Source organism: Corapipo altera, unplaced genomic scaffold (assembly GCF_003945725.1).
Source record: "Corapipo altera isolate COAL_440 unplaced genomic scaffold, ASM394572v1 164, whole genome shotgun sequence".
Taxonomy (NCBI): domain Eukaryota; kingdom Metazoa; phylum Chordata; class Aves; order Passeriformes; family Pipridae; genus Corapipo; species Corapipo altera.
In genome coordinates this window covers 269,654-340,877 of record NW_020884969.1, presented here as the reverse complement: position 1 = coordinate 340,877, position 71,224 = coordinate 269,654, and the positions used below count along the sequence as shown (strand labels likewise).

The window sequence follows — 71,224 nt, the reverse complement described above, 5'->3', positions numbered from 1 at the left end:
GATGCAACAGGTCCTTCATCTCTCCAGCCTTTCCATAATTCCAGGTTAAAGATCCATCATCAGTTGCGAAAGGAGTGAGCCAGAGGAGAGAAAGTAAAGTCCAGGGTTCACCCACTGACCATCCTCTGCCCCTTCAACCAGCACTGCCCCAAATCCATCATATTTGGGGCATTTTTGAGGCTCTTCCTCCTGGAGTCTTGTGATTTCATGCACGAAAAAAATCTGTGGTTTCAAGAATAAGAAATACAAATTCAGAAATATCACAATTATTTACAAATAATGAATAAGGGGGCCTGGTTTATCAGCTTCTCCTTAACTATGGCAATGTAGCCAAAAATGTTTGATTTGTACACAGGATTGGTTGTGTAAAACATGTCCTAAATAGAATGGGGTGTGAGGGGAACTTCCAGCTCTTTCCTGAGTAAAATACATTTTATCAAAACAGAGAACACTACTATTTGTGCAGTTAAAGCAGTTAAAGTTTGCAGCTTGTGGAATGAAGTTCCCATTTGATTTATCAAGTTATCTTTTATCAAATCTTTTCATATAATCACATGTAAATCAGTTTGTTTTGAACAACTTCCTAATTTTATCACAGCTTTCATTCACTTGGAATTTTTTGTGATTCTCAGAGACTCCCAAATGAGGTTCAGGAACAATCTCTGCCTTTCCAATCCATATAATGTTAAGGAAAAATTAATCTTCTGGAAATGAATATGAACTGTATGAGCTCAAAAAATCTGCAATTAATTATAATAAGTGTTGCTTTTTAATATTTTGTTACTATTTTATTTATAATAATTTTTATTATATTTTTATTATCTGGCTCAATGTAGTGGGCTCACAGTTTTTCACTACATGGCCACAGAAAATTCCTGCTTTCCTCTGGTAAATACAGGAATTATATTGATAGTGCTCAGATATGGTTTGCCAAGATCTCCTAAATTGTGATGAAGTGCTAAAATGACATTTTTTTGGGATAGTTTTTTACAGGGAGTTCACTACAGAGTGTCTGAGTGTGTTTGGTTACACACAAACACCACCCCAAACATGCTGTTTCATGGGATAAGTGGTTTATTGAGCTCCAGTACCAGGAAAACTTGGTTTGCTATGGATTTGTGTCTTGCAGCTGATTGATGGGGGTGTCTAATAATGAAACAAAATATGTTCTTTTTACAAGTAGGTGCCCCTTCCCTCTACCTGAGTCCAGCCCCATCATGGGGGACACAAGTGTCCCTTCAAGTTGCCTTTGGGGAATGTCAAGGGAAGAAAGGTCAATAAATGAGCAATCTCCCTTTCTTCATATTCCTCCTTTTCATATCATCTCTCCTCCTTCCACAACCATGTGGTTTTTTTCTGTGGTTCTGTGCGGGTTAAGCAGGTCTGAAGTTGTGCCAGGGTCCAAAAGGTGTCCCAGCTGGACCCACTGAAGGAAAATTCTGCTTTAGGAAATGGGAATAACCCAAATTCCTCCTGCAATCTTTTCCCCGCTGGAAGGTGGTGTGAAACCCGACGTATTTAACCAACAAATACAATCTCCAATGGGATAACAGCCGTTTTTAGGGTGCTGATGGCAGGAGGACGAGGAGCCAGTGAGCTACAGATCCTGCTCTCCCAAGCCCAGGAGAGCTGATCATAGAATCATAGAATCATTAAGGTTGGAAAAGACCTCCCAGACCATCAGGTCCAACCTTTGGCTGAATGCCATCATCCCCACCAAGCCATATCATGAAGGATCTTCTGGTTTCCTGCAGATCTTGCAGAAGCTTCTTGGGAGGAGCCACTGCTGCTCGTGTGCTGATGGTAACCAGAGGGGTTCAGCATGTGGAAGTGGACTCTGGTGAAATCTGGAAGGATTTCTTTATGTAAAGGCTTATTAAGCATTGGAAGGAGCTGCCCAGGGAGGTGGTGGAGTCCCCATCCCTGGAGGTGTCCAAGGAATGACTGGATGTGGAACTCAGTGCTCTGGACTGCGTGGCAAGATGGGGATCAGGCACAGGTTGGACTCGATGATCCTGGAGATCTTTTCCAACCTAAATAATTCTCTGATTCTGTGAAATCTGAGCTCTTTCCAGGAGCAACAGGACCCCAGGGCTCACTAGGGATGCAGCATGGCCTCATCACCCCACTGCACTGTGTGTCCAGACTGCCCTGTGGACACCAGCTCCATGTGCTCCATGGCTGAGGTTCACCCCTCGATCCACACCTTGATCCCACCACCTCTTCCATCACTTCTCCATGAATATTGCTGGCTCCTCCATCAAAGGCAGAGGCCTTGCAAAGCCCTAAGCACGGGACAGGCTCTGCCCAGTTGTTTGCTCAGCTGTTTTCTCTGCTGTCTGGTTGATGATCTGCCAAGAAAACGGCAACACCTTCATTTCTCCATCCATCGGAACTTCAGCTTTACCAGGTGGAAAAACTGCCCCATCCATTGCACAAGAGCAGCAGAGTCTCACTGGAGACACTCTGGAAGGGACAGAGCAGATGTTTCTGTGCCAATGACCCTTGACTGCCCGGGGGTGTTTGCTCTGTTGGCAGCGTGTCCCCATATCAGTGCCAGGAGCAGATTTTCTACCTCCCCTCCTTGCAACAGTAGCTGGGCCGTTTGCCTGAGATAATGCTGAGCCTCTGGGGAACAGAGAGGGGACATTTCCCACTTGTCTCCAGGCACGTCTACCTGCCAGGATCTCCAGGTCCTGAGCTGGCAGGAGAATGGGAACATCAGGAACCACATTGCATGGGAATGGTGGCACCTCAGTCCCTGGGGACAAACCATGGCCCTGTCCAGACAGTGTGTCTGTGCCAGATTCCTGAGGAGTTTGGAGGGGTTTTGGTTCTCCAGAGTCCAACAGAGCTCCAACCACTCTGGTGAAGGGCAGTTTTGCTGTGCACAGGAGGAAGAAGGTGTGGTTGGGCTGGGAATTCAAAGAGGGACTCAAGTCCACAGCCCCTGAGCTGTTTTCTGGAGGCAAGTAAACAAATTGTAATTTAACTAACAAAACTCCATAAAAATAATAGAATCATGAAATGGTTTGGGTTGGAAGGGACCTTAAAGACCATCTAGTTTCAACCCCCTGCTGTGGGCAGGGACACCTTCCACTAGACCAGGTTGCTCCAAGCCCCATCCAACCTGGCCTTGGATGCTTCCAGGGGTGGGGCAGCCACAATTTATCTGGGAAACCTGTGCCAGGGCCTCATCACCCTCACAGGGAAGAATTCCTTCCTAAAATCTAATCTAACACTGCCCTCTGTCAGTTTAAAAGGTCCTATTTCAGCTTTCAGGCCCTATTTAATCACTGAATGCTGGGATAATGATACAGTGAGAGCAGAGCTGCTCATGCTGGGAGCACAGAGCCTGGATACTCTTCCAAGACCTTGCTGTTGTTGCCAAGAAGATTCCACTCATTCCTCTGGCTGATGCTTCTTCACAATGGCTTTTGTTCCATGGCTGGTGATCACATATTTGCTGAGCTCCAGGCATCTGCTGCTTGCCTGCCAGTTTCCAAATCCCTTCTCATCACAACCACCTGCCAACGCCACCAGGAGCAGTGTCTCCATCTCGTCCAAGACACGTGGAGCCAGTCACAGCTCTACTTGTCCCCTGGCCAGAACAGGGTTCTGATTCCTGCTGAGATGCCTGTTGAAGTGGAAAGTTTAATTTAAGGCTTAGCTTGTCCTCTCCCCAGAAGCCATAAATTAATTAGTGCTGTCTTGGGCTGGGATGTCGCAGAGAAGGGGTTGAATGTTGCAGTTGCTCTGGGCATGGAAGATAGTTGGATGTGCAGGAATTACCCCAATTTGGGGTGTTCTTGGGGCAAGCAACACTGCTGGAGCAGGAGAAGGTTTTGGAAAGAAGATGCTCCAAGGGCTGGAGCCCCTCTGCTCTGGAGCCAGGCTGGGAGAACTTGAGGTGTTCACCTGGAGAAGAGAAGGCTCCAGGGAGACCTGAGAGCACCTTCCAGTGACTAAAGGGGTTCCAAGAGAGCTTGGAGAGGTACCTGGGACAAGGGCCTGGAGGGACAGGACAAGGGGGAATGTCATCCCACTGTGAGAGGGCAGGGAGAGATGGGATATTGGGAAGGAATTGTTCACTGTGAGGGTGGGGAGGCCCTGGCACAGGTTGCCCAGAGAAGCTGTGGCTGCTCCATCCCTGGAAGTGTCCAAGGCCAGATTGAATGGGACTTGGAGCAATGTGGGATAGTGGAAGGTATCCCTGTCCATGGCAGGGGGTTGGAATTGTGTGATCTTAGAGGTTCCTTCCAACCCAAACCATTCTGGGATTCTATGAAAGGCTTTTTCCATAGCCAAGGTTGGTGTCAGAGGAACATCTGGCCCAGGTTTCTTCTGTGACCCCAAGAAGTGGCTCTAACAATGACTGTGGAAGAGTGGAAAGGTGGAGGATTCTCCATCCTCGTGCACTAAGCCCCAAGTCAAAAAAGCTACTTTGCACTGGCACATCCTCCCTCCTCTTGTGCATCAGACCTTGTGCATGATGACACCAGTGGGGGCTGATGACTCAAAAGTTCCAAAATACTGGATTTTGTGGAGTTTTTGGATTGTTTTGTATTTTTAAGAGAAAATGATGGTTATGCACAATCAATATACAAATGCTTATGTGAAACCAACTCTTCCCTCCCCAGCTGCATCACTATTTTGATAGAATCATAGAATGAGCAGCAGGCCAGGATGGGAGACTTACGGAGAGAGAGGATAATGCTCCATGAAATAAATCGCCATGGGAAATGGGGAGATGGGAACAAAGTCTCTCCCAAGAAGGTCAAATTCAGGCAGGGAATACAACCAGATGATCTACCAGGATGTTTATGGGACCAACACTGTTTGTTCAGTTGTTTTCTAAAGGTCTTGAAATCCAACCATTCCAGCCTTGCTCTTCCCCAAGCTTCTGTGCCATAGGCATTTTTTATCCTTCTTCCCAAGGAAGTGAAGCATTATTATGCCTGAGTGTTATTCCCTTTGCCCACCAGCCCTTTCCCAGCAATCACTGCATCCCATGACTGATTTCAGCCATGTGGCACTGAGAGCTGGAGAGACAAAAAATGCCAAGTCTGTAGAAAATCTTAGGCAGGAGAGGCTGGAAGGAGTGAGAGAGAGATGCCATGGGGTGAGTTGAACTCCACATTAGACACAAGAGAAGCCCTACCCTGGCACAGGTGGCTCACAGGTCTCTCCCTGGGACTTGTGGATACTTTCCCCCTAAAATATGGGTTCATCTTGCCATCTACTGGTGGATCCTCTCAGAGGAACAGGACTGAGAGACAGAGGACATTCAGGAGAAGGAGAAGGGGAAGACTGAGCCCTGTGCTGCTGCTGGAATCCAGCAGGTGGGACCAGTCTGGTCAGGAGGGGACCAAGCCGAGCCTTGCAAGGTAATTCCTTGCTTTCCAGAAGGCTTTCCTTGCTCCTGGGTCTACTAGTTCCTACTTAAATATGTTCATCCTTGTGATGGATCACCCCTCTCCTAAACTCCTTCAGGGTACCTTCCCTTTGGACCTCCAGGGATGTTCCCTTCTCTGGTTTGTTGTTTCTGCTGCTCTCCTGGTTTCACCTTCCTCAACCCAGAGGTCCCAGGGATGAGCTGCAGGTGGCCTGGCATGGATTTTGATGGAGTTAAGGGGCTGTGAAACCCATCCCAGGAGAGATCTATGGATATCAGGGCTTAGAGAAACAAGGGGACCTCTCCTATGTATAAACACAGATGCATTGGGAAGAGACGGACATGAAGGATCCTCACTGTAGGTCTGGGGGGATGTATCCCAAATATGCCAGGCCATGCTTGGCATGGTGCTGATGGTGCTTTAATTTGGTCCAACGTGGTTCACAGGGTTTCCTGGAAGAAGTTTGGAAGCACACTGCACCCCATTATTCCTTCAGAGGCTCCTGTGGGTGAAGCAGCACCACACCTGGATTTTAGGGATGCCTGAGCCACTCAGAGGTTTTGTTCGTGCCCGTGGCCCAGACCCGAGGGGCAAAAAGAAACGCCAGTGCCTTTCCCATGAGCTTTTGGGAGGATGGTTGGACCAGTAAAAGGTGTCAGGAGAGGGAGCCAGAGTCTCAGCTGAGAGTAGTGAGAGCTACTGGGAAGGGCTGCTCAAAACCGATACAGGGACACCTCAAATGACACAATCACCCCTTTGGAGTCAGTCCCACACACCTTCGAGGATGCCCAGAGCAAGTCAGGTCTGTCAGGGTGCTAATTTTTGGAAGCTGTCCTAGTTTCATAGAATCATGGAATCGTTTAGACTGGAAAAGCCCTCTAAGATCATCGAGTCCAACTGTTTTGGCCGGGATAGAGTTAATTCTCTTCCTGGAAACAGGGAAAGTGGTGCGTGGGTGATTAAATCGGGATGGAGACACATCCCGGGGCATCAGCGCCTCTGGGAGAGCAATTTGAAGCCCGGTGTGAGTTTTGCCTTGGATTTTAATTGCACTGAGAGCTGCGAGTGCCTTGGGTGGGATGTCTCCCGTTCCCCTCTCCAGTTGCATCCAGCCACACATTTCCATCTGCCTCAGCAAACACAGTCCCTCTGTTTTGCTGTGTCCTTCCTGAAGCTCAGCTGATAAGAAATGCATCCAAGGATGGGTTGAATTCCCAATTTAGCAAAATACATCCTCTATGCTGTGGTGTTAACTTCAGCTTCAGACTTTTACCTTCCAGTTTTCCTTCTCAATGAGTTTAAGGGATGCTCAGAAAGATGTGAGAGCCCCATCCCAACATGTCAAAAGTGTCAAGAGAGAAGCATTTCTAGCTGTATGGATACCTGAACCTCAACTTCATTAATAAAATGGTGTTCCAGCATGCTCAAAACCTCACTCAGGGCAGAGAAAAGCACAGAGCTCAGTGTGGGAAGAGGTGATAAATCAGACTTGTGTCTTCCTTGGGAGGAAAAGCTGGAGCCTGATGGCTTGAAGCCTGGAGAGGAGCAGGATCCCACCACCTTTATTTGTGGTAGGAGGATGGATGGCGAGGCTGAATTTGGTGTCTGGCCCCAGAAATTCAGAGGTGAAAGTGCTGCATCCCACACATTCACCAGGATTTGGCCACCCTGACCCCAAGTGCTTCAGGCAAGCACTGCCCTGCCTCTGTCTCCAGCTCCATTTCCGAGCTTCCTGAATTATTGATGGCGCTGATGCAGGAACCTATAATTAGCTCCCCAAACCTTTTCCCTGTGGGCTGGAGCTGGGAACACTCTTTGTCTTTCAGTGGTTTTGCTCTGACTCGAGCAGATTGAGGAGGGAGGAGGGGATGGCCAGGGAGCTTGGGGAACATCAGGGGAGGACCAGGATGGTTTTGAACGCATGGGGTAGTTTAACAGTGGCCACCCTCATTACAGTCCATCACAGAAAAGGATATGGGGAGAGCCTGGGCTGTCTGAGGGGTCTTAAACTCTGCTTGTGCAGGGTGGAGGTCATGCCAGGAGCCAGGAGAAGGCAAAGGGTCTTCATGTCACATTTTGGGGACTCTCAGCCTCAGTGCTGGGGGATTTACAGATCAGGGGGAGAAAAACACTGAGCCCTGGCTGCTAAGAGAAAGCCAGACTTCATCTCAAGGGGTGAAGGGCTATGTTTGTGTGTGTTTGGGTATAGAAAATGATGGGTTAGAGACACAGATGGGCAGCAAAGGGGCAGTTCAGTATCTTAAAGTTCTGCTTTAAGAGCCATTCATAGCCTAAAAATGGCTTTGGTGATTTCTACAAACTCTGGGTGCATTAACACTCATTCCTTGAAACTGTAAGTCCCAACCAAAACAGGAGCACAAATTCCCTGGGGTCCTGAGCTCAGAGGCAAAACCAGCCCTCAGGTTTAACGCTAGGAACTGCTTTCTGAAGAACAGGCAGTTTGAGCTGCAGCAAACAGTGGTACCTGCAGGCTGCCCTGGCTCCCACAACCCTAATTCAGGGGCTCTGTAGTTAGGCTGGAGAAGTTTTGCTTCTATACTTACAACACTTCTCTTGAAGCGTTCAATGCCAGGTTGGACAGGGTTGGAGCAACCTGGACTAGTGGAAGGTGTCCCTGCCCATGGCAGGGGGTGGAATGAGATGATCTTTAAGGTCCCTTCCGACACAAACCATTCTGTGATTGTATGAGAGGCTTGGCCAGGGACTGTTTGAGGCCAAAAGTCCTCTCCACGTTGAGGTGTCCCCTTCAGCTGGTGGAAATTCCACTCCGCAGTGCCAGGGGGAAAGACTCGCAGGTAAATAAGGGGAAGATATTTTTGGTTGCAAGATGAATCATGAGATTGAAACTGAGGACAATATTCTCCCCTTCAAGCCCCAAAGACTGGCCACCACATCTGAGCACGGCACAGACCTTCCTGCAAGCCCTTCCTGCAGAATCCTCCTGCATGGAGCAGAGATGAAGGCCGGGGCCAGCAGCAGCAACAACTCACAGTAAGATTTGTGCCACTGCTGCCACTACTCGTTTGAGTGTGGGGATGATCAAAGGGCTGGCAGGAGAGCTCCCATTCCCACATCTTTGCTCCAAGATAGAATCATGGACTCATTGAATAGTTTGGGTTGGAAAAGACCTTAAAGACTGTCTGGTTCCAACCCCTGCTATGGCAGCGACACCTCCCACTCTAGCAGGTTGCTCCAAGCCAACTAAACCTGGCAAATATTTCTCTGGGCTACTTTAAAAAATGTCTGGAGAATAAGGAATTTCCCTTCCTGAATGAGACTCCTGCTGAGAAACCCTTTCCTAAACTCTAATCCTGCTGCAAGGCACTTGGCCTTTCAATAGGATTCTTCTTCCAGGGAGATGCAGCAGGTGGAAGGGAGGAATGGCAAGGAAGGGGCTCATCAACAAGAAGGAGTTGTTTTCAATCCCAGAAAGTCTTGGGCATGGTGATTGGGGTTCTTCCTTGGAGAAGAGCTGGTCCTGGGTTCAGCCTGGACAACATCATTCCAAGGACCACTCTTGTTTGCTACAGCACATCCTCCACTCCCCTGGGCTTCATGGGGACTCTGCATCAAGGTTTGCCTAAGATACTTCAAACACCACCACCACCCAGCCTCCAGCAGGAAACTGCATCTATTTATAGAGCATTTGTATAGTTTAGGGCAGAGCTGACCCATGGCTGACTCTTGTATCCCATTCAGGGGCAGGCTGAGCAAGGGGCAGATTTCCCAGTGAGAGTTCATCCTGCCCTGGTCTCATCCCCTCAGGGACCCCTCACTCAGTGCTGGGAGACCTCACTGTCCCCTGCCTTGTTGTAAGTTCTTGCTTCAAGATGTACGTTAAATATATATACTTCAGCACATTCTCTAGAAATTGTCCCCCCTTTTTTTTGTTTTTTTGAGAAACATGGCATAATTAGAGAGTTGACTTAATTCCAGCTACGTGGGAAGGGCTGCAGGCAGGGTTGGAGCTGTGCTCCTGCTCTGCACCAACTCAGCAGTGAGCTGTGGGCCGAGGTTTAGCCAGGATGAGTCCCACTGGCACAAACATGTGCATGTGGGGGTGGTGGACTAAAAAAATGGGGAAAAGGAGGATTTCCCAGAAGGCACCACCGGGGTTTGGATGGAGATGAAGGACCCTGCTATAATTTGTGGTTGCTCCACCCCTGGAAGTGTCCCTAGAAGGCCAGGCTGGGCAGGGCTTGGAGCACCATGGTCTAGTGAAAGATGTCCCTGCCCATGGCAGGGAATGGGACTGGATGATCTTTAAGTTCCTTTCTGACTCAAACCATTCTTTGATCCTCTCTACACCTTGAGAATCACCCTGGGGTGAAAACACAAAATGAAGGGATGGAGGAGGTCACTGGGATAAGTGCAGCCATGGGACCAAGCAGGGATGAAGGGCATCACTCACTGTGTGGCAGAGGAAAACCAGGGCAGATGGGGCAGAGGGTGAAGTACATGATGTAGGTGTGGGACTTGAGAGACCATCAGATAAATGCTGCCAGCGTTGGTTTATATGTAGTTTCTGCTCCCTCAGGGCAGGGAAATGATCTGAACAACCTCTCAAGGCACTTTCCAGACCTATCAATCTGCATTTCCAAAGTGCCAAGCGAGCCGGTTAACCCACAGACTGACCTTCCCTCTCACCCAGTGATGCAAAGACCCGGAGCTGAGCGGATAAGGGAACAGAGGGAGGTTTAAGGTCAGGACACGGGTCATGGGAGCCCATAATAAATAAACAAGACTTGTTTAGAAGATGATATATGCTGCACTAATATTGTTCCCAGTCTCCCACTCATCACTGTGAGCTAATTACCCTTCTTGGAGCCATTAGACTTCCCTTCTCATCTCGTGTGCACTGTGCAAGGACCTGGATATGACTGAGTAGCTTGGGCCTGGGCCTAGCCTTTCTGTTTTGGTTTCTTTTAGCTTTCCTGCTGTAATTGGTCCTGCAATTCCACACTAACGAGCTGTGTCCCGGCCTCTGAGGAGCTCTGGGTCCCTGCCTTGCTTCCTTGAAAGAACATGGGGTGGATATGAGGTGAAGTCCCACATAAATCTTATGTAAGGCTTGGTGCAAATGGATGCAGGTTGAGATGGGTTTCACTGGCTGTATTTGTGCCAGCAAAGTGGGTCTCTGAAGGCTGGGAGATGGACCCACTCATTGGACCATTGATATCTCCATTGGGCTGTCACATTTTCTCACATGGTTTTGGCCCATTCTGTATGAAATGAAGGTTTTTTACCTCAGATCTGGAAGGGAAAGGGTTAGTGGTAAGATAGTGGAGAGACTGGGAATCAGGAATCCTTCCCCACTCTTGGTCTGTGTGATCTCTGAGAGGTGGAGACCCTTCTACCAAGGAGGACCTCATGGAATCACAGGGTGGTTTGGCTTGGAAGGGACCTTGAAGATCGTCTTGTCCAACTCCCCTCCCGTGAGCAGAGACACCTTCAACTACATCAGGACCTGACTGAGGACACATCTTGTGATGGAGTACATCAGCTCTTGCTCTTTGCTTTATGTACCATTTAACTGGGACAAAGTCCAACTTGGGATCACCTTTGCTGTGTGGTGTCAGGGTGGGGAAGGTGTGTCCCCGAGCAGAAAAGGATCTACTTCATGCCAGACTTACATCAGAGTGGTATCAGTGGGCCAAACTCCCTCACAAAATCAGTCCCATTGGAAGTCACTGACCTTTTTTGACCTTAACACCACCCTATGGCTCCTGAGAGGGAGCTTTCAAGCACATCCTTGAGGACTCCAGGTCCTGGAGGTCAGTTCAGAGGTCCCCTGGATTTGGGTGGTGGGTGCCGTGAAGAGCCTCTGGACCTTCACCCAGGGTTCAGGACAGCTGCTGGGACTGGGAGTAGATTTTAGGATCAGCTGCAGGGACATTCTACAAAGGGCTTAGAGGACACCCAGGAAAGCTGGGGATGGATAAATTAGGGGTAAACCATTCTCTGAGAGGAGGGGAAGGTGCTGCCAACTAATTTACCAGAGAATGAGCCCCAAGCCAGAGTTGGCCTCAAGGGTTTTGCAGGTCTATGTGATGATGGGGCTCAGCCTTCCCTGCTGCTCCTCATCTCTTTCTGAAATGCCTGAGTGGCTCATGCTGCAAAGCCCAGAAGTCTTTTTTCCTCCTCCTTCTCCCTTGCATGATTGATCACCCAGGCTAATTCTATCACCCCAAAACTGTCTCCAGGCAAAGTGAGATGAGTGTTAGGTATTAAATCTGCCTTTGCTCCCATCCACAGCATCAATGATGAACTGAAAACCAACTTGCTGTGTAGTAATTAGGATGCAGGAGCTGGGCACAAATGGCTTAATTTCCACCTAACCTCCCATGCTTCCAGTGCCAAAGACCCCTGAAAGCCTGTAGAAAACACTTGATCCAAGGATTTTTAGTTGTCTGCATCTGAAAAGGGGACCTGGGGTTGATTTTGGGTGCTGGTGGCTGAGAGACAGTCCTGACCCACATCACTGACTTGGCTGCAGGGTCTGACTGGAGGAGAGGAGTCTGCACCTGCCTGAGTGCAGGGAACATCCTTATTACCCACAGGGATTTATTTAACCATCAATAGAGGACATTTTGGGACTGTAAATATAACCCAAGCTCAGTTTAGCTGCAGTGCAAACACCTGCTTAGAGCAGAACACAGACATATGGAAATCAGATGTATGGAGGCAGGATGGGGCTGGTTTCCTTTGTGGTGGGAAACCAGGAGCTGTCATGGGAGTCTCTGGAGTTGCTTGCACTGACCTCACCACTCTTAGGAGAAAGTTGGAACCAAGCACAGCTGAGACCATTCAGATGCCGTGTTTGGAAGAAATAATCCCTACAAAGACAAACCATAATAATAAGAACAAAGCAGGCCAGGCACAAAGAACTGGAGTCTGGATTGCAGAGAATCATAGAATAGTTTGGATTTGAAGGGATGACCCTTTTAAAGGTGATCTTGTCCCCCTGCAATGAGCAGGGACATCGTCAACTATCCCAGTTTGCTCCAAGCCCTGTCCAACCTGACCTTGAACATTTCCAGAGATGGGGCAGTCACAGCTCCTCTGAGCAACCTATGCCAGGACCTCACCACTCTCACAGTCAAGAATTTCTTCCTAATATCTAATCTAAATCTACCCTCTTTCAGTTCAAAGCCATCACCCCTTGTTCTGTCACAACAGGGTAAGGCAAATCTAAAATATCCTTTCCCAAGATGCTCTTTCAGATCCAGCTCAAAGTATTTCTGAACTGTGCCTCAAGGTATTCCTGAATTGTCTGTTGTTTCCATCTGCTCCTTTACCAGCACTGAATTCCACTGTCATAAAATAATCTGGTGTCCCATTGATTTCATACCAACTTTTGGCAGGAACAGCTCCTTGCACGAAGGAGATCCACAGCTCTGTGAAATGAATCCATTTTTAAGCACTTAACCAATTGAATTGGGTGGAAAAGAGGGTAAGAGTCACTCTCTGGGAAATACCAACACCTCCTCCAGGCCCTGGGCACAGGCTTTGGCTTCTGTCCCTTGAAACTGCTGCTGCCTCTGAAGCAACGACTGGGACAACAGATCCTTTCATACCTCAGAGGAGAAGGGAGCAGGACCACAATGCAAAACACCCAGATTTTCCATGGTTTTGGGCCAGATAGGTGGAAAACAGGACTGCCAGCAGAGTAAAGAGGGAAACCCAAACACCTTGGGTGCAGTGTTTCATGGTGCTCCAGCCAAATTTGAAATTCTTCCCCCCGAAAGGTTTTGAAATTGCTCTTTCTGAGGCTGAAGATGGATGGCTTAATTCCTTCCTTTCCCAAGTGTAATTTCTCTTATTCTGACCTTATTCTAACAGCTCCAAGTGTTTAATGTCTGGGATATTTTCCAGACAGTTTAAACACCAACTTCAAGGGCTGACTTGACGGTTTCCTGCTGTGGGATACCCTGCAGTTGGATGCAGGAATGGATGCAGGTGATTTCTGGATGTTTTTCTCCACAGAACAACAGGTTTCCATTGAACAACAGGAATTTGCCCCTCCTCGGAGTCTGGTTTACCCTCTCCACAAGTAACACCTGCTTTGCTTTTTGAAAATTGCTCCAATATGCTGAATCTGGACCTTTGAAGAGCCTCTTGCAATGCTCTGCCCTGACCTTTCTGGATGAGTGGTTCCCATCTATTCCAGGGATTTGTGTCACTGATGCTCAAAAACTATCCGGAAAAGTTTATTTAAAGAAAAACCAACCCCACCAGATGAAATTTGTTCTTGATCTGATGAGTGGTAGCAGTAACTTTATTAACACAAACCACAGCAGCCATTTAAAATCATGGAATAATTCACGTTGGAAAGGACTCATGGAGCTCATCTTATGTCCTAATCAGTGCAGGTCTAATTAAATCAGGTCACTTAGGGCCACATCCAGTTTTGTCTTAAACAGCTCCAAGGATGAAGGAGGCAAAGAAAGGCCTGGCCATGCTGTGTAACGTTTTGGGGAAGGATGAGAGCCTGTTTCCAAGGTCTGGCACAGTCTCCATGGTCTAACACGTCTCTTCAGAGACAGGCAGGGGGAGTGATGGATGGTGCAGCTCTGCAGCCATGGTATTCCTAAATTTGGTAGGGAAATGGTCTTTGCCATGGTCTGCACAGGCCTGGAGGCTTGTGCTGAGAGAGCTGAGGGTGTTCACCTGCAGGAGAGAAGGATCTGGGGAGATCTTATAGCCCCTTCCAGTGCCTAAAGGGGCTTCAAGAGAGCTGGAGAGGGACTTGGGACAGGGGTCTGAGGGACAGAAAAAGGAGGAATGGCTTCCCACTGCCAAAGAGCAGGGTTAGATGGGATATTGGGAAGGAATTGTTGGCTGTGAGAGTGGTGAGACCCTGTCACAGGTTGCCCAGAGAAGCTGTGGCTGCCCCATCTCTGGAAGTGTCCAAGGCCAGGTTGGACAGGGCTTGGAGTAACCTGGGCTAGTGGAAGGTGTCCCTGCCCATGGCAGTAGGGTGGAACAAGGTGAGCTTTAAGGTCTCTTCCAACCCAAACCATTCCATGATTCTGTCCTTCTGTGACCTACTGTGATTCCGTGATTCTGTGATTCTATGACCTACATGATGGTTCCTCCAGGAACCATCATGGCCATGGCTGGAACTGTAGCTGTTAACAAAGCCTTGAAGCTTTGCTGAATTTGGAATTGAGTTAAAGGAATCCTGAGTCTGAACAGGGCTACTGGAAGGATAAAACCCAGCCTTGTGCTCACGCCCATCTTAGTTTTGCAGTAGTCCTGCACTGGTTGGAAACTTGACAGCAGAGCAGATCAGAGCCCTTCCAGTCTTTAGGACATCTCATGTTGGAGTCAGACCCCAAGAGGTTCAGGTCCTTCATGGACAACATCCTCTAGTGTTTAGCCATCCAGGAACCCTGGGGATGGACAATCTGTCCCAGAACTCTCTCCCAGCACGAGAGATTTCCAAGTGCTATGGCAGAGGAAGGGGTGTGAGTTGCATGTGTTGGATGGGAGCCACCAACCTCCAGCCAAAGGACACGTTCTGCTCCATCAATCTGTTCCCTGTTTTCCCTCGTTAATGGCACTTCCACGCTCGACAGTTGTGATTTGAATAATTTGGACTGATTAGTGTTTACATAGAAACATTGGGAGGAAATGAAACCACACCAGAGCCAACAGCCAGCTCAGGGCTCTGAAATGTTGGGTTTTGGGGGGTTTTCTAAAGAAAGGGGCTTACACGACCCGCAGACTTTTTTCGCTTCTTGTCTGCAAGTTTAATCATCTTGAAATAGGTGACAAATCTGATCTAGGGGTGCAGGTCTCAAAGCTAGTTGGTTTTTGAAGGTTTTGAGCAAAACTGGTTGCTGGCTGGAGGACAGGAGATGCCTCACTGTTGGCACTGAAGGAAGGGCAAGGGTGGCAGTGCCTCAGATTGTTCATATCCCCCAGAGCTCAGCCAGACCAGCTGGGCGGTGCCTCTGCCCTCTTGCTCAGGCCCTGTATCACTCCAAACATGGCCAAGACATGGTGTATCCACAGCCAGGAGAGCAAGGATGGGCAGGAAACAGGGGGATGGAGGAGAGAAGGCAGTGAAAAATTACACCTGAGAGATAAAAAGGACTTAAGAAGAAAAAAAGTAAGAATTATGGGATTATGTGGGAGTCTTGTGTAAAGGGGTAAAAGCAGCCTTGGAACTGTGGGACACAAATGTGAGAGCTGCAAAGATTCACCCATTGCATGGAGCTTCTTTGCCTTTTTTCCTGATCAAAGACCATTTTTCAAAGGTTGCTTAGGAGGCAGAAACCCTTCTAGTGAATCCCCTGCCTCCCTTCATCTCCGCAGACAGAAAGGTCTTATCAGATCTTTTCCTGGGAATGGATGTCCTGCCCCCTTCTTCAAAGGTGCTGGTGGAAATTGTGATCCTTGAAAATTTTATGTGCAAAGCCAGGAAGGTTCCTCCTCCTCAGTCTACTTTTGGCACTGGCCACCTCTGCTTTTTTCTTGTCTCCCTGGGGCTCAGCAGTTGCTTGAGCTGGTTCAGACAGTCCCTGGAGTGTCCCGGTACCTCAAATCAGGGGTTGTTCAGCCTGGAGAAGAGAAGGCTCCAGGGAGACCCTGTACTCAGAGGTACAAGGGACCTGGAGACAGAGTTTGCACAAGGGATGGAGGGACAGGACAAGGGGGAATGGCTTTCCACAGACAGAGGGAAGGGTTAGATGGGATCTTGGGAAGGAATTGTTGTCTGTGAGGGTGGGGAGGCCCTGGCACAGGTTGCCCAGAGAAGCTGTGGCTGCCCCTGGACCCCTGGAAGTGTCCAATGGTAGGTTGGATGAGGCTTGGAGCAACCTGCGATAGTGGAAGGTGTCCCTGCCCATGGCAGGGGGGTGGAATGGGATAAGGTATAAGGTCCCTGCCCACACAAACCATTCTATGGTTCTATGAAATTTTTTGGAGGAACAGTTGAAGGGGGAATATCTCAATGCAGGGGAGGATCTGGATAACCTCAGTGGAATTTTTCTGCTCCCCCACTTCCCAGTGGAGCTCTGAGTGCAGCAATACTGGTGAGACACAGGATTCTCCAGCAGAGAGGAATAGGGATGGGACCACCATGAAGCTTCAGGGATCCTTTTGTGCTTTGATTTCTGTAGTATTTTCCCCTCTCTTCCTAATCCACCCTGCAGCTTCCCCCACTGGCATTCACCTGAGGGCATTTCCCACCACCTTCCCTCTCCTGTAAGCCCCAATCAACTGGGAAAACCAGGAGATTTAACAGAAACTGAAAAAATTAAATCCCAAAGTCCTTCTCCAAAGCTGATCTTTCATCTGAGGAAGGGAGCAGCTCCCAAGGCCCCTCAATGCCCGTCAGGACTGTGAGTCAAGTACTGATCCTATTCAGGGGATATCTCTGATCTCCAGAAACAAGTTGAGGGTAAAACTCTCAGAGGACTAAAGAAACCTTCCTGTATTTACTTATTTATTTGGCACTGTGTGCGTGGGCATGTTTGTTTGTGTGTACAGGGATTTCTGAAAGAGCACAGGTTTGGATTTCCTGGCTGGCTTTTTGTTTTTTTTCCCTGAAAATATCAGACTTCAACACTCTAATTTAGGTGGATCTGAGTGTTGGCAGTGCCCACATCCCCCCCAGGTGCTTCCTCAGTGTCTCTGTGGCTGGTTGAGCAGATCCTGGCTCTGCCTACGTGCCCATGTCCTCTCTAAAGGAGGGAAGAGCCAACATTTCTGCCTTTTCCCTTCCTGCCAGCAGATGATACTGCCAAGGAAATGCAAAATCATCTCTTCCTGGCTTCAAGAATTAATAACCAGCTTATTGAGACAAACGACACCAGGCTCTGCCTGTTCATGGCTCAGCAAACTCCAATTCTCCTCTCCCAGGGCTCCCGGCTCTGCACGTGATGCAGACAGAGATGGAATGTTGCTCCCAGGGGGGAATTATCTCCCCTGAGACTGCAGCTTCCTCTGTTTTCCAAGGTCTCTGTCCCTGCAGGATTTCTGGGCACTGAGACACACTGTCTCTGCCTTTCCCCACCTCCTGCTCTGCTTCCCAGCAGGACTGTGGGCTCCCTCAGGATGTGTTTCCACAGCTCTTTGAGAGGAGGGGCATCAGTCTCACGAGGAACTGTGAGGATCCAGGTGGCATAAGGAGGAGTGGACATAGGGAATCTCTCCAGGGGTCACAGCAAGGTCCCTTGCACCTGCCCTGCCCCCAGAGAGGCGTTTTAGGGAGAAGTTGTGAATGCAGCACCTCTTGAGTGCTCCCTCAGCATCCTCACCCCTGCAGTCAGGGGCACCAGGGAGGACACCCCTGCCTAGTCTTTAACATGCATTTATGGCCTTGTTGCTATTCCTCACTCTCTTCCCAGCATCCTTGTACTTTCTGATGTCCACTGTGCCAAGAGCTAATTCGTGTTATCAGTTTTACACTGATTCCCTGATGGTTTCATCCTTTGCTCCCCAGGATTTGTGGAAAGACAGGTCTGCAGCTGTCATATCCGCCTCCTTCAGGGCCACTTGATGAAGCCAGGGGTGCCTTGGGACAGAAGACAAATCCAGGCACTGGTTAGTTCATGGGGATGGATGTAGTTAGTCTCCAGCATGTGTTAGAATCCTAAAGATGCAGAATAATTTGGGATGGAAGGGACTTAATACCTCATCCCATTCCACACCCCTGCCATGGACACCTTCCACTATCCCAGGTTGCTCCAAGCCTCATCCAACCTGGCCTTGGACACTTCCAGGGATCCAGGGGCATCCACAGCTTCTCTGGGCAACCTGTGCCAGGGCCTCCCCACCCTCACAGACAACAATTCCTTCCCAGTATCCCATCTAACCCTGCCCTCTGGCAGTGGGAAGCCATTCCCCCTTGGCCTGTCTCTCCAGGCCCTTGTCCAGAGTCCCTCTCCAGCTTTCTTTAGGCACTGGAAGGGGCTCCAAGGTCTCCTTGGAGCCTTCTCTTCTCCAGACTGAACAACCTGAACCCTCTCAGTCTCCTCTGGATAAATAAACCAATGGAAAAGCACTTGAGAAACATTTGTGGGAATGTGACATATCTGAGGTTCACTGCTCTGTCCAATCTGGATGAGGAGGTTCCAAAGTTGTTTGGAGGGAAGTGGAGTGCATGACAGTGGGATACACAATCGGTATCATTCATAAGTATCACAGGAATAAAACAAACATTCCAGAAGCAGCTTGTGCATCAACAATCACAACTGATACCAGGAGAAGGGAAATCAGGACGAGTGGGGAAATTTTCCAAGGTGTAATTAATCAGATGCACCAAATAAATCACAGCTCTGCCTCCGAGGAAGCAGCAGAAGCAGAGAAGGAGAAAACCAGGCTGAGACACTCTCCCTCCCCACACCCAACATGCAAATCCATCCTGAGCAATTTCTGGAGCAGCAGCAGGTCAGTACTTGATTTGGAGACCCGGGTTTCTGAGTACATCACGATGCAGATGTGCTTCCCAGCCCGGCACAGCTCACACTGCAGCAAATGAGCTCAGAATACGAATGGAGAGGGGAAGAAGAACATTCTTCCCTTTACAGGGGAACAATGGGGAGACAAAAAACCCTTTGCACGCTGAATTAACCCACTTTTGTCCTGAGTTGCAACCCCCTTCCCTCCCCCCTTTCACTCCCCACAGCAAAATTGCCTTGATGGGGTAAAAGGAGGCAGGAGAAGGAGGGGAGGGGATTCACCAGGGGTTATTTTTCCCTTGATTTGGAAGCTGCTTGCTTTAGAAATGTTTCTGCAGTTTCAAAAATCAGAGTAGTTCTGTTACTCCTCATCTCATCCCCCCAACTCAGACATCTTTTGGGAAGGATGGAGAGTGAGATGAACCTCATCCCAGGGGTGAAACCACGATGGTGGAGTGGGGGATGGCTGTTCCTGGCCGTGGTGGCTGAGCACTGGCCCAAGCACATGTATCAGAGACAGCTTCCAGCCCAGATCTGAGCCTAAACCTTTGGGAACCCTTATCAACCTCCTGACTCCTGGTGGACTACTGCATCTTCCTCAGGAGTTCTGGAAATTAAAGGAGAGGATAAGAGAAATTCAGGCAGGTTGGTCTATCCATAGCAGTTGAATGAAACCTCACTCAGGAAAATCTTACACTGATGTTAGAAGCTGAAAAAGCAGGGTCCAGGGTGAAGATGAACAGTCAAAATGAGAACCTGAAGAGATCAGATTGGTTTCATCCCTTCCCACTGAAATCCTGTGCTCATTTGGCCCTTCCTATGATAAGGATTGACCCAACTTATGGGCCAGCAAAGGCTCTTGGGATGATGACACCCATCCTTCAGGACCTGAATTGAGAGCCATGGTTTTGTGCAGGGTGATCTTGCTGATCCAAACCAGCTACATCTCTGGTTTATGGGCTTTGGTACCTGAAGACCACAACCTTTGAGTATAAAACAGCTGCCCACAGAAGTGACAGTGCTGGGAGCTTTTGCTGTAGTTTAAAAAAAGCTTGGGGTTCTCTAAGCCAGGTTTGCAGGTTTTAAGCCCAGCCTGCTTCCTTAGCAGCTCTGGATTTTTTGGTAGTGGAGTTGGATGAGTATCTCAGGAGTCATTTTGAAAAATTCAGGAAAAAAAAAAAGGAATGTGGTGCCCAGAAGTGCTTTGGGCAGCTGGGTCTCCACCCCTCAGCACCCCTGCAGTGCAAAGATCACCTCCTGCCTGCTGCAGGCTTGAAGTTTCCATGTGTACAGTGCTCCAAGAGGAGGGATCCCCTGGGATCCAGCCAGTGCAGGATAAGCACTAACCAGAGCAGAGAAATATCTGGGAACGTGACTAAACAGTAGAGCAGGCCCAGCACAGTTATTCTTTATTTCTTCTTTAATTATGTCCTCTCTTGTAATGAGATCTGCACTGATACAGAGGACAGGTGGGCTGGGTGAGCTTAGACCATTTTCTTCTCCCCCTCCTCATTATTTGTACAAAGAGGTGCTGCAGGGAAAGGCAAATATTTGACTGTTTGGGATGCAGGAAAAAGAGAAATTGAAACGTGAGCCAGCAAACAGCTCCTGACTCAGGCAGGGCTTTCTGTGGCACTGACACAATCCTCCATCAGAGGGGCTGGAGTGGGAGGTTCTGGCAGCCAGCTGGAAGGCAAGACTGAATGAAGGACATCTGCATCCTTTTCAAGTGTGTGCCCTTATCTCAGTCCCACAACTGAGGGTGTTTCAGAGGAAAAAAGCTTTTGGAAGGGAGGGGAGCTGGGAAACAACAATGATAGGAGTGGGCTTGAAAAAGTGGTGTAAAGGAGGAAAGAGGGATTTGAAAATGAAATATCTGAGGGTCTGCCTTCTGACAGTGATGTTACTTTGGTACCAAAGAGAGGCATGTCACCTGCTGTCCCCAAGGACAGCCAGTACAGCTCTTCTCCACCCTCCAACCTGCCTGTGATGGGAAGGACCACCAGGACCCTGTCCCTGTGCACCTGCTGAGGTCACAGAAGTACCACATAGGTGTAGGGACAAGGTGGCTGGAGGTCACAGCCATGCTTGGCCCATCTGACAGCCCACACAGGACTTGTCCCCAGGGCTGGTTTACAACCCCACTCTGCAGCATGGACATAAAATTATAGTATCTTAGAATAATTTAGGTTGGAAAAGACCTTTAAAACCATCTGCTTAAACCATTCCTCCAGCACTGCCAAGCCCATGAGTAAACAATGGCCCCATATGCCACATCTACAAATCTTCTAAATCCCTCTGGGGATGGTGATTCCACCATTGCCCTGGGCAGCTGTGCCAGGGCTGGACAACCCTTTCCATGAAGAAATTGTTCTTAATATCCAGCCTAAACCTCCCCTGGTGCATGTTCAGCTCCAGAGTATGGCTGTGCCCCTCTATGTTCTCCAATTATACAATTTATTTACTTATGAGGAAAGACTGAGAGAGTTGGGGGTGTTCAGCCTGGAGAAGGATCTGGAGAGATCTTAGAGTCCCTTCCAGTGCCTAAAGGGGCTCCAAGAGAGCTGGAGAGGGATTTTGGACGAGGGCCTGGAGGGACAGGACAAGGGAGAATGGCTTCCCAGTGTCAGAGGGCAGGGTTAGGTGGGATACTGGGAAGAAATTCTTGGCTGTCAGGGTGGTGAGGCCCTGGCACAAGTTACCCAGGAAAGCTGTGGCTGCCCCTGGATCCCTGGAAGTGTCCAAGGGCAGGTTGGATGGGGCTTGAAACAACCTGGGATATTGGAAGGTGTCCCTGCCCATGGCAGGGGTTTGGAATGTGATGAGCTTTATTTTTACTTCCAACCCAATCCATTCTGTGATTCTATGTTTACAACATGTTACGTGTACACCCACACACACATACACACACACCTCCCCACACATACACACGCTCATGCCCAGCACGCTCCTGGGAGCTGATCCCCAACCAGAGATCTCTTCACATGTCTGAGGCCAATTAATGGGTTTTTGGCAGTCAGATTAATAAATTATATTCCCTCTATAACAGTGCATGGGGCCCTGGAACCCCCAGGCTCTTTGACATGCCCTCCTGAATTCCTGATGTCAGCTCTGATTCCTTGTACTTCCCTGCGAGCATCCTCATGTGTGCTGATAAAGGCAGTCATGCTCTCAGCTAAGCTGGATCACATTTGGCTTTCCAGGATGGCTTTCCTGATGCTCTCAAAACCAGGGTTTTACAAAAACCAATCACTCGGAGGAAGGGAGGTTTATCACAGATGTTATCCCATCCTCCCTGGTCCAGATAAACAATGGTATCCTGGACATGTCAAGGTAAGAAATGTGCTTCTGGACATATGTCCTGGGACTTCGAGATGGGTGAAATCCTAGCAGGGATATTTTCATGCAGGGAGGAGTGTTAATGTCTGCATTTCAGGGGAGCAGGAAGGCTTTTGGGGTCTGGAGGTGTCCCACAGCTCATACAGGCACCCAAAAATCCTGTCCCTGCCATCTACTCCTGTAAATTTCCCCTTCCCATCACCCACATCCCAAATGTGGCACAATCCAGAGCACGTGAGCATGGACAGGTCCAAGCTGCAGCAGCTTGTCATGGAACAGGTGTCCCTGGCACAGGGACACCACTTCATTTCCCAAAATATCCTACACCAGCGAATTTTGGCCCTTGGAACTGGCACAGCCACTGGACAGATGGTGGCAGGACACAGTCCAGGTAGGAAGGCAGCTCCTCAGTGCTCAAAGCCCTCCCTTTTCCCCCTGCTTCCGGCCAAGGAAGGGGCTGATTAGCACAAAATCCATGGCAACCCGGCCAGCAGCCTCAGAGCAAGCTCCTCCATCCCTCCCCTGCTCAGAATGCTTTGTTTGCCGTGGCACATTCCTCACTTTTTGCCCTCCTCCTGGATTTCAGAGGGAGCAGCAGGCAATTCTCGACCTCCAGGCAATTCTGGCTGGGGACAGAAGATGCAGCTTTCCTCCTTACCTGTAAGAGACACCTTTACTCCTTTTCTTACTACCAGAGAACCTTTGTGTAAGAAGCCAGGCAAGGGATATGTCATCAGGATTCAGGCTTGCTCAGGAGGTGGCAAATGCCCTGGACTGCCACTCCCAAGGAGATGATTTCCACCTGCAAACAGCACAGTGGGAATAAAAAAAAACCAAACAGGCTGTGACTGCAAAAGTCTTCTCAACAATCCCCTGGCAATTACCAATCAGGGTGTTCCCCTTAGAAAAGACTCTACAATAAGGAAAACATCCTACAAGAAGAAAAAAGACCCTACAATAACATTTAGCATGATCTCCTTTGAGGTTAAGGGCACTCCTAAAGCCGTGAAACTGTATTTTCCCTCTGGGACTCACAGTGGGGAGCAGAGTGAGCCCACACTTGGCTCCTTTCATGTGAGCATCCCTGCTAAATTCAGCCTGGAGTCAATGTCTTGTAGAGGTCTGCAAATGCATCCTGCTGAGGACAAACCAACAGGAAGAAGGGAATTTTCCTTTCCAGGCAGAAACAGGCCAGAGGGAATCCCCAAAACCCTACTCTGATCCCTCTTACTGAGCCCACTCCAGACATGAAAACCATTTTAAGAGCAGCCCTTAAGTCCATCCATCTCCCAGGGAAAGCTTCTTCCAGGGAAAAAGCCTCTGCAGTGTATGAAACCTTCCAGGTACCTGGACATGATGAATGGAATCTTTGCATCCCAGGGGGTGAGTGTTGGCAGAACCTCCTGCCATTCCCCCTCTCCCCTTGGCAATCACCCTGGGAGACTGGGGTGAGCCTCCGAGGAATCCTGCGCTGGCAAGAGCTTCCTAAAGCCTGGCCAAGCATCCCAACATCCCTCTGGATGGTGCCAGTAAGTGATGGCAAACAACCACGGCAGCAGGAGCATCAACTCCTCTGCATTGCCTCGCCTGGAGGCTTCGTGTTCAAGTGAAAACACGGGAAAAGGGGCGATTCTTGGCAGTGCGGGAATTTTTTGAGTGCTGCAGGAGGATCTCAGCTGCCTGGCACCATCCACTCGTCGTCTCAGCGTGCCAGTGGTCTTGCTAAAGCCTGCAACACCGCCTCTGCCTAAAGATAAGCTGCGCCTGCAGCCCGGGCTGGCTGGAGCCCAACCCCGGCACAAAGAGGGCTTTGTGCGAGCGGGATGAACAAGGGGATGGGGTAGAGGATGTTGGAGGCCCGGAGACAAAACGGGTCCTCGGGGGGAAGCTCAAAGGGGACGTTTCTTGGCGGGGCCAGAGGGAGCTGAACATCGCAATTAACGAGCCGCAGGTGATCAAACCCCCGCGGCCGCCGAGCAGCGAAAGGGGAACAAAGAGGCGCAGGGGGGGAGCCGGGAAGCGGAGTAAACACTCCACAGGGATCCGATGGGAAAGAAAGGCGAGCTAAGCTCGGAGGGCTGAGAGACTGAGCCACGCTGGCACCTCTCGGGTCTGCCAGGCTTGAACTCATCAAAAGTTGCTGCCAGGCTTGAGCTCATCAAAAGCTGTATTTTCTCTGGGATGTGAGGCCGAGGGCCAGGCTTGAGATGATCCTGACCCACCAGTGAGAGCAAGGGGAGCGAGAGGCAGCGTGGTATCAGGGGAAAAGCATGGCCCTGTGCTCCTTACAGGGTTTAAATCCTTGGGCAGGCTGGGCTGGATGTTTGGCCAAGCTGAGGGAACACAGGCTGGTCTGGTGTGAGGGCAGGGAATTGCAGCTGAACTTCGGGCAAGTGCAAGACCTCGAATTCAGGTCCCCAGAATCATGGAATCACAGCATGGATAAGTTTGGAAGGGACTGTAGAAGGTCATCTGGTCCAACTTCCCTGCTCAAGCAGAGTCCTGTGGAGCATGTTATTAAGGGTTGTGTCCAGATAGCTTTTGAGTATCTCCAGGGAAGGATATATCCAGAACCATAGAATATTAGAATGGTTTGGGTTGGAAGAGATTTTAAAAATCTTGTTACAATGGTCACTTCCAGGGATGGGGTAGCCACAGCTTCTCTGGGCAACCTGTGCTGGGGCCTCCCCACTCTCACAGCCAAGAATTCCTTCCTCGAATCTGGTCTAAACCTCTCCTCTTTTAGTTTAAAACTGTTCCCCTTGTCCTATCACTATCTGCCCATGTAAAATGATGTTGTCCCTCTTTTTTATAAGCACCCTTTAGGCACCGGAAGGGGCTCTAACATCTCCCAGGAGCCTTCTCTTTTACAGGCAGAACATCCCCATCTTTCCCAGACTGTCTCCAGAGCAGAGAGGCTCCAGCCCTCAGAGCATCCTCATGTTCTCCTCTGGACCTCTGCTCCAACAGGTCCATGTCCTTATGCTGAGGACTTCAGGCCTGGATGCAGCATTCCATATGGGATCTCACAAGGGCAGAGTCCATAAGGAATTCTTGGTCAGTGCCTGTCCATATCCATCAATGGGCTTGACCTGCTGCTCATAAAGGTGGAGGAGTAGAGGACAGTTGTGGTCAGGGGTGCCAGGTGGGTCTGAGATGACTGGACCTGCATCTGGAGAGAGGCTTGAGAACCCAAGTTGTGGACTGAGGACTTTGGACCTCAGGAGAGCTGAATTCAGCTTATTTTGAGGAACTGGGAGGTTGCTGTGAGGGGAGAAGTTGTCCAAGACAGCTGGCTGATTTATTTTTAAAGAAAACTTATTCAGAGCTTGGGAACAAACCCTGCCTTTGCACATGAAAATCAGGAATTTCAGCACAAAGCCTCCTTGGCTAATTAAGACACTTCTTAGTGAGCTGAGCTGCTAAAAGGGAGCATAGAAGAAATGGAAATAAGGAGGGAAAATGAAAGAAGAGTGCAAATGCATGGCTGGGGTGCCTAGGGATGAAAGCCGAAGGGCTGAGGACCAGCTGGAGCAAAGATTGGCCAAGGATGCTGAGGGTAACAAAAAGGGTGTTTTACCAGCACACTTCAGGGAAAATGTGGGTTAATTGTTGGATGGGGGCAAAGCCTGACAATGGGTGATTATGGAAAAGGTTGAATGCCTTTCCTGCCTCAGTTTCTATAGGTCAGACTTGCTCCAAGCTTCTGCACAGAACGGCATTTGGGGAGGAGAACAGCCAGCAGTGGGGAAAGGAAAAGATGAGGGACTATCTAGTGGAATTAAATGTATTTACATCCCTGAGACTGGATGAGAGTCACCCTAGTGCTCTGATAGGGCTCTTTGATGCATTGTGATGCTGCTGCTGTCTAAAGAAACCTCATGGTGTCTGGAGTCTGCCCACCCATCAGGTGTCTCCAAGAATTATACATGTCCTAAGAAAGGGATAAAGGAGGTTGTGGAGAGCTATAGAGGTCACCCTCACCTTGGCCCTAGAAAGATCATGGAGCATGTCATCTGGGAATTGATTTCTGGATATATGAAGAGCAAGAAGATAAGGAGCCAGGGACTCCAGACCTGTTTCTGTGGAGGCTGATGTACAAGCTGCTCTGCAGAAACAGAGGGTGAGAGAAAGCACAGAAAGGAATCTGCTGTTCTTCTTCAGTGGCAATAACTTTAAATTTGGGCCAGGAAAAGGGATTGCATTTTGGGGTATGAAGAAACTCCTTAGTAGTGAAATCCTGGTACTCAATCCTTTCCTTCTCTGCCAGAAGTGGGAAGAAATCACAAACAACGAGGTAAATTTCACCTCACACTGTGGTATGTGGCAAATCTCAAGGCTTGCCTGCACCAAGATCAGTCTCTGTCCTTGTTCATCCCAAAGTTCAGATAAGAAAATTGTAAAAACCCAAAGAAGGACTTTTCCCAGGCAATATGGCTGGGAGTATAGACCCATATAGCCTTGCTTGAAGCTTTTCCCTTTGCCCAGGGCAGGGGCTCAGCTTGGCATCATGGCTTATCCCACCCAGGGGATGCACTGAGAGAAATTTTGATGGATGGTTTTCCAGGAACACCACAACATGCTCTCCTTCAGAGAGGTGCTGGAGACAGCTGCTCCTCCCCATAGAGCCCTGGAGTTTCCTTCACCATCCTCCCCTCCTACATGGCAAGGAACTGTCTGATAAATAATTCCTTTTTTTTTTTTTTTTCTGATTACATATTACTAGGAAGCATCCTGGTATCCCTGGGACTATAACTCGGAGCAGACCGGCAGCTAATGAAGATAATTAAAATTTTATAGTCGCCTTTCTAAACAAGCTGGTCAACCCTCCCCACGGGGGTCTGAGGGGGGCTGGGGTCCTCTGTCTGTTGGAAGAGACCCAAGAAATGTAGCATAACTTCTTCAGGACGTTGTTGGTGTTTGTGCTGTAGTTATATTTGTGCCGAGGAGCAAACCAAAAGGCTGAGGGGCATTTCCAGGGCATGGATTTCAGCTGTTCAATGGTCACACAGCCCCTGGCATGGTTTAGGCACAGGAAAATGACCCCCAGGAAAAGTTTGTGAGCGTTCATGGGTCAGGGATCATTCCTACGATGCAGTTTGGCTGTGATTGGTGTTTTGTAATTAATAATATGGACTTGATTAGATTGGTCACTTGGCCTTAGGTCAGAGAATGGGTCCTGGTTGCTCTGGCAACAGCTCTGGCTGTTCCTCTCCAAAGGAGTGATCCTACCACTGGGTGAGAGGTTTGTGCGTCACGAGCCAAGAAAACTTTGTCTCTACAGCCTTGGCTTAAAAGTGCTCTGGGGAATTGTCCCTTCCCAGGATTTATGAGCCATTCGTGGTAGCTGCTTTGTAAGAAAGGCTTATTGTACACTGGCCTGGCTGTGTTTCTTCAAGCAGTTGTTGCAACTCTGTGGGTGAACCGAACAGCACCAGGGTCTCTCCTGTGTCCAGGAGACCACCTGGTACCACTCAGCTCATGTAGTTAATCCCTCATACTCCAACAGGAGCAGCAGCACCCAGATTGCTTATTTGGGGTGGGCCATGTCTTACACCAACTCTTGAGCCATTGCTCCTGGGTTTTTTTTGAGTCAGTTCTAGCTGGACTAGACCAACACCATGCCGGGAACCACGTGGACAGTGGATCAGGCAGAGCTCACCCTTGGCCAAAGCCACATTCCAAAGCCACCGACGCCTTGGCTGCAGTTGACAGCACAGGAAGGGGAACAGGGCACTCAAACAAGCTGCTGGTTCCACAGGATGAGTTTAAGAGCACTAAGCACTTGATCCCTCTGATCTGGTTAGAAGCTTTGTAGCAAGATTTCATTTGTAATTCACCTGCAGGACAAGATTTTGTCTGAAATCCCAGTCCCAGCAGCTTCCAGAGTGGTGAAGGACATGCTGAGCATGCCAAGGTGTTCACACCTGAGAGCCCAGAAGGTCCTCAGACTGAGCACCCACAACATGGGAATCCCACATTCATTTTCCACCTTATAATCAGAGGATAATAATTCTAATTATCCTTTCTGGGGTGGTAGGAAGGAGCTGACCTTTGCAGATCTCCACGGAGCACTGTTTGCAGCATTCTTGCTTCCCACTGAGTTGCCTCCTTGGCTACCCAGGCTGAGAGCTAAAGAAGTTGGGGACAACTCCCTCTGCCTCCCTGAGCAATCCCTATCCCAAAGAAATCCCCTTGTAGCACATGGCATTTTTTGAGCAGCTCCTTCCTACCCCCACATTGTTCCCGGGAAGGAGAGACAATGATCTAAGAATGCAAAACTCCTGAAACCCCTCCAGAAAGCTGCAATTTATGAGCAGCCTGTTCCAGCTGGCAGAGGGAACTTGTCAGTGGAACAAAAACATTGTGTAATAACCCCCTTCTCCCCCTTCTCCCCTTTCTCCTCCTCTGGGTGGGTGTGGGGGAGCTGAAACAGCCACCAGGGAAAAGGGAGTGTTGTGGAAGGAGCAGTGGTGAAGCACTGAGCATCTTCATAGGATTATAGGACAGTTTGAGTTGGAAGGGACGTTGAAAACCATCTCATTCCAACCCCCTGCCATGGGCAGGGACACCTTCCACTATCCCAAGTGGAAGCCTCATCCAACCTGGCCTTTAACAATTCCAGGGATGAGGCAGCCACAGCTTCCCTGGGTTTGGGCATTGCAGAGCTCTCACAGTGCTAGCCCAGAGTATTCAAAAACACATATAAGTGCCAAAGGCAACAGTGACCAGGATGGTTTGTCTGCCCCAAGGATCAGACCACAAGGACTCTGTACTATCCACCTGTTGCAAGGATGGGTCAAGTCTGGGTCTTGGTTTCTCTCAATGATGGGTAAATGCAGGTCTTCCCTTGGTCCTTCTTCATAAAATAGACTGAAAGGATGAGAGATGAAAGGTTAAAATCAAGAGTTTTCCCTAAACTTGATCAATGCTTACCTTGATTTCCACATCCAACCAATTGCAGCTAGGGGTTCAGCTTCACATGATCATCTGAGGCTCGGAGGTGTCTCCTGCCCAGAGAGGGGAGAGAGCTCCTGCTGCTGATCAGCTTTCCAGGTCACACAGAGATAAGTGAGGATTTTAGGAGTGGTTTGCACATCTTTTGGTGCTGCTGGTCCTTTGGGCCCCTGCACAGCTCCTCTGGACGCCATCTGGTTTATAACGGATGTCAGAGGGGTGATTTCCCCCCTGGGATTTTGGGATGTCTCGCTCCCTTGAGACTTTCCCTCAGACACAGCACTTGGTTGTAAAACGTGCAGCGAGGGAAGTGAGACTGGGTCTGGTTTCAGTGTGTATCCTGCCACCTCCTCCTTGCAAGCCTTTATTTTCCTCCCCCTCCTTCTGTCTTCCTTGATGTAAAATAAAACCCACTCAGCAGACAGCGTCAGTCTGTGAAATAAACCCACAAGGTGCTACGAATACTCCAGCTGGGATTTTTTTTCCCATATATATGTGTATATATATATATAAAAAAGAGGTTAAACTGTGATAGTTGAAGTACTGTGCAGCACAAGCCATTTGAAAATTCAGTCTTTAAGTCCTTAAACTTGTCATTCCTTGACTTTCCTGGTGTAAAGTGTGGCATTTCTGTGGTGGTGTCTCCACTGAATTTAATTAAGGTTCTATGGGAGATTTCAAAACACTCATTGATTATGTGATAGCACTTCCCAGTGCCAAAAGAGTGAGGAATGAGACACTTTCCTGGGAACAATGACCCTTTTCATCATTTCTGCACTGGGGCTGTGACAGAGGACCAAGGTCCTGCCCATTATTAGGTCGGGGCAGACAGTGCCAGGGAGAGAGGCCAGTTGACCATGAGGTAAAATGTGTAAAATTGCTTTGTGCTCCCTCTTAATTGACCCAAAGAAAGTTAGAAACCAAGCTGGACCAATTAATTTCCAACTAATTCCTTCATGCTGAAAAATACAGAGCTTTGGGCTGGCTAAAACTTCAGGGATTGGGTCTGGCTGGAAGAGTGGCTGATACTCACTGCAAAAGAGGAGGTGGAAAAGCTTCATTAAGGCTATTTCAGGGAAAATTGCAAAGCAGTGTTTGAATGAAAATGAAGTGTTAATGTCTCAGGTGTAATTTAAGATTTTTAGAACTATTTTTGCAGAATCACAGAAAGGATTGGGTTGGAAGGGATTTTAAAGATCATCCAATCCCACCCCCTGCCACGGGCAGGGACATCTTCCACTATCCCAGGTTGATCCAAGCCCAGTCCAACCTCGCCTTGGACACTTCCAGGGATGCAGGGACAGCCACAGCTTCTCTGGGCAACCTGTGACAGGGTATCCTCACCCTCACAGGGAAGAATTTCCTCCTAAGTAAAGAATTTTAAGTGAAGTATTTAAGTTTTGAGTAAAAGCAAAATGTATCCAATTAAAATGCTGGACTGACTCCCTCCATCTAAAATTTGGATTGAGCTTTTGGGGGCACAGAAAAGATAATCTGGAATTTTATCTTCTACTTAGCCTGGAGATATCCATGGTTTTCCAGTCTGACCATCTAAAATAAAAATGCAGGTAATTATTCCCACGGACTGGTCTCAAACCTGCTCTTTGTTTTCAGCAAGCAATGGGTCTCCCTGCTGGGTGTCTGTGGACAACCCTTGAATACATGTCCAGAAGATTCCTGCTTCAAACTGATGGAGCAGCAACCAGTGGTGCTCCAGATGGAGGTACCACAGCTTTGATTTTTTGGTCCACATATTGGTAACATTGAAGGGTATTTTCAGGATGTACCCCAGAATCATCAACATTGATTTCCACCAGCCTTTCTCTATAGGAATTATAGGTCATTTAGGAAAGGGAATGTGGCTCTGAGCCACTTATACAAGGAGAGGAACCAGAACTCAAGGGGATGAATCATCTCATTGCAGACAGCTGAGACATGGAGGCTCCTTTCTGGGAAATCTGTGGTGGGAGCAGTGACCTGTACTCATGTTTCTTAAGGCTGGCCCTGCATGTGGATGACTTTTTTTTAAAACAAAGTTCAGCAAAAATCAGACATATTTCTATTTATTTTTCCTCCCTAACCTGATATATTCTTTAAGTGACTGGACCCACTTTTCACTCAGTGGCTGAATAACACAAAACAGAAAAGAGTGAGATATTTTTTTTTGCTTTTTTTCATGTACATTTTTGTCCAAATATGCCATAAGTGCTCCCACCTTTACTTCCTCCCACCTCCTCCATTTGCAAAGTGGAGCAAATGCTGATGGAGCCGTGTGTGGATACAAAAACCTGCTTGGAAACCTTCCACACCTGTAATCCTTGAACACGCCAGGCTGGAGTTGGAGATACAGAACACAGTGAGAGACCAGAGGGAGAAATCAATACAGACAGAGTTTTATAATTAAAAAATTGTGCATTTCAACAAACAGCTGGCAGTTATAACCATCCCCCATCCCCCTCAATGCAGAAAATACATGTCTGGAACTCAGACATCTGATATTTCTAATGCCACGTGTAATGACCTCCTCAGACTGTGCTTGTATTAATTCCTGCATTGGGCCACCAGACAAGAGCCCAAAGGCAGGTCCACCCTGTATCAACTCTATTCGACCCTAGAGAGAACCAATCCCCCTCTTCCAAGGCATTATTTTCACTAAAAACCCATCATTACTATATTTTGACTGAAAATGCCTCTGCAAATCAACATGTGGGACACGAATGGATTTATTTTTATTAAAAAAGTAAACAAAGAAGAATTTTGATGAGGTGGTTTGTTTTCGTTTTTTCCAAGATGTCCATGGGGAAATAAGGCTATTTCTTTACTAGTAAACTAAATGGCACTGTGGCTGGTTGTCTTCTCCAGAGGCCAAGAACCCAAATAAACCTTCACTGCCTGGGCAGCATGAGGTTCAACACTCAGGCATGATGCTGATGGACTGATTGGTGTAGACAAAGCTCCAGTGCCTAAAATTCCTCCTTCCTTAGCAGAAAGAAAAGATACTCAATGAGCTTTGAAGCAGATGGAGAGGCATCACCGAGGGGTTGTGTATTATGGGGGATAAAGGACTGGATTCAGCTCCAGAGCCCCCAGCCCCACATGGATATGAACCCCTTCATGGTGTTAATTTATCCCTCCCATGGAGACCCGTGGAGGCACATGAATTATTTGTCTTCTCTGCATTGCCCTGAACTCCCTGTGGAACCCCAAGCCTTCAAGCCTCGTTGCATCTTCCCAGGCATGTTGGAGCCTCATCGGATTCTGGTTCATGCCACATTTCGGAACAAAGGCATGAGCCCACCCTTCATCCCAAGCGAGGCGTCCTGTGGGCTCACATGCACACATACAACAACTTACACACACACACAGCTTACAGACAGCCAGGTACAGGCACATCAACACAGCTTCCAGCTCAGCTGGGATTATACCTCCCGCTCCTCCCCAGGCCTCAGGCTGCTGCTGGGTGGGCACAGTCAGGTTTGTTCAGCCAAGAGCTCCGTGCCCAGGGAGCAGAGCTGGGCTGGAGTGATGAACAGAATGGTTTGGGTTGGAAGGGACCATAAAGATCATCTGGTTCCAACACCCTGCCGTGGGCAGGGACACCATGAGAGGGTTGAGAGATTGTACCGGTGTGACAGGAGCGGTGCCAGCTCCTAAAGGCACCCACACTTGGTCTAAACACACTGTCTTGGGTGCCAGGTGTCCCAAGATTGCCACGGCAAGACCTCTTGAGTCCCTGCCCTTGCTGGGCAGCACCACAGGTCTCTTCCCTCTGTTCCACATACAGGCAGGTGTGCAGCTGTGTGCACTGAAAGGCAAGAAAATACAGCTTCCATCTTACACCCTGCTAAGCAGGGAGGGAACCCCATGGGTTTGCTGCAGGCCCAAAGCTCATAACAGCAATATTTCTCCCCTCAATTTTATAGTCACATTTCAAGTTCATTACCACCCCCAAAAAAGGCCCTTTTCTCCTCTTGAAGTTCCTTTCTCTGATGGCTGTGTGTTGCTACAGAGGATCCAGGATTTGCTGGTGCTGCTGTTGGGAGAATTTCAGGCTGGGGTGATTTCTCTGACAGGAGATGTCTTGGGTGCATCCCTTTGCCTTGCTGCTTGTGGGGACAGCCACACAGTGTCTTGTGGACGCTGCTGACAACAGGATCAGAAACCTGTTCTGCTCTGGGTATGACTTCTAGGACACACAGGAGACTTCTGGACAGCTGGAGTCTATATAAATGTGTCCATGATCAGTCCATAATCTATACCACAGCAAAACTGAGTCCAAAATACCCTGGACTCAATGGAGCAAGTCAACAGACACACTTTTCACCACTTCTTGGGGCTGCACACCGTTTAACCCACAGACCTTCTCCTGATGAGAGGGCTTCTCTCCACTGGAAATCAGCTTCCCACCTGAAATAGCCCCATGGACCCTGTGCTTGGGCCAGCAGAGGCTGAGGGTTGATGCCCAAGAAGACATCCATGGAGGACATTGGCTGAAGAGACAGATCCAGCCTGGGAGGAGGTACAGGGGAAAAGAAAAGGGATTTGGCTTTGTGGTTGATCTTTGACCCCTCCTTTGATTTTTGAGTAACACCAACCCCACTGAGCTGTGTCTTAGTTACTGTGTGGGGAAGAGGAGGAGAAGGGACTTGCCAAGGAGCAGGCTAAGTGCATGTGTTGGGCTCAGATGCTCTCCAGGCTTCCCCCATGCAGGTCCTGTCTCCTCAATGAGCAGCTCAGTGCCCAGGTCTGCTGCTCTACCCTGCCTCCAAGACCAGCTGTGGATTCCCTGTTTGCCCCTGTTCCTTCTGCTCCTCTTTGGCCTTTTTTTTCCCAGAAAGAGCCCTGTCCCCTCTCTTTCTCCCTCATCTTCTCCCCCCCCACTTCAACACAGTGAGAACCGGCGGGAGTTGATGTTCATCTTGGTGACCCCAATGAGCTTGAGGGGCGTGGAGAGGCTGAAGGAGCTGACGAGGGGGAAGTCACAGAAGAGGTCAGCGAGCTCGTCCCGCTCCTCCAGCTCGAAGGTGGCGTCATTGAGCATCCGCTGGTGCAGGTGACACGTCTGCTCGATCTTCAGCTTGTTGATGTCTCCACGGAGCCTCATGAGCTGCCTGGCCAGCTGCTGGTCCTGCAGGCGCATCTCTGCCTGGAACACAAGAGGGAGGGTGGGGAGGGAAGAGAGGGTTGGAAAGGGAACAGCAAATCTGCTCATTGTGCTGCTGTCCCTGTCAGAGGCTGCATGGAATCACTGGAAATGGGACTTGTCTAGATGCTGGAGCTGGGAGGGAGATGAGGATCTTCCAAGCCAGTGATGCATCCCAGTGAAAACCCCAAATTTTTGACAATCAAGGAAGTGTCTGCCTGCTCAGGTTTTCAGGGGCACCAGAAATATAAGATATTAAGCTCTTATAGTGTCCAAAGGAGTGCAACAAAGATGGTGAAGGGCCTTGAGGGGAAACCGTGTGAGGAGCAGCTCAGGGCACATGGTGTGTTCAGCTGGAGAAGAGGAGACTGAGGGGAGACCTCACTGCAATTACAACTTCCTTGGGAGGGGAAGAGGAAGGGTAAGCACTGAGCTCTGCTCTGTGTGACCAGGGAATGGACTCCAGGGAACGGCCTGAAGTTGGGTCAGGGGAGGGTTAGGTTGGATATTAGGAAAAAGTCCTTCCCTCAAAAAGCGGTTGGGCACTGACCAGGCTCCCCAGGGCAGTGGTCACAGCACCAAGGCTGCCAGAGCTCAAGAAGTGTTTGAATGATACTCTGGGGCACATGATGTGACTCTTGGGGGTGGTCTTGTGCAGGGCTAAGGATTGAACTGGATGGTCCTTGTGGGTCCCTTCCAATCAGCACATTCTGTGACTGTGAAACTGGAATTAAAGCCATGCCAAGGCTGTTGGCTTGGTTATCCCTCAGCTCAGGCTTCAGAGCCTCCATCTCAACATCAAACAAAGCCCAAATTAATTTTGCTCATAAGGCAGCAGCCACAGTGAGAGGGAGCAATTAGAGGTGAAAAGGACCAATTAAAAGAATACCAAAGAACTGATCCCCAAATACTCAACCTGAGCTTCTGGCCTGCATAAATCAGAGCTGGTTCACCACAGTCAGGAACAGGGGCCACCACACCCCCCATGGCTTATCTTATCTTGGACATCTGAAGTATCTCTCAGGACAGGACCCCCATGGTTTCCCACAGGAGAGAGAACAACTACCCCCGGGCTAATGATATGAGTGTTTTGGAGACATTTTTCTCCCCGGCACCTAACTCTGCAAGGTGGAAGATTCAGAAGTGATGAAAGAGGTTTTTTATCAAAAAAAAAAAAAAAAAAAGAAAACAAAACCCCAAAACAACTTATAATTAAGCAGAAGATTTGTTGCCACAGGATGCTGTGGGTGGTGAAGGAAGGAGGTGAATACTTGGTGCAAGCATCAGCCTTTGTCTGGGGAGCAGAAGCAGGCAGAGCTGGAACAGAGATAATGCGAAGACAATCCCCACTTCTCACCCTGCTTCCCTCCTCACAGAAAAGCAACAAACCACAAAAGCTGCAAAGAAAAGAAGGTGCTGGGAGAGAAACTGAATAGCTCTTAGCAAACCTTGTGGCTTAAATCTGTGTGACTCCTGGGAATGAGGAGGAAACAAAACTGGAAAAACAGCCCTATATTTGCCCCAGTGCAACGTTCTGCCTCTTTCCCTGGTGTTGCCTCCACCACAGGATACAAACTGGCACTGGAAGGATCTCCTTGGCAACGAGACCCTTGATTTTGTTTTGTTTGGGGTTTTTTACCTTCCAGTAGCTCCCTGGGTAAATCCTTTCCTCACTGATTTCTCAGTGAACGAGGAGATGCCGTGAGCTCACTTGCAGCTGCACCGTGGAGCTGCCCTGACCCCAAATCCATCCTTTACCTCACTCTTTGGTAGGATTCATCCTCATCAGGCATTTAGGAAGAAGTTCTTCCCTGTGAAGGTGGTGAGGCATTGGTAGAGGTCGCCCAGAGAAGCTGTGGCTTCCAGCTCCATCGCTGGAAGTGTTCCAGGCCAGGTTGGATGAGGCCTGGAGCAACCTGGGCTAGTGGAAGGTGTCCCTGCCCATTTTATGATTCTATGATTCTGTGTTTCTATGATTTGGGATGCATTCCCCTTTTCTGGATTCTAACAGCATGGATGTAGCCAGAACATCACAGTTTGCCTCCAGACCTAAAAATGAGCTGTTTAATTTACGGGTACAGATGTAGCTCTAAGGGTAGGGAATAAATTATTCCGGGTCTGGTGGCTTATGCATGAAGATGGGGAAGTGAAGGGAGGAGGGAAAATTCCCCTCAAGAGATTCCACAGGTGGCCCTGATATTTCTATGTGAGACTTTTCCATGCCTGATGCCTGGGCTACTGCAAGAAGGGTGGGAATCAAAGCAGCCACAGGGTCACTTTAGCTTGTGTCATAATCCCTCCTCCTCCAGGCAGTTGTAGAATGGTTTGGGTTGGAAAGGAGCTTAAAGATTATCTCATTTTACCCTCCTGCCATGGGTGGGGACACCTTCCACTATCCCAGGTTGCTCCAAGCCTCATCCAACCTACCTTGGAAGACTTCCAGGGACTGGGCAGCCACAGCTTCTCTGGGCAACCTGTGCCAGGGCCTCACCACTCTCACAGGGATGAATTACTTCCCAGTACATAATGTAAATCCCTTCAAACCCAAACCATTCTATGATTCTCTATCTGACACTACAGGGACATCCTGGAGGACCTCGCCTTATGCTCCCAACCAGTAACTGGACTCCAGCTCAGCTGATTGGAGTCACCTTTCTACCAATCTCTGAGTGAGTCCCTCTCTCTCTCTCAGCAAATCTCTCTGAAATTATTGGCAGGGTTGTGGCCATTCACCTTCTTCAAAAAACCCCACTTTTTCCTCTCAGACCTCATAGCCTGTGTCCCCAGCAGAGCAGTGCTACTCAGAAGGTTTTTCTCCTCCCACCTGGTATACAATGAAAGAAAGAATAATTTTGTTGATATTTTTCCCTGTCTCTCAACAAATGCTGTGACTTGAGGTTTTATCAGGAAAGCGATCATGAGTGTTATTGAACTGACCCCGGGTCACCCTTTCTTGTTGGTTTATTAAGTTACGTAAGAAATGTCAACAAATGCTTTCATTGAATGTTTTGAAGAATGTGGAATTAAAAAAGCCACTACTGCCAAAAAAAAAAAAAAAGGTTTAAAAGAGATTTATTGAGGCCATTGCAGAGAGGGGTGTGAGCTGGAGTTGCTGTTTTCCCTTGCAAACCAGCTTTACACTTTCTGTCCAGTTCTTGCTTTCCCTGTCTCCTGAAGAAGTTGCCTTGATTTCATGTAAGCTGGAAGACAAAGCCTTCCAGAAATAAGGATCAGGAACAAACCCTGACAGTGGTTGACTAAAGACATGTGGATGTGGCACTTGGGGACATGGTTTAATGGTGGGCTTGGCAGTGCTTGAGGAACGTTGGACTTGATGGTCTTAGAGGGCTTTTCCAACCTGAACGATTTCATGACTCCATGAAAGAATAACTTCTGTTTCTTGGGAGCCTGTCTTGTCTTCCCAAGGGCTTGGAAGTTCCTTACACTGTGACAGGTTCTGTGGAGGTAGGTCCATGGGCTGACAACTGGGAAGAGGGTAGAGCACAAAAAGTGGGCTACTCTGCAGGATGTGGTTTCTCTCTTCTCAGTCATCACTGGGACTTGGCTTGAGATGCAAATATCCTGTCCTGCATTCATGGAGTTGTCCTATTAAGCCCTGCTTTGTTCAAACCTACCCAGGATATCAGCAGAATTTCATCCAGAATCCAGAAATCCTCATTCTTCTTCCCTTTCCCAGAGACTCTGCACAAACACTAAAATCATTCCATCCATCCCATGCTGAGGACCAAACAATCGCCAGAGATTATGAATGATGCCTCTTTAAAAGGAGCAGTGTCAGGTCAGCAGAGCTCCACAAAGCTTCCTGGAAATGAATAATGGAATTACAGGGGTCACATCACGGGAAACCATGGGTTTTTGGTTTACACAGTTCAGCCACAGGGCCAGTCACCACATGGTGACTCAACACACCAGTTCATCCACGTGGGACAACACGACCCCACACACTCTGCACAGTGTCCTGCAGAAACCTGTGGGGAGCATCCAGCAGAAGCCAGACATTTTGCTTCCTTCCAGTCTCTCATGCCAGGGGCAGGAACAGCCTTAGGTTTGTCTTGCTCATAAAAAACAGCTTCTTAACAAAATGTGCCTCTTTCTGCAGACCGAGCTCCAGCTGCTGGTGGGATGGACAGGATGCTGGTTTGAACTTCCCCAGGTGGGAGAGGGAAACAAACTCAGGTCCTTCCTGGCACAGAAACAACTGCCAGGCTGAAATGCAAAACTGGACCACAGGATGTTATGAACCCAGGAAGGGTTTTCTGTTTGGATTGAGCCTCAGAGTCTCCCAGGACTGTTTAATATGGGGAAGGGAGAGAAAGCTTTGTATACATCCTTGCCTGTTTTCCAGCCCAAACAGCTACGAGGAGTTGCCTTCAATTTTGCCTTACTCATATGGTTACAGAAAGAAAGACCAATAATCTTCCCATTTCCAGTGGTTCATTTTCTCCCTGCGTTGCTATGGGGGGATGTTTCAGCAGTGAGCACCTCATGGCATTGACATGTGGAGCTCCTTGGAACCTCTTCCCAAAAGAGAAGAGCCCTCTGGATGCAGCCCCAGCCTGTGGTCCATGAAGCTCAGGGTGATGGTCTGTGGAGAAGCAGCTGCTCCCATGGGTCCAGACCTTTTAATTTCCAAAGGATCAAAAGAAACTGAAATCTGAACTGGTCCTTTCCTGGGAGCAGCCTCTTGGATTCAAGCACAGAGACGTACAGGCCAGTTATTAGACCCTTGCCAAGCACTTCTGAGAAGTCCAGATTGCCTGTGTTTTGGTTTGAGGCTTCTTCAAAGGTGCTCAGATGCCAGTCTGTCATGGCTAATTTCAGATGCTCACGCCCTTGTGGTGCAACCCACAGCCTCAAGTGAGGCATCCCAGCTCCCTCTGCAGTGCCTGGGAGTCACACACCCTCAAAGCCCAGGAGACCTTTGCCAGCTGGCACACGCCGAGCGTGTCATGGGTCCCAAATCTCACTCTTCTTAAGTGTTGTTTACTCTGTGTTGGCTCCCTCAGAATTAATGTTCATAATACCTTTCCTGAGGGAGGTAATTACCTTTGGATTTTGTTAAATTAAGGGGTGTTAAAATGCATTCAGTGCTGGGAATTTCCCCATTGCCAGGGGAAAAACCTGGAAGTTCAGCATCTGAGAGGGACATCTCAGAGGGGTTACATGTAGGCTTACACAGGATAATTTCACATGATTTCTCAGAGCTGCAGTTACATCTCTACTGTGCACATAAATCACAGCCACTCCACAAAACTCACTCTCTCTCCCAAACAGGGTGGCTGGGCCCAAGCTGGCCCCTTGGGGATGGTCCTGTTCCAGGATAACTCCCAAACTCTTCCCTGGTTTCAGCAATTTAACAATAGAGGTCACAGAATCATAGAAGGGTTTGGGTTGGAAGGGACTTTAAAGACCATCTCATTCCAATGTCCTGCCATGGGCAGGGACACGTTTTGCTATCCCAGGTTGCTCCAAGCCCCATCCAACCTGGCCTTGGACACTTCCAGGGATGGGGCAGCCACAGCTTCTCTGGGCAACCTGTGCCAGGGTCTCCTCACCCTCATAGCCAAGAATTCCTTCCCAATATCCCATCTCACCCTGCCCTCCTTCAGCTTAAGGCCAGCACTGATTTAATAATAATTAGCCAACTGATTTTCCACCAAGAGTATCAGATATTCGTGTCCCTTTTTGAGTCTTTCCAGCATTCTGTCACACACACAGATTTCTGTGCCAAACTGGTGAACTTGAGACAGGAAACTCATTTTCCTATTGAGACAAAGTTAGAAGTGTTCTAAGATGTTCCTGTTCATAGGTTTGTTCTTTAGCCATATTTAAGAGGGAAAGGATTTTGAGTGCTTAATTTTATAACTTGTAAAACCTGACAAATTTCAAAGAGGAAAGTACAGTCTGACCCCTCAGGTCCTCGAGTCTGTCACCATTCCCCTGCTGGTAATGTCTTTGCTCTCAGTACTGATGAAGAACAGCCACACTTGACAGGCCAAAGGGAAACACATGGGTAAAAAAAGAGGCAGGAGGAGCTGGGGAGGGAAGTGCTGCAGCCCTGGGGCTGTTCAGCATGCTCTGAGAGCTGCAATTTGCTCCTACACCTCGACAGAGCCTCTCAGCACAACAAGAAGAGCAGTTTGCATGTCTGGATAAATCAGCTTCCCCGAGAAGGATTCTCAGCAGGTCCCAGCTGACGTGGCTGGATGGGGCTCTGTGGGCATATGTCAGTCCTACAAACCTGGGCCAGGGCCTGACATGCAGGGCCAGGGCCTGGGACAGGCCACATGAGGTGAAACACCAGGAAAAGCAGGTGGACAGTAAGACCTTGGGTTTGTCCTTTGCTTCACTTTTGAATGCCTGAACCTGGCTGAAGCCAAACCAGAGCAGACTCTGTAAACACAGAGGCAAATTCCTCTTTCAGTGTTAGATGATGCCTTTTGTGTGGATCGGGAGTAACAAGAGATCGGGAACAAGGAAATGGCCTCAAGCTGTGCCAGGGGAGGTTTACATTGGGTTTTAGGAAAAATTTCTTCACCAGAAGAGTTGTCCAGCCCTGGCACAGCTGCCCAGGGCAGAGGTGGAGTCCCCACCCCTGGAGGGATTTAAAAGCTGTGTGGATGTGGCACCTGGGGACATGGGTTAGTGGTGGCCTTGGCAGTGCTGGAGGAATGGTTGGATTGGATGATCTTGGAGGGCTTTTCCAACCTTAATGATTCTGTGATTCTGGTGCTTCAGATTTAACAGATAGTACAAATTTTAAAGCTGGGGACTCCTGGTCTATCAATTCAGCAGGCAACTCACCCATGTCATGGCCCTTTCTGTAGAACAATGGCCAAGGGCAAGTTTGGGTATACATATACTACTAAAATCACTTTACTGCCTCTACTGCTTTTGGCTGGGATGGAGTTAATTCCAAAACTGGGTGATCCCATACCAATTGCCTGTTGGGAACAGTCCACAGCATGTGCAGACTCCTGAAGCTCAAACTGCTTGGCAGGATGCTCCCTGGCACCTGCCAAAACCATGCTGGGGCAATACTGCTGAAATAACCCAGCCTGAACACGCTGTAGTTGTGCTGAGGGTTGTGGGTGATGGGGCTGCACACCCTCCATCATTGCATTTCCTTCAGTAAGGCCATGGGCTGCTGCACTTCCTTATAGGGTAGGAAGAATCTCCACATTTACCAGCTTTTGCCCTTTCATTGGATGGATGAATCCTACAGACCCTAAATTGATTTCTCAGGAAGGACTTTGTAGAGTGGGGGAGAACTCATCCTGAGGCAGAGGCAAATTTCACCTCAAATATGACCACTAGGTCATTTTTGGATCATCTTCAGAAAGATGCCCGGGATACTCAACATTTGCTTGAAGCAAGGCTGGGTTGTGTGGTGCCCCCAAGACTATGTTCTCATGTGTTAAATCACACCAGAAGGATTAATTGCCCCTCAGGGTGACCTTACCCAAGGTGTGGGGTGTTGGTGACCTTCCTGGTAGCCCCAAGCAGGGGTACTGTGTGGTCTTGGCTTCTGACTTAGAGAAATATGTAAACATGGAGATAACTATGTCACAGAATCATAGAATCATGGAATGGTTTGGGTTGGAAGGGACATTAAAGATCATCTTGTTCCACCCCCCTGCCATGGGCAGGGACACCTTCCACTAGCCCAGGTTGCTCCAAGGCCTGTCCAACCTGGCCTTGGACACTTCCAGGGAATGGGCAGCCACAGTTTCTCTGGTTAACCTGTACCAGGGCCTCACCATCCTCACAGTCAAGAATTTCTATCCAATATCCAATTTAACTACTCTCTTTCAGTTTGAAGCCACTCCGCCTTGTCCTGTCACTCCAGGCCTTCAGAAATAGTCTCTCTCCATCTTTCTTGTGGGCTCCCTTCCAGTACTGGAGAGCTGCATTTAGGTTGCCTCGAATTCTTCTCTTCTCCAGGCCGAACAATCCCATCTCTCCCAGGCTTTCCTCATAGCTGAGCTGCTCCATCCCTTTGATCATCTTTGTGCCTCCTCTGGACTCGTTCCAACAGCTCCATGTCCTTCCTGTGCTGTTGTTCCCCAGGGCTGGACGCAGCTCTGCAGGTGGGATGTCACCTGAGGGGGCAGAGGGGTAGAATCCCCCCCTCCCCTGCTGCCCACGCTGTGGGATGAGCCCAGGACATGGTTGGGTTCCTGCTAGGAAACCTTCCTGATTATTTTACTATCACAACATGGGAATAAACAAAGAAAAATCCCGTCTGTGTTGGGATGTGTGGAAGCTTGTTCTTTTATTTGAAAATAAGCTGGATTTCACCCTTGAAATGTAATGTGAAATTCATCTTTTCATTCCAGCACCCTGGGATGTGATGGCCTGGCTGTGCTTTCACTGCTGGCTGGCAGCTCTTACCCACAACAGTGCCTCCAACACAGCTATTCCAGTGTGTGGTCAGGCAAATCCCTGCTCTCTCTTTTGGGGAAATTGTTCTAAATTACATGAGTCATGTCCAGATCCAGCAAAGACCAGTATAATTAAATGGTAAGAAAATGGAAAGTGAGGAACAATTAGGGTTTGCTTTGTCCTTTTTTCTTCTTTAATTTAAACTTTCAGTTTTTGACAGATGGTGGTTTAGATACCACACCCCAGTCTAAAGGGTAGAATCAGGCTCTGAGACAATTTATTCTTCCAACATGGGCAGAAGTGGAAAGAAAAACCCAAATCTTTTAAAATCAGGGCTCTGAGAAGGAAAATCTGCTCCTTACTCTTTTTAGGCATCATAAGATTTGGGGTTTATATGAAGTGCACTGTGCATTTAAGGTGGTATGCAAGGGATGCAAGCACAGACTCAGATTCAGGTCTCTGGAGCTCAGGTTCTCCAGAGCACTGAGTGGTTGTAGGAGATCATCTCAAAGCTCTTCCTAACAGTCCTGGGGTCCTGAAAGCACGTCACTCACCTTCTGAAAGCCACAACCCTGAGAAACAACTCAACCACCAAACTGCGACATCCAGAACCACCTCTGTAAATAACCCCTCTAGACATCAATCCAGCTGGGAGAACGCAACAGAAAGCTGACAAATAAATATAACCTGAAGCAAAAGCTGCAGAGAAATTTTTTAAACTCCTTATTCATTTTTGTCAGGAGTTTTTCTCAAAGACTTTCAGTGCTTTTCAAAAGCAAAGTGAACATTTTCACAAGTGTTGACCACAAGTAATGTCCCAGCCCTTGTTGCAAATATTCCTGCTGAGACTCCCAGGCAAAATTCCAATCAGGCAACAGAAACAAAGCCACGTGTCATGAGTCACTTCCAGTAATTTGGGCCAAATAATAAAGATATTTCATGCCAGGGAGGAGAAGGGAAGGATCACTGAGAAGTGTATTCTTGGTGTCTGGTGGTTCCTATACTTGCAAAGAGGATTGGGACTTTCTCCAGGCCTAAAAGCAGGTGCTCTGAAAGGGCCCTGTCCATCTTACTGAGCCCCAGTGGCCTCCAGAAAATGATAGCATCATGGAATATCCTGAGTTGGAGGGGACCCACAGGGATCATTGAGTCCAGCTCCTGGCCCTGCACAGGACAACCCCAAAATCACACCATGTGCCTGAGAGCATTGTCCAGATGTTTCTTGAATTCTGTCAGGCTTGGTGCCTCCATGCTTCCTCCTGGGAATTACTCCTAGGCTGTGCTGACTCCTGAGCTGGGTTGGGAACTGCCTGAATCAGCACTAGTTGGTCCAGGATAAGTTGGTGCCAAAGACCATGAGAACAACGTGACATATAAAAGATGAATTCCAGCCCCCATGTCCTGGTTCTGTAAATCCTCCTAGCACAGGTTCCTGGACAAGACAAAGTATTTTTGTCTTGTCTTTCTCTGTGAAACCACTGGTTCATAAGTACCAGAAATAAACAGGGGCCAAGGCTGGGATGGGAGAATGTCCAAAATGTGCTTCTAATGAAGCAGAAGACAATGGATTATGAGCCTGGAAGAGCCAGACATAGAAAATTCAATGACTGATTGTTGCCTTTTCACCTGGGGCTGAAGGTAGGTAGGAACAAAGAGCTTCCTCATTCTTTTATATTTCTCCCCTCTTGAAAAAGTGCCCTGTCTACCAGGGAACAGGAAATCACTTACCAGTTCCTTCCTGAGCCACGTCAAAGCTTCATCGATGCTCTCAAAGCCGCCTATTCTCCCTGAGGAAAGAGTCCCCTTGTCCTGGGCAGGGCTCCCATTGAGATGCAGCTGCACCTTCCTCAAGGGGACAGTCTCCCCCGTGGCCTTTTTGGCCTCAGTTCCCTCCTCCTCCCCTTCTCCTGCTGGCTGAGGGCTCTTCCATGCCTGCTCCTCCAGCTTTGCCTTCCACTCCAAGTAGGAAGGGCGCCTGGTCTCCAGCCTCAGCTTCTCTGTCAATGCCTTGAGGGTCCTCAGATGGTCATCAGGAGGAGGAACACCTCCAGGGCCAGCATCCTTGCTGTCCAGCGCCTCCTCTATTTGGATTTTGGGTACAGACATCCTCTCTGGGAGTCACAAGGCATATGGGTGGGCTGGAAAGGATCAGGGGCAGGGATGGGAAATGCTCAAGGTTTGACCAGGTGTCACAGGGTGCCAAACACAGCTCCTCCTCCTGCTCAAGGACCACATCAACCTTGGATGAACACCTGGAAGAAAAACAGAGGATTGGTTTCCAGTTTGAGAAGGAAAAGGGAGTGGGGAAAGAGAGGTAGCTCTTGCTGTAGCAGAGGGAGTGAGGGTTTTGGGAGAGGCACCATGCCAAGGTGCTGCTGGAGAGTGTTACCTCACCTCAGCTATCTGACTGCTTTTGGGGCAGGAACAGACAGGCTCTGCCTTTTGGCAAAGCTCTGGTTACCTACATCTCCAGTCTTAACTCAGGGGGCCATGAAAGGGTTGTCAAGGGGGCCAGGGCACATTCCCAGACCCCTCTGGGTCTGTATCACACAACCCAACATCCTCTGGAGAAAGCAGTGGACGTTGAGGTGTCTGTGCACAGGGTTTTGCTGATTTTCTGGCTGGCAAACCCACATCTTCCCACTTGGGCAAATCAGGTCCAGGCAAAGTAAGATAATCTGAAAGAGTGGAAGTTTAGATTAGATATTGGGAAGAAATTCTTCCCTGGGAGGGTGGTGAGGCACTGAGGAACAGGTTGCCCAGAGAAGCTGTGGCTGCCCTATCCCTGGATGTGTTCCAGGTTGGGTTTTATGGGGTTTGGAGCAACCTGGGATAGTGGAAGGTGTCCCTGCCCATGGCAAGGGGGTGGAATGAGGTGGTCTTTAATGACCCTTCCAACACAAACTACTCCAGGATTTTATGAACCCAAATGTCTCTCCTGAGAATTTTAGTCAAAAGGGACTTATTCTTTTTTTCTACCTTCAGTTTTACAGATTTATGTTTAGATCTGGGTTTGTTAAAGATGCCAATCTGCAGCCGTAGTATTCATCTCCCTCCTGACCTGCAGGCTCCAATCAGGAGCATTATCCCAGCCAGGAGTGGGAGTAAGTGGGATGCCTGTGCTCATGGAGATTTGCACTTGTGGTTTCCATCACTGGCCATGTCAAATGTGCCTACTGGGAGTGGTCTCTTGAAAACACCCCAGTGGAAGACTAGCACAGAGGAGCCAGGAGCTTCCTCTCCAATTTTCCTCCTCATGTATGGACTCAGGGAAGCTGTGCCCAAAGCCAGTCTATCTGGAGGGACCTGGTGGGACACAGGACTTAACAACTCTGCAAGAGTTAAGCTCAGGCAGCTTCTGCCTTCGTTTGCCAGCAGGATCAGATAAGGGACTTTCTCAAGGTTGTATGCTCATCTAAAGCTGAGCTAGGAATAGATCCAGAGCTCTCCTTTACACCTCAAACACAAAACAAAATACTTTTTTGCCTGCCTAGTAAGATGCCCGGGAAAACCAGGATATAGGTAGCTTTCTAGAGTTACTCAGCCATTCTTTCCACTGCTATTGCCACAACGACATGTGTAACTCTGAAAGCCAGGCTATAATTACACCTCCCCAACCTTTTCAGTTAGAAGATTCAATTTAAAAAAAAAAAAAAAAAAAAAAAAACAACCAAAAAAAACCCACCAACAGAGAGCAAGATTTATCCCACAATTGTGTGGAGGCACATGAGCTGAACGAGGAGTTGATAATATACACACAGACAGTCTGGGGGTGGAGAATTAGTCATGTTGTGGTCTCGTTCTTGCTCCTATTTATGCTAATGAGAGTTTTACGGTGAGCAGGAGCACACACAGATACTCCGTCAGGTTGAAGCCAACAGCCCTCATGCCTGGAACAGCAACGATTTTCCTTCTTCCATTGAAAAATAGATTGTAAGGAGGGGAAAACAGTGAGCTGCCCTTGTTGGAGAGGCAGGTCCTGCACCAGCTTCTCTGCAGGGCTGAGAGCATGTCGATGAATTTACCTTGCCTCCCGCTCCATCGTACCAAAATCAATAAAGGAAAACACTTAATGACTTTAAAGATCTCACTTCTGAGCTTTTTTTTCTGTCCATTGAGGTGGAGATCGCTAAGGGTGGCCAAAGCCAGCAGCCCAACAGTCTGATGCAGTTCCACACTACTGGGCTACTGGATTTGTTAATCCCCAGCAAACATAACATTTTTATAATAAAGCTGAGTTTTTTGAATGCCACAGCTGCAAAGCAAAGCCTCCACAAACTCTTTTGTCCTGTGTTTTCAGCATGTGTGGAATCCTCAGGGCGGAAAAGGCCCTTGGTGTTGGAGCCCTGGGTACAGCTCAGTTAACATTCAGAGCATTGAACCATGAAAACAGGACAGCAGCTTGGAGCATCCCCTTTGTCACCACCCTGCTGTCATCTCCCCCTCCCTTTCACCACAGCTCCCAGCAGGTTTGGAGGAAATTTGGGTTTTCTACTCTAAAAGCAGCATTGATTCAACCCATCCTTCACTTTCTCTCTGGTGTAACATGAAACGTCTCATTCACTCTGTAGGGACCCCCCTAAACAGGCAGCTCTGTTCCCTTGCCTGGCCAAACTCAGAAGTGACAGAAAGGAGCCACCTCTAATTTCCCATCAATATCTTGGACTTGGATCAAAGACCTGCTGTGGAAAAGAGATCTGAAAGTGGTAATTGTGTGAAAAATGCCTTGCAGTGTGAGGCTGTAACACAAACCCTTTGCTGCCTGAGAGCTACCGAATTCCTGGGAATGAGCCTGCCTTTGGCTTCAATCCACATACTCCCAGTCTCCTGCCCCAGGCTCTGTTTCCCCCTGGGCTGGCCTGTGTGAGGGAACTGAAGTGATTAACCCTTGGTTTGTCTCATTATCACACTTGCCACAGAGCGTTCATGCCATACCTAATTAGGGGTAACAGGAGTTCAGCACCAAAATGGGGTGAGGGTTTGCTCCCACCTCACTAAGACTCTTGGCTCAGAGGTTCCTCCCTTCCCTTGCATGAATCCTGAAAGCACAGGACACATCAGCTCACTGAGACAACAAAAAAATGCCTTTAATTTCTTTCTTGGGATAGAATTCCATTGGAGAAGTCAACTGATCTACCACAAGCTGTAATGCAAAGCGATCAACAGAAACCCACATCCAGGACTGAGAAATAAGAGGCCTGATAAACTGGAAGTTTTATATGTCTGTACCTTCCTCATCATCCCTCAGTGCCCTGGTCAGACATGAACACCAGGCATTCAGGAAGCAGCACTGGTTGGTGTGTCCTGGGCACAGGCACAGCCTTTGAAATTCAGGGCTGGAAATGAGGGCACAGGGTGCTTCAGAAGGTCACATGCCAGGGAGCCAAGAGGTCCAGGAGAAGAAAGGAAAAAAGGAAGGGAAAAACACTCCAGATGAAAACGGGAGGGGAAAAGCAGAATAAATCAAACAATCAGCCAAAGTGAGGAGAGAAAACATTTTCTCTTCACTATTCCTGGTGGACTGCAGCTTAATGTAACACCACTTTTTATTGCAGAGGAACAGCAGTGATTACAGGAGTCTGTGTTAAAGCAATGCTGCTCATCTGGTGTCCAGGAAGACAGAAAAGCCTGAATATCAGACAAAGCCCCAGCTGAGAGAAGCCCTTTTTCCCACACAGCCCATGGATGACACTTCTGACATGGGGTAAACAGGGTAGAGGTGATGGTTCAGCCTGTTAATGACCTTCAAAAAGCACTTCAGCCCCTTCATGCCTCAGTTTCCCTCTAACTGAGTAGTCAGGTCGTGTAGCTGGGCTTCAGGAAAAAAGCTCTGAGGATTCCCAGAGATGTACAAAATTCACTTCTGGTGTCTTCAGACCTCATCTGGGTGACCATATTTGCACTCCAACTGGGACAGGGACATCCCCCATGATCCATGGAGTTTGGGATGTAGTTCCCCTGATCATTTGCAGGCATTTGCTCTCAAGGGTTGCACACACGGGCCATGGAGACACTCCCTGATCCTACAAAGGAAACCCCTGGAGTAAATCCTACCTGTCAACCTCACCAGTGAGCTCTGCAGGTCCCAGTGGATGAAGAGGACCCTGAGCCTGAAACAGTGGGATGAAGGGATATCAAGCTGGAGCAAGAGGTGTGGGGCAGTGCCTAGTGTGCATTCCCCAAGCAGGGAGAGCTGTATTTGCTTTCCTTGTTGGCACAGCAACAAGGCAGAGATGGAGGACTCTGACCCCCCTGGATGTCTGCAGCAGGTTGGAAGCAGGGCAGAGAGGAGGGGATGCCATAGCAATGGAGAGGGGGTTGCCATAGCAATGGAGTAAGGGAGGACTCTGGCTGCTCAGGGTGGTGGATGGAGGCTCACGAGCATCCTCAGGGCAGGGGAGACACAGAGGTCTCAGGAATCAGGTGAGGGAAGGGCAGACCCATCTCAGTCAACACTGCAGCTCCCTGGAGCTGGTGATTTCCTTTCAGGGAGGCTGCACATCAGTCATTCCTTTCTCCATGCCAGAATGACCTCACTCGGGAAAGGAGCTGCTGTGCTGAGTGTGAGCTTTGGTCAGCTGGGAGTTTCCTCACCTGGAGTCCCCCCTGCCACAGTCCCCCAGCAGCACAGGTCCATCCTGCTGCTCTGCACAAGGGTCCTACAAAGATGCAGAGCAAGTTGCTCCCCCGGCCATCCCACAGACTCAGAAGAGAGTTGGTATCCCTGGGATGTATTATCCAGTGTTTGCCCACCCAATCCCTTCCTGTAGCACCCGAAATCTGCTCTTGCAGGAAACTGATATGGTTCCCAAATGCCTTTTTCAGCTGTCCCAAAGTGACCTTCAGATTTCCTCCCCACAAAGAATCCAGTAGCATGAAGATCTGTCTGGTTCTGAAGATGGGACATACTCCAGGGCTGAAATTGGAGCTGTCAGGATCAGATGATCCCTGCCTGCTCAGGATGGTCAGGACAGGACGGAAGGTGCTCTGCTCATGCAAGGCTAGAGGAGCCATGGCAAAGACCTCAGTGAGTGCCACTGGCCACAGTGCCCATGGAGACCTCCTGGACATGTTTATGTGGGCTGTGAGCTTGTCCCTTCCTCCATGGGCAAGATGATGGCACTGGTGTGACCAAGCTGGACAACACAAGCATGGACTGTCTGGTGACTCTGCCTTCAGACCTCCTTGCTGGGCTGCCCACGCTGGCTGTGTCCCTTCACACACACAGACCTGACTTCCAGCCTAATACAGGACAAAGGCCCAGAGAGGAGACCAAGATTCTGTGCCCAGATTGATCCAGAATGCAATGATCATGGAAAGGTGATCACGGACCAGTGGGCTCAGATAAGGGTACAGCACCTACCTGATTGGGATCCTGGATACACCTGGATATTCCTGTTTGCCTACTGCCAGGAACAACTCCCCTGAAGACTTTCCAGACAGTTTGGATGCTCCTTCAGCCCTTTGGATATGGATGTGGCATTCATAGATATATGGGGAAAGAGGAAAAAAGAGGTGCTTTCCATTCATGTATGATCTGAAGGAGAATGAGGGCTTGCCCCAGAACATCCTTCTGCCCAAATGGCCTCCAGAAAGGCCCTCAAACACTGCAAGGAAGGGAGGAGAGAAGAGCAGGGAAGGCTGCAGAAAACCCATCAGCCTTACAAGAGGAGTGAAACAAGAGCTCAGAGATGGCTGCCCCATCCCTGGAAGTGTCCAAAGCCAGGCTGGACAGGGCTTGGAGCAACCTGGGCTAGTGGAAGGTGTCCCTGCCCATGGCAGGGGCTTGGAACAAGGTGAGCTCTAAAATCCCTTCCAATCCAAACCATTCTGTGATTCTCCAAGATTAGAGGGGACCAGTTTCCACTCCCTGCCCTAAGGCACTTCTCCTTGGCTTATTTCCAGCATCACTAGTAGAGTCAGAACCTGTTTCAATAAACACATCTGTACCTTCCTGCCTGACTACATCCCATCCCTCCTGTGTCCCCCACAAAAAATCCAGCAGGCTCCTTGCGAGGAAGCAGCACTGAGATTGCTGCCTGCTTCAGATGGACCCCTGCAGCTCCATTTTCAGACCAGCTCAACTCCCCTCGATCAGCAGGAGCTCTGTGGAAATCCTGCATGAAGAAATATTTGGCATTCCAGCAAACCAGTCTTCCAGTGAGTGGGAAGTATTTGCAAACTGGGAAGCTGGACGAGGTCAGTACTCTCAACCCATCATCCCAAACCATGTATGATTCCTCTTAGGAGGAATGGGATTAAGCAGAACATCAAAGGCAAGTTTACAGGCTTTTGGTGAAGTCACCACGTCCACCCTCGTCATCTTCTGGTGAAATCTATTGAGGCGAAGGGAGCCACGAATTATGGGCAAAGATTTCTTCTTCATCCACTGCCCCAGGCTCCTTGCAGGTTTGGGGCTTTAATCTTGGAGGTGGCATGCCTAACCTTTTCCCAGAGATGCCCCCGAAGGACTTGTGGCTTGGCACAGCCAGTTATTCCCTTATTTTTCCTTCTGCCACCCCAAGCACAGCCGCATTTCAGCGAGGAGAGGAGGGGACCTCTGTGCCCGTGAGACCAGGGTAATGAAAAGGGCTGGGATTCCTTGGGAACGAGCCAGGGCAGGCTGAGAAATGCTCTCTTCCCAGGAGACCAGCACAGGGAGTTATTTTTTCCCTAAATGCAGCGTGGAAGGGTGTGTTTTCAGCAAAAAAAAAAACCCCACCAACCTTTTTTTGGCTTTGCCGAGCTTCACCTGCCCATCATTGAGTTCATCCCCTACAGAGGCAAGCCCCAGGGCCAGTTCCCATCTGAGATCCTCAGGTTCCAAGTTAACGGGATCAGGGGAGCGGGGTCAGCTCCCCGGTGACCCCCTAATCCCCTTTACATGCCCCCTGTCCCATCCAATTACCCGCCTTGGCAGCTTCCCAAGCCATGATCAGACAACCTCTGTCCTTAGACCTGTCTTCTCCCAATGCTGAGTTGGACATTTAATAGCATTTAAGATGAACTGGTTGCAAACAGACCCCCCTCCCCTCTCCACAGAATCTGAGGCTGCTTATTTTTATTTTTTTTATTTTTTTTCTTGTTGTGTTTGTTGTTTATTTTTTTTCTCCTGCAGTGTCCCTCCTACATTCTGCAAACACCTAATGGCTACGGGGCTATTGCAAGCCCAGAGCCCAGGAGAAGCTGGATTCCTCCCGTTCTCCTTTATTTTTGTGTTGTATATGCTCCCACGAAGGATGGGAGGGATCTGTAATGGGCATTTGAAAGCAGAGGAGACCTGAGATGCAAATAACAGCAACAGCTCCCGTATGCTGAAATGATGGCTGGCACAGAGGAAACCCACAGCAGCCAGAACAGGCTTGCTCCCGCTGGAAAGTGGGGAATTCCTGGGATACAGGGGATGAGCAGACAAAGCCAAAGGAATCAGCTGGACACAGGTCCTGGCTGGAAGCAAGGAACTTGCTTTTCATCCATTTCACCCCCCTCCACTGAGGACCCTGATGCAGAAAAGCTCCGAAGGGTGCAGCAGTATGGAATAACACAGGGAGCATCACAGGAAAACAGGGAGGGGTGTCCGTAGGGAGGGAGAGGTGACAGCCTGCACAGACCAGGGAGGGTCCAGGCTGTAAGATGGGGATGGTGTGGGTGCCTGGGTGAACACGGCACCAAGGAATTTTGGCTGGGCTTGCACAAACGCTCACGCAGGGAGGGGTGTGGGCTGCTGCTATTATTTTAGCAATTAGCCCCAAGCTGTTAGAAAGGGCTCTGAAGAAGTTCTGGCTGGTTTGTTGTCTTTTTTTTTTTAATCCCCCTCGGTGTAAACCTGAGCTGCAAGGGCCAGACCTGAGCAGGTGGAAACCTGCTCTGCTCAGCACACAGTGCCTGCTTCAAAAATCCAAGGTAGCTACGCCCTGCGAGGCCACCGCGCTCATCCCACCATGTCTGCACTGCACAACCCTCCGAGCCTTCCCAGGGCTCCTGCAAATCCCAGGGAGGGGGCAGAGGGAGCAACAGGTGATCGTCCCGAAACCTGGCCAGGCTCTTCCCTCTTACACCTCATCCAGTGTAGAAAAATCCTCCTGGAGGGGGTGAGTAGCCCCACACCACTCCCAGCTGAGAGCAAAATCCACAAATCTCCTCGGAAAGAAGGACTGAATCCCAGCCTGTCCCAGTCAATGGGGAGCAGCCGTGCTGGCCATCTCCAGGGAATCTCGGCAGGCAGGAGATGGTGGCTGGGGGGACACACTTCAAGCCCCCAACCACCACCACATCACTGCCAGCATGACAGACCCCAGCGCTGAACTTCACGATGGGGTCTCCATAGCCCCCCCCCGGGACCTGCTCCCTGCTGCTGCCCCTTTCTATGGGGCTCAAAAAGCCAGGGCATCTCCTCCAGCCCCGGGCACCTCTCCCACAGCCCCCGTCCCGAGGGCAGGGGGTGTCCCCGGGCTGGCTGTGTCCCCCCACCACGGCCAAGCCAACACGAGCAACAAACTTACCGGGGCCGGGCTCAGAGGGAGAATCGCACGGACATCTTGGCTCCCTCCTTCCACCTCGGGGCTCCAACTTGGGGTTTGCAGAGCGGTGTCACCAGTGCCTTCAGGAGTCTGTCTCATCCTCCTCTCTGTCTCGCTTCAGAAATCCGTGTGTGCTGTGGTTGGTGGTTGTTTTTTTTTTCAAATTTAAGGGACTTTTTTTTTCAGCGGTTGCGTCAGGCCTGTTGCCTGGAGACAGGCGAGCTATTCCAGTTTGAGCTTTTCAGTCCAGATTTCCTCTCTCTCTCTCTTTCATTCATACCACCGAGCCCTGAACCTACCTCCCACCAAGCAATAACCCTGGAGAGACCTGAAAGGGAGGAGCTGCACAGCCTGGGTCCTAAACATCCTCCGGTACCCAGGCGAGGGAGGAGGAGCAGCGATACCTTGGGCGTGTGTTAACAGGGATGGAGTGGTCCAGAGGAAAGCAGGGATCCTCAAGGCTTGCAGGAGATGCCCGGAGAGCTCTTGCGCTCCCAAAGCAGTCTGTGGCTCTTCCCGACACCAACCAGGCTGGTGTCCCCAGGCTGTTCCTATTTCACACCATGGATATCAGACTTTCAAGGAGCTTGGGGTCCTCTGGCACTCGGGATAACGTTTTCCAGATACCACAGCTTGCCTGGGGTCAGTGCGTGTGTGGGGGAGAGTTTTGCAAGGACACATCAGCATCTCTGGGAAGCCCTGGGGTGGTACCTCGGGGCACTGTGGTTAGTACCAACTCGCTGGCACCATCCATCCTTGGGCAGAAACCAGCTTGGAAAACAGCTTTTTCCTGAATTTTGTACTGGGAAAGTGCCTGTTGCTTCCACGGCTGCCCCAGTGGGACCAGAAACCATTTTAGGTGCTTTAAAGGAGGGACTGATAGAGGCAGTGTCCTGGCTACTGGCTGAGCTGGGGCCAGAAGCAAAGGCAGGCGACAGAGGGGGTTTCCTTCCTTCACCAAAAGCTGAAGTTTAACCCCTCAAAGCCTGGGGACAGCTCTCAAAATCAGCCCACACATCCATCCCCACATTTAGCTACTGCACATCTGGTGGCTCAGAGCCACTGGTGGTGTTTACAAACCTGATGGTGCAAAGCGCTAAGTGTTGGTCATCGACCCCCATCCATCCAGGCCCCTTCCCACATTTCCACACTCAGCTTTTGTGAGAGAAAACCCTTTCACAGCCTTTTTGTTGTTGTTGTTGTTTTTCCACCCTTCCCTTCCCGTGCTCTAACCATCCCTCCTCCCCCCATGGGCAACTGGGAGAGATTTACAGCCCTTTCCTGAGCTCTGAATGGAAGGGTTGGGGTTTCCCACCTTCCTTCAAATGCCAGCCACGCTGAGGATACCCCAACCCCCCCGAATAATTTAGAGGCTGTGCTTTTACAGCACCAAGCACATGAGAGTGGGTGCCCTGGGTGCAGCAATGCAGATTCAAAGCGTGAAGAGCAGCACTTTCACATTTCTGATGAAAATGCAATTTTAAAACACTTTTCTTTATTTTTTTTGCTTTGCCAGCACCCTTTTTTGTCGGATTTCAGATCTACATATGCAAACTCAGCCTGGTGATAGCTCTGGCTGTGCTGCAGACAGGCACCTGACTGCTCCTGCTGATGGAGAGGGACCAGGGAGATGGAAGAGCTGTTCCCTTCATGCTGGAACCACCTGACACAGACCTGCAGCTGCACTGAAGCTCTGAGCAGCAAAGAGAATCTCAGGATCACAGCATGGGTCAGGTTGGAAGGCACCACACTGGCTCACCTGGTCCCATCTCCCTGTTCAAGCAGGGCCATCCCAAAGCACATTGCATAGGATTGTGTCCAGATGGTTCTGGAATATCTCCAGTGAGGGAGACTCCACACCCTCCCCAGAAAACCTGTTCCAGTGCTCAGTCACTGCACAGGAAAGAAGTTCTTCCTCGTGTTCAGGTGGAAATTCCTGGGAACCAGTTTCTGCTTGTGGCCTCTTGTGCCATTGCTGGACACCCCTGAGTAGAGCCTGGTCCATCAAACAAATGCTGGTTGAACATTTCCTACAATATCTCACCCAAAACAAAACTGGATCTGTGACAAGGAACCAAAAAGCACCAGGGAACAGACAGGGGCACAGGAACCTGGTGAAACACAGCACCTGGTCTGGTTCTGAAGTAGGATGAGCAGTTCCAGGACATGGCTCAGGAATGAGCAAGACTGGGGCCCCTTCCTGACAAACAAGGGGGATTCAGCCACCCAGATTTGATAGCCAAGAGTGTTTAATCACACAGACGTGGCCAGACAGGGTCAGTTGGCCTCAGGGCCAGAGACCAGACCTAGCATGGGTTACCAGCAGAGGTGTCACTTCTGAGGCTTGACGTCTGTCTCCTCACAGGAACAGACCACACACTGTGACCCCCCTCCCTCTTCTGTAAATGTTTATTTTTAATTTAGTTGTGTAATGGATTTCAAACGATCTGCCATAAGACATCAGTGAAAGGTTGCAGCCAGGTCCCTCTGAAGTCTCTCTGTGGGTTTTGAATGTTTTCTGACCTGAATTTATCTTGTTTAAGTTGTATTCATCCAAAAAAACTCTGGTGGGGAGCTGCTGAAGAGCAGTGATGCTCCCACTGACGAGGCTCTAACCCCAGCCACCTGCAGTGGGCACCTGAGATTAGGTGTGATGAGTCAAAATGAACCTGTGCAACACCAGCACTGTGCAGACCTATGGCTCAGAATTGTTTTCTTTTCCTCAGATATAGAGAGGCTTTTCAGTTGTACTCAGAGCTCCAGAAGCTGCCACTTCCCAGAGCTACCTCCCTGGGCACAGCACCTTTTCCAGCGGACTGCTGAATCTTTGGGAACCCAGGGATCCAAGCTGAGATGTGATTTTGCAAAGCCCAAGCTGGGAGTTGTTTTCTGTAGTGGTGATTCAGAGAATTCTAAAATGGCTTGGGTTGGGAGGGACTGTAAATCTCATCCAGTTCCACCCCCCTGCCATGGGCAGGGACACCTTCCACTAGACCAGGTTGCTTAACCCCTGTCCAACCTGACCTTGAACACTTCCAGGGATGGGGCATCCAGACTTTCTTGGGAATTCCTGTGCCAATCTAACCACCACAAATGCTGTAAGGTGCCCTGTAGGTCCCTAAAATCCCATGTGCTGGTAGAATCTTGCAGGAGCATTGATGGTTTCTTCTCAGTCGGTCCCCAAATAAATGCATTTTGCCTAAAGCAAAGTCCCCTGAAGAAAAGTCCCCAAAGAAAAGCCTTCCAGTACCTGAAGGGAGCTCACAGGAAAGATGGGGCAAAACTGTTTAAAAGGGCCTGGAGTGACAGGAGAAGGGGGAGTTGGTTCAAATTGAAAGAGAGTAGGCTTAGATTAGGTCTTAGGGAAAAATTCCTCTCTGTGAGGGTGGTGAGGCCCTGGCACAGGTTGCCCATAGAAATTGTGACTGCCCCATCCCTGGAAGTGCTCAAGGCCAGGTTGGAAAGGGCTTGGAGGAACCCGGTCTAGTGGAAGATGTCCCTGCCTATGGCAGGGGGTTGGAACAGGATGATCTTCAAGGTCTTCTTCCAACCCAAACCATTCTATGATTCCCTGGGGCTCAACCTGCCAAGGTTGGGATGGGAAGAGGAGGCTGTGGTGTTCCCAGCTATCACCATCCTATCCTAACCAGGTGCAGCTACCACTCCCTCCACAGGGTCTTGTACCAGGAAATTCCTCTGGTATGGTTGGAGGATCATCTGGGAGCCAGACAACCTGGAACTGTGGCAGAGGCACCTACAGAGGGCAGCAGGTCTACAGGTAATGCTGTGCCCTGGTGTCCCCAAGGGAACACCCTGTGTGTGCATGGAAGAGCTGCAGAGAGTTGTGGTCTCCACCTGGCTGCTCATCTCCATGGATCACTGAGGGACCTGGGAATGAGGGGCCTTTTCAGTCTTCATAGAATCATGGAATGGTTTGGGTTGGAAGGGATCTTAAGGATCACCTCATTCCAAACCCCTGCCATGGGCAGGGACACCTTCCACTGGAAGGTTCCTTCCACTACCTTCCACTAGTCTTGCTCGGTCATTTAGTCTGGGTCAGCTGCTTTAAAAGATGTCTTTTTCCAGCTGGAATGGTGCAAGATTTCTGAACAACACACAGGAAATATCCCAGTGCAAGGACAAGCCCCTGCACTCATGCATTTGGTCCTGCTGTGCTTCTGTGATGCTGAGCATCCACCCCTCACCCTGCTGAAATGATGCTCCTGCTGGCACTGAGGAATTGCCTTTCCCATGGAAAGGGTTGTCCACCCCTGCCTTCAGACTCTGCTTGGAGTGTGATGCAGATTAATTGTCAATTACTGGGATATGATACAAGGAGGAATTGGGCACCTGGGAATGAGGTGCCGAGGTGAGGTGTAACATGGCAGAGTTCTGGAGCTGTTTCAGCATAAAGCAGGGAAGCTGAGTTTTGGACCATATATCCCGCAGGTAGATGGAAGTAGAGCAGGGATATAAGAATTCAATGGAAAGACAGTGATATGTAAAATGCTTCCAGAATAAATATTTCACTGCTACTTCAAATAGTTCTTAACCTTGACCATCCCTGTGAGCCATTAGGTGTCTGTCCTAGTTTTTTTCAGAGACTGCCATTTTATTTTCCTGTGAATTTCCAAACCAATTGTGTTGTTGGTTTGTCCATCAACCCCTCCCACCAAGTAACTCATGAACTGTTTGGAATTTTAGCTGAGTTTGGTAACGGAGGAGATGTCTCAAAGATGGAAAGATGTGGCTGAGCAGCGACGTGGCTGAGTCCACTACAGGAAAAGCCTCTTAAGCATCAAAACATCAACAGGAAATCAGATTTCATAAGTTTCACCATCATGGAACATCATGATGTTTGTTGCATTGTGTGCTGCCTGGGGGTGTCTGTGATATTTTCTGTATCTGTTTCTCCCAGGTGAGTCAACATCAAAGACAAAAGCAAAGGACAACTGAGCCTGAAATCCTGCTGAAGTCACGGTGGGAATTTTCAGCCCATTTGTTTTTTTTTAATAGGTAAAATAAATCAATTTGGTGACTCCAGACCTAACTTAATGTGTATATTGAGTTAGTGAGTTATTCCTCCCTCAACTATAAAAAAATCCCCAGGCCCTGAAGAACTATTAATCATTAAAAAAAAAAATAAAGACCTTTTCCAAAGGTTTTTAGTAGTTTATTTGTGATGACTTTCCTTTGATAAACCTGCTAATCCAATTCTTTCCAGCAACCCACTGGAGTAAAAAGCATTTAAAATCTCAGGACCAATATATGGTTTTTTCCACCTCTCTACTTTGCTGGGAAAAAAAGTAAAAAGGACTTCAGTTCCCCTTTCACCCAAAATATTTGTTGTAAATTGTTTTCCAGAAATGCTAGGGAACCAAAAATTCCCTGTCCAGTCTTACTGGATACCCAGTAAGGCTTCACACCAAAAATTACAAGATTGGAATGTACTTGGGTGAACACCATCTCTTTAAAATTCAGTTTGAAAATTCTGTGATCATTGTCAACTTACTTCCATGGCTTCGTGAGAAAGGGAAAAGTAAGGAAATCTCATCCCAGATACCTGTTTTAAGTTGGGGTGAATAAATGATGAAGAGTCAACTGCAGTTTCTCTCTCCTTGTCACCCTGCTCAGTGCCAGGGTCACTTTCTGCTCACTCCCATGACAAGATCTGGGTAAAATTTTCTGGATATGTAACTGACTGTCAGAAAAAACAGTTTCACTTCAACAATTGGTGACTTGACAAACTGAATATGGCAAAAAACCTCAACCCAGGACAAAAAAGGGGATGAATAGTTGTATTTTACTTTTGTTTTTTACTTTTGTTTTCATCCCAGCTATTAGATTTTTTTATGTTTCTTAATCAAACTGACCCTTTTGGGGCATTAAAATGAGCATAACAATTGAAATGTTGCTTGTTAGGTTCCTCTGCTTTGCTGTTTGTTCAGCCTTGTGAATGAGCCATGAAATGTCTGCAACACTCCTGATGTCCACTATTCCAGAGAGATCCATACTTTGGAAATTGTCTCCAGACAACTCCCCTCCTTGCAAAGATCTGTCAGCAGGAGGTTGTTATGTCAGTCAATGATGCCACTTGAAACTGCAGGACCAAGACTGAAGAGTCAACCTTCCCTTACACAAGGTTTTCATCCCTCAGCTCAAAAAAGAGCTGATAAACAGCCCACTGCTCAGCCAGTCCCAGGCAGGATCCCTGTTGTCCTGCTTGGTGGAGCTTTGGCTGGTCTTTCTCCTTGTCTCAGCGTGGCAGAGGCTCTATCCAGAATCCAGCAGGATCAGCAGGTGACACACGTCAGCTTCCTGGCCTTCAGATGAGCTGGTGGGTCTGAAACCCTGATGATGAGGGTGGAAATAAGAACAGGGGAGCTTCACAGTATTGCATGGTAAAAATAAGAAGGCTGTGGAGCTGCTGGAGCAGTTTCAGAGGAGGCTATGGGGATGCTTCAAGGGCTGGAGCCCCTCGGCTCTGGAGACAGGTTGGGAGAGCTGGGGGCCGTCACCTGGAGAAGAGAAGGCTCCAGGGAGACCTCAGAGCCCCTTCCAGTGCCTAAAGGGGCTCCAGGAGAGCTACAGAGGGACTTGGGACCAGGTTCTGGACGGACAGGACAAGGAGGAATGGCTTGAAATTGCCAGAGGGCAGGGTTAGATGGGATATTGGGAAGGAATTGTTGGCTGTGAGGGTGATGAGACCCTCTCCCAGGTTGCCCAGAGAAGCTGTGGCTGTCCCATCCCTGGAAGTGTCCAAGGCCAGGTTGGATGGGGCTTGGAGCAACCTGGGATAGTGGAAGGTGTCCCTGCCTATGACAGGGAGTTGGAACAAGATAAACTTTACTTTCCCTTTCAAGCCAAGCCATTGTATGGTGACCAAATGCCCTTGGGGATAGAAGACACTGAAACACTCCTGTGCAGTGAGATCTGGGCTGGTCCCTGCCCACAACAGCTCCAGGTGGGCCCTCAATGCTCAGCACAGGCAAACTTTGTGCAGTGCAGCAAGTGGTTAATTGAACAAAACGGAGGGAAGGCAGATCTCACAAAATCTTACACACAAGTGATAAAGAGCTCTCACGATGTGCTGGCAGCTGTCTCCTGTGCTCTCTTTCCCCCATGCCCTAAATGGCATCAGCTGTCTTGTACTTGTTGCAGAAAGGAGGAAGAACATGACCAATCTCTTTAGGTGAGGTTTTATGCAGAAATGGAACCTCAAATGGAAAGTGAGTGAGGTTACAGCACCGTAACCCTGATGATTACAAAAGGGGAAGCTCGTCAGACTAGAACCTGACTGGAGATAAGCTCTCTGAAAGGTTACGTGCATGTAATAAATATCCCCACCCCTTCTATTGGCCCAGGCTACTCTGACCTGTGAATGGGACAGTTTAGACAACTCTAGACCCACATTTCTCCTCCCATTTTTAGACCAGCTTTGCACCCTGTGGCTCCAGGGGATGACTTTCAGCTCAGGGCAGCCCTGAATGAGGGCGATTCGGGGCATAATTTGTAACAGGATGGTATTTTTTATAGCCTGAGGAGCCTTTGTGGGTAACAGCTCATCTAAGGTAGACACCGTTCTAACATTAGCACTGTGTGAGCAGTGGGGTTGTACCTTCAACCCTTCATTGCTATAAGTGTAACAAACCAGTTCAATTTGTCATTCAGCTGCTGTTGACAGGAAACCACCAACAGCAGTCAACGGATGACGCCAAGAAGAATTAGGGTTTCTCTTTCTACGTGCTCTGAGGATTAAAACTCGCCAAGAAGATCTGATGTTCTTAAGCACGCACCCTGGAAGGGATTTTTTAACTCTGATGGACAGTTCAGATTGAGCAGGATATGATTTAATCCCAACGTAGGACTCACCAGGTAAGTGCAAATGATTTTCCAGCAGTTTTGCTTCCTTCCTGCTGCCTGTTTATTGCCCGGCACTCCATGGGGTGCATCCCGTTGGAACATTTAGTGATTTGGTCCATCTATGGACTGGTACTTATTAAGGCTTTAAGGACTGGGGTGGGATGTCCAATGGGCCAAACTGCTGCTGCAAACTGGGGTAGGGTGTTTGTCTGTCTTTCCTTCTGGCAGTGTTGAAATCCGCCCATCTGAGGTGGGACGGATGCTCCAAGTCAGACACTGACCCAGCAGGTTCTCTCTTGGTTGTAGATCAAGCTCCTTCTCTTATAAAAACCACAGGAGTAGATGAAAGCCCTTTAAACAGCAAGATTCTTCCAGCTAAATTCCTTGGAGTGAGAGGGGAGGAAGTGAAATCAGGGTCCAAATTCTGAATTTAGGGGAAGTAGAGTTTGGGTGCTCAGGCTCCAACTCACCAACCTTTTTCGAATTGAAGCCGTAGGTGCTGCAGATGGTGCAGAGAAGGGTTGAGGCTTTAATTCCTGGCACATTTGGGATCTTTGTGGAATCTTTACTTTCTTTTGCCTCAGAGATGCTTTGAATGGTCTCAGTGGAAGTAATATTTTGTTTTTCCCAGCTCCTCTATCAGCTACTGGAGCTGATAAAATTAGCGCAAAGTTAACACTGGTTGTAAAGAAAGCTTCTGGCAAGCTGGAGATCTCCAATGGAGTTATAACTCCAGGAAAGGTGGAATTACTGCTTCTCCCTCTGGTCACTTCCCATCCCCACACATGCACGATCTACACTAAGTCCATAACTTCAGTTACTTATAAAAATTTAGGCCAGACTCAAAACTCCACAGAGCAGGGAAGAGTGTTGTGGGATATTTGCATCTCAGACCTCCTCAGGTGTTTACTCAGGGCTTTGTGGCCACTGATGCCTGGCAAGGCAACGCTCTTCAAGCTGCACTCATGATTTGAGGGCTTTTCTTGCCTTTCTTGCAGGGCTGCTCTAATGTTTAATTGATTATGGATTTTTAAACACTGAAAAATCAGGCCATGGTGTGTGCACTGTTAGCAGTGAGGGTTCCTGCTGCATGCAGAGCACACACACACATGGTCCCTGCTCTGGTACGTGCTGGAGACGGAGAGGCCAGATGGAAATGAGGAATAAAAAAAGGACAGCTGCAGGGCAGCCAAGGCACCCTCATTAATATGCTCAGTCAGTCATTCTGTCAAGGTTTAAGTCATTTTTAGCAGAAGATTTGAGGGCTGCAGAGCTTGTGATTTCTTGTCCACATTTTGTTTTTTCTCCCAGCCCTCCTGAAGCATTGTCATTATAGTGATACCCAAAAATCAGTGAAAAAAACCCTTCTGGCCCTTCCTTGCTTTTTGCTGCCAATACAGGGCTATTGTTGCAGCTAGAGGGTTGCAAAGTCAAAGGCTGAATTTTCTGAAGAAGGGTGAAAGACCCAAGGCATATTTAAGTGAAAATTTTGCAAAAGTGCTGCTGATTTTTATTCGTCTTTATTTCTAATGCCCTTCCATGTGTAACTTAATCAGTGTGGGGTGTCCTGTGATGCTATTATACCCTGAGATGGTGTGCTCCCCATCCCCTCTTAAATAAGCCCACAGTATCCCAGCATAAGCATCTCTTGTCCACATAATTTGAACATGCTGATAAATGGCCATGGGTCCATTTATAAACGAGGCTATCAACTCCTTCAGTTCTGCTTTAGGGCTTTCTTCCTGATGGATCTTTCAACCTTTAGTTCTCCGTGGCACCTTTATGGGCACATCAGAAGCAAAAAAATTCTTGAGGCCATTTTCAGGGGCAACCAAGGATTTTTGTCATCTCGGACCGGTGTGGAAACAGCGACCATGGATTTCAGGGGGGTCACAGAGCTGTGTTGAGCAGAGTAGGGGCTCTTGGGCACACTGTTACTTCATCATTATTTGGCTTCCTTCCTTCCCTCTGCTCATTCTTTCCATTCTCTCTATCTTAAAAAGGGAGTTTCCTCACTACCCTTCCACGGTTGATGAGGCTCCTGAGGCAACCAAGCGTTGACTCCATGTGGGTGAGTTCCCTTGTAGTCACTCACTGACTGCAGGGGTTCCATCACAGGCAAGAATCTTGCAAGACCCCTGGGGCTAAATCCTGCTGGAACCTTTTGCAGCCCCGAAGTTTCCATCCACATCCTCATTTCATGTGGTGCAAGTCAGATTTCTCGTTAGGTCGACACCACATTGTAAGATTCGAAGTAGCTGGGGGGATGTAAAAAAAGGATGCAATTCCCCCTTGGCAGAGGTCTTGGCAAAGAATTACAGCCTCGAGGCCCTGAGGCTCCCTGTGGAAGTTGTTGCACCACTGGACATCACTGTGGAGCTCTAAAGAAAGGACATCACTGTACAAAACAGGCTACCCAGGGTCATGGTTATTGCTTAAAAAGAAATGCCAAGGACCAACGTACACAATAGGAATGTAAACCAGGACTCCAGGATTTCATGCTGGACAAGCCATTTGCTTCTCACAGGTCAGCCTGTTTTCCAGATCAGGGCTAAATCCATCTCACTGGACAGCCAAAAAAATTCTCTCCCACCCCCAAAAACCAAACTCAAACCACAGCAGCTCCTTGTGTTGAAATAAAAACCAGGTTTTCAATTAGGATTTTTTTCCAAGAAAGAATTGCAGCTGAGTGGGAGAACAATGTTTCTGTGGTTTTATGGAGCAATTTTGTCTTTGTTTAATGTTGGTCAGTTTTAATCCAAAAAACATTGTGGGCTTGCCTATTCAAACTTCCAAACCCAACTATAAGTGCCTGAAGGACAGGAATAAGGTTGAGTAAAGGTGTGGAAATCGTGAACTATGAGGAATTATTGCAAGAAGTAATGTTTTTTCATTTGCTGGAGCCACAGCAAAGAGGGAGGGAATGAGCCTGTTGTCCACTGTGGAATCATGGAATGGTTTGGCTTGGAAGGGACCTTAAAGAGCATCTCATTCAAATCCCCCTGCCATGGGCAGGGACACCTTCCACTAGATCAGGTTGTTCCAAGCCATGTCCTTCCTGGCCTTGGACACTTTCAGGGATGGGGCAGCCACATGGGCAGCAGTCATCGGTCTTTCAGGGAAGGAAATTAGTGCTGATCATTAGAAAGTCATTTTAAGGCTATGGGAATTGTAGGGCTGGGATAGACTGGTGGGGAGAAGTGGAAATTTCTATCACTGAAAGCCTTGATGTACAAGTTAGGAGGTGTCTCAGAAGCAATGTAGATCCACCAGGTTAGTGACTGTCTTGGTGCCAGTCCGACATTTCTGCCGCCCTCTGAAATACACGTGGCTTCTGAGGTGAAATGTTCTTTTCAAAATGATTCTCCTGCATTTTTCCCCTCTTTATTTATTTATTTGTTTACATATTTATGAAATCATTTTCCAGATTTAACCAAATCTCCTGATCATTTCTGCTCCTCTGGAAACTGTGATACATGTTACTGATCAAAAAGCAGCGAGCAGGCCCCCCGCGGTGTCAGGAAACAGAGGAGAAATAATAAACACACGGTTTGCAAATGAATCTTTTGCTACCTAATGAGGGGAGAAAAGTGAAGAATTGCTCAGGTGTCCTGGATGGCTATTCTGTCTCAGTGATGGTGGAATAGGCAATGAGTTTGGTCAATGAAGGTTGGTTGAAAAACTCTTTGTCCCTCGGTAAAGGGACTTTACGGCCAAGAGGCAAAAGAGATGATTGACCCCCATGACCAGGTCTCCAGAGTCCAAATTTACTACATGATGGTGTTTCCTTGTACATAAAAGGTCTCTCTTTATTGTGAAACCTCTTGTGGGAAAGAAAAACTTCGACAAAATATCGTGGGCAGAGGAGCTGCAGGACTTCTTTCAGCCCAGAGAGTTGTTTGGCCAACACGTGAGCCATGATGGCATCCAGAGTCATCTGAATGACTTGGAACCATGAAATTTGAGGCAGAACATCTCAAAATGTGTCTATGGGAGGACGATGCTTGAGAAGTGGGCTTTGAGTAGAGGTTAAATTTGACCCATGGAAAAATCAAGACGTTGCCCGCAATACGTGATGGAAAGAGAGGGAACTGAGGTCGTACTAAGCACGTAGAGACATGCATATAAAAGCTTTAAATTGACTTTTATCTCAAGATTTTTTCCTGGCTGCCTCTCACATATTTGGCCTTGACCATTTTAGAAGCAGAGGGAGAAGACCACAGCTGCTTGAGACATTAATGCAGCAAACTTGCACGATTATTATTCTATTTTTCCAGTGAAAGATGCCAATATTCGGGGTGTTTTTGTGACAGAAATTTTTCAAAGGTGATGATTTCCCATGGAATGCTTTTTTCACCTGGAAATTTTGGTGGAAAAGTGGGAAAAAAATGCTCTATGTAAAAGTCACTGAGTGGGCTGCCAAGGAATAATAGCTGTGCATGGAAGGGAATTGTGAATGTGAGACTCTGTACAGGAGAGGTCTCAGCCAGGTGGGAAGAAATCCTGGTTGTTTAAGTGCAGGGAACACTGGAAAAGGGAGAAACTTCAAAAAATAAGATTTCTTCTGGCTCTGCTGCAATAAATTTAGACCAGATCAAATGTGAGGTAACCTGAGAGTGGGTCAGTCCCATTATAACAACTTCTGGAACAGACCTGGCTGCAGAGTTTGACCTTGTTCTGCCACATTTCTGTCTCCTTTGAGCACTGTAGGGATGTTTGAATATTATTTTAATTCTGAAAACTGAATTCATCTTCCAATTTTGGGTAAGGGGTTAAAAAAAATGGGTATTTCCCTTCTTTACTAACATCAAAAAGGAAATAATATTGAGATAAGGTCTTGGCTGCCGCAAGTAACCAAGAATAGGCATGTTGTGAGCGCTGCAGAAGAAACCTGGCAGGGAGGGTTGGTGTGGGTAGGAGACAAGAATCAGCACCATCATGTCCAGCATGGGTAGAGTTCTGGGAGAAGGACCATGTGCTCCTCCAACAGGGTTTTGTGAGGGCTGATAATGCCTTGGGGCAGAGGGATGTGTGAGGAGCTTCTCCACGGATTATTTTCTGCAAGTGGTTGCACTGATACTGAGCAGTGGAATTTCACCCTTCCATGAGGTCACCAGGAAGGACTCTGCTTTAAAATGTTACCATTTCTTCTCATTAGTTCTCCTATTCAGACAGAGGAAAAATACAATTGCTTTCTCCTTCCAAAAAAGCTTTTCCTAACTGGGTCCACACAAAACCTCTTTGTGGTCCCTACTAGCAGAATATCTCCCAGCTGCCATCAACCAAAACCTCTGCTGCATTTTCATCCCAGTCCCTTGAGATATCCGTGCAATACCCACAGGATTTAACAATAAATAACAATTATGAAACAACAGGGAGCTCACCACCACCCTGCACTTGGGATGGTGTAGTGCTTGGGGCTACACATGGTGCCTGTGTCTGAGTGTCATCTTAAACACAGGGATGAGATCAGGGGAAATCCTCTGATTTCCACTAAATCAGAGGAAAAGGGACAGCCTATCTCTTGGAAAGCAGAGACCCAACAGGCAGGCAGTGAAATCAGGCTGCACTTTCCTAAATATGATCCGGGACCTGGCACAGCTCCTGTAGGATGGGGCTTACAAGGGGTTTGGAGCAACCAAATTTTTAAGGGTGGGAGAACAAGCCCCAGTATTGCCTATTTTAGTAGTTGAGATGCTTCCTCAGAGTTCAGAAACTCCTCGGGGAGTCTCAAAATGGAGGCTCTGGGTTGGTTGTAGCACATCGGCATCTTCCAGGAGCGACAGGACATTGCATTAAATAAGCTTTTAATCAGCTAAAGGAATGGGAACAGGGAGGTTGTGATGGTAAATGAAACTACTCATTCCTAAAGAGGAAGAGAAAAGCATGGCCAGACCATGAAAACAATATCTGGAGGAAATGAGCTGCCCAGCTTTCACAGCAGCAGGACAGGGAAGCAGCTCCAGGGACCAGTTGAAAGAGGAGAGGTGCCTTCATTCCTGCTGGTGTTTCAAATCAAGTGGGCCACGGGTGTAGAGTGGCTATGGATTTATCCCAGTGGGCTGTGGGTCATCCAGAGGGAGGCTGCCACATTTCCTGGTCCCCCTGTGGAGTAGTGGATCCTAGAGATCTTCCAGGCAAGCCTAAGAGCCCATAGGCATTTACCACATCGACTGGAACTCTGGTCTCCATGAGTGTCCTATAGGGAGCTGTAAGAGGTAGTGGAGACAAACCAGCCTTGGGATTGACATGGACAAGTTTGAGCCCGTGGGAATGTCATGAGGTTTAACAAGAACAAGTGCTGGTGCTGCATATGGGATGGGGCATCCCCTGGGATCAATCCAGGCTGGGGATGAAGAGATGGAGCAGCCCTGGGGAGAAGGACTTTGGGTTCTGGTGGGTGAGAGGCTGACATACCCTATCTGTGGGCACTCCCGGCCCAGATACACCCCCCCCCCCCCCATGTACTGGGCTCATCCCACAGCATGGGCAGCAGGAGAGGGGGGGATTCTGCCCCTCTGCCCCCTCAGGTGAGACCCCACCTGCAGCCCTGGGGAACAACAGCACAAGGACGTGGAGCTGCTGGAGCGAGTCCAGAAGAGGCCCCAGAGATGCTCTGAGGGCTGGAGCCCCTCTGCTCTGGAGACAGGTTGGGAGAATCTCTTCAGCCTGGAAAAGAGAAGGTTTTGGGGTGAGCTAATTGTAGCCTTCCAGCACCTGAAAGGAACTCACAAGAAAGATGGAGAGGGGCTTTGGACAAGGGTCTGGAGGGACAGGACAAGGTGGAATGGCTTCACAATGAAAGAGGAGAGGTTTAGATTAGATATTAGAAAGAATTTCTTGGCTGTGAGGGTGATGAGGCCCTGGTACAGGTTGCCCAGAACAGCTGTGGCTGCCCCATCCCTGGAAGTGTCCAAGGCCAAGTTGGACAGGGCTTAGAGCAACCTGGGATAGTGGAAGGTGTCCCTGCCCACGCAAGGAGTTGGAATGAGATGATCTTTAGTGTCCTTTCCAACCGAAACCATTGATTCCATGATTGCATACTCATGTAGAGGCCTGCAAAGTTACTGGAGAACATCTGGGGACTGACATGTGAAAACAGGGTGGAAACCACCTCCAGACAGACCCTACTTGGCTGGGTGAGATCACAGCCTGTGCTTTCAGGGCAAGCTGAGGCAGATGGAACCCATCTGCAGTGACCGAGAGCTGCATACGAGAGACTTTCACCCTTTTTATTGCCCTTTTTCATGTGCTTTGTCAGTGTTCTCCCTCCAGCTGCTTTCAAAGACATTCCTGCGCTGAGTAAGCAAATTGCCTGGGCTTCTTGATTCTGTGTCTCATCTCGTGGCCATGAGATACCCAGACTGGATGAAACAGAGGAGGCCCAAAGACAAAGGGATGTGCCCCAGGTGACACGCAGGATATCTTAGTTATAATATGGGATGCAATAGGCAGAACGCACCATATGTAATCCTTTATATTTTTTATTAATTGCTTTTGAGCTGCTTGAACCACCGCCACCACTGGAAGAGTCTTTGCAGCAGCTGCAGCTGTTGGGTTTCCCCTCTGTCAGCATCGGGAAAGTGCCTCAAATCAGAAGCAGGTTTCTGTCTGGAGCTGCCACGCTATGGCTCTGTCTCCCAAGATGACTTGGCATCCACCAGCTCACTGCTAAGCCTTTGCTGCACCTCGTGGTAGCTCCTCCTTCCCACCTCAGCGGTGGATGAGAGCAGCTTTCTAAAAGAGCAACTTCCCTTTTCACAGGGATAGGAAGTGAAGTTCGTGTAGCAAAGAGAGGTCAGGTGCCTCAGAGCACTCTCCACCAAATGATGAGCCCCTGCCCTAAAGCTCAAAGCACTCCATCTAACCTGAAACTCTCCTCTCCTTTTGACCACCTCCATCTCCCTCCCCCGCCCTTAGCTGGAGGAGAATTGGGGAGGGAAAATGCAAGCTGGCAAGGGAGAAATTTGCCAGAGCTGCAAGGGCTTCCTCATTTCTGCCTCTCCTTGATATGTAAACAGCAGGCACACCTGGCTGATGGGTGATGGGCTGGGTGTCTGTCCTGGTTACCTTCGGAGTCACCCTGACTTGGCAGGTGCCAAGAGGATGGTGTCAGAATGTTGTCAGTGGTGCCCAGGGACAGGACAAGGAGTGACAGCCATAAACTAAAACACAAGAAATTCCACCTCAATATGAGGAAGAACTTGTTTTTGTTGAGGTTGCAGAGCACTGGAACAGGCTGCACAGGGAAATTGCAGAGCCTTCCTCTCTGGAGACATTCCAAACCCACCTGGATATGTTCCTGTGCCACCTGCTCCCGGGTGACCCTGCCTTGGCAGGGAGGCTGGACTAGATGATCTCCAGATGTCCCTTATGAACCTAACCATTCTGTGATTCTGTGATTCTCTGATTCTGTGATTCTGTGCTGTCCCTTTTGGGTAAGGGGCTCAGTGTGACCCCTGAGGACTTGGAGACTTCTCTGTATGGCTCAGACAGCCTTGCAGCTTTCCATGGGGTTGTCTTCCCTTATCAGGAGCAGAGTTCCAGAACCAAGGCTGATTCCCATTCCATGTGAGCATCAGGCATGTGCATCCTGGAGCAGCTGCTCCCATCTCTCTCAGCATCGTGTCCTCAGCCAGCCTTGCCTTGTCCTTGTGTCTCATGGCTGGTAAAGATCCTCTACCATGACCTCAGCTTAGATCTGCTCCATGAAGCTTTTCCTCCTGTAAACAACATCACCAGCATGTGGGTGACCTTTAGGTTGTGCATCACACTGGGCAGATGTCAGCTCGTGTTTGTCCCGCTCAGCGGGGGCAGCTGAAGTGTAAACTCTGTGAGGGCACTCCAGCCCTGAGCTGGACGAGACCAAGTGTCCCTTCCCTCCTGCTGCCACACAGAACACAAAAATGATGTCATGAAATTACCCACAGAGGTTCACACAGTGGTTTTTGGGGGTCTCATCTCTGCAACAGCTTAAGAAAATACACTGAAAACACCCCAGAGAAGCCAGCTCGTTGTACAACCCTCCATGGGAAGACTCGTGAGTCTGTAGAAACAAATCCTGCTTCTTATATAACATTTATCTCCCAAGATAGAGGGGTTTCAGTCTCCTTCTTGAACATGCTGAGGTAGAATGAGAAAGTCACTTCCTCAGAGTCACCCACAAGTCCCTGACCAGGTCTCCATTCGTTAGACCATGCTGCTACGGTTGAGTAGGTTCATAGAGGGTAGGGGCTCACTGGAACAAGATGTGTTTTATCAGAAAAAAGGTCTTTTTTTAATCACAGAAAGGAAAGATCATTGCAAAGCTGGGTTTTTTGGGTTGTTGCCTAAAATTTGGTGGTTTGCATAGTGGAGGCACAATCCATTCACAGTCGTTGTCACTGTTTTTAATGACAGCTCTTAATGGCCTGTGGGTTTTGTCTGGGTTTTGTGTCTGGATTCTCTTTGGGTTTCTCGCCTTCCTCATTGCTATTTTCATTGGCCAGGTTGTCTGAGAAGTGCAACTCCCACCCCCCTCCCAGATGATAATTTTTATATTCAAAATAGAGCAAGGAATCCTTAGGGGGGGAGAAAAGAGTCAGTTCTGACACAAAGACCTGATTAAAAAAAGAAAGCCCATTAAAAGCATTTCCAAAATCAGGCTGCTCCTGCAATCCAGGGGGTGTAACATTCCAAGGGGTTGGTCCCATGGATGGTGTGGACGTGGTGGGAGCCTGAGGCCTCTAACAGAGAAATTTGGCCGGGGCCCTCAGCCCCATGGAGCATCTAACATGGGTCCGACCTGTGGCTCGTACGTCCTCGGATCGTGTCCCCAGGAGCAGCAGCGTGGGAAGCAGGCAAGTAGGGAACATTCCACCCCCATCCGCATTTCCCTGAGGGTGGGAAGAAGCCTAGCAGGTTTTTCTCTATCCTCATCCTCTCTCCCATCCCTCCTTCACGTGATTCCACCCCTGCCCTGTTTCCCTTCCACAAGATCTGTGGGTTAAAGCGATGATGGGGGCACTACCCAGATCCAGCATTAGCGGTGGTCTTCAGGGGTTCTGTTCCCTTGCATTACTGCAAAAGGAGAGGAGGACAAATAAGTGCCAAGTGTGCACACCCTGGCACTGCCATCCTCCTCTGCCCCTGGGACCTGGAGGGAAAGAGAGGATGTATGTGGGGAAG

General features: G+C 48.8%; 1 protein-coding gene across 1 annotated transcript; it reads right to left on the bottom strand.

Annotated features, from left to right (window-relative positions):
* Positions 1-31,502: 31,502 nt before the first annotated feature.
* On the bottom strand, positions 31,503-53,537 carry FAM167A (family with sequence similarity 167 member A). The gene is made up of 3 exons (XM_027665097.1): positions 53,177-53,537; positions 44,403-44,926; positions 31,503-34,271 (listed from the first exon to the last, which is right to left on the bottom strand). Exons 2-3 carry the CDS (start codon positions 44,778-44,780, stop codon positions 34,008-34,010), a joined length of 642 nt encoding a protein of 213 aa, XP_027520898.1. The 5' UTR covers positions 44,781-44,926; positions 53,177-53,537; the 3' UTR covers positions 31,503-34,007.
* Between the last annotated feature and the right edge of the window lie 17,687 nt (positions 53,538-71,224).

Coding starts and splice junctions, on each gene's coding strand:
- FAM167A (XM_027665097.1), bottom strand. CDS start 44,780: ATGTCTGTACCCAAAATCCAAATAGAGGAGGCGCTGGACAGCAAGGAT. Junction 34,272..44,402: donor CGTGGCTCAGGAAGGAACTG/GTAAGTGATTTC, acceptor CTTGTGTTCCAG/GCAGAGATGCGCCTGCAGGA.